Source organism: Oncorhynchus mykiss, chromosome 25, assembly GCF_057628025.1.
Source record: "Oncorhynchus mykiss isolate SJ-2025 chromosome 25, ASM5762802v1, whole genome shotgun sequence".
Lineage (NCBI taxonomy): Eukaryota > Metazoa > Chordata > Actinopteri > Salmoniformes > Salmonidae > Oncorhynchus > Oncorhynchus mykiss.
The window spans coordinates 51,728,626-51,800,714 of NC_143046.1; the positions used below are offsets into that span (position 1 = coordinate 51,728,626).

The 72,089-nt window shown below is 42.0% G+C and overlaps 1 protein-coding gene across 1 annotated transcript; it reads right to left on the minus strand.

Annotated features, from left to right (window-relative positions):
• Window positions 1-1,156: 1,156 nt before the first annotated feature.
• On the minus strand, window positions 1,157-51,562 carry LOC110505264 (calcipressin-2). Its single transcript, XM_021584390.3, has 4 exons — window positions 51,218-51,562; window positions 14,468-14,641; window positions 7,682-7,853; window positions 1,157-4,419 (listed from the first exon to the last, which is right to left on the minus strand). The coding sequence occupies exons 1-4, from the start codon at window positions 51,302-51,304 to the stop codon at window positions 4,253-4,255; spliced, it is 600 nt and encodes a 199-aa protein (XP_021440065.1). The 5' UTR covers window positions 51,305-51,562; the 3' UTR covers window positions 1,157-4,252.
• Between the last annotated feature and the right edge of the window lie 20,527 nt (window positions 51,563-72,089).

The window sequence follows — 72,089 nt, forward strand, 5'->3', positions numbered from 1 at the left end:
ATACATATTTCTTCCTGTGAATTGAGCATCTGTGAAAAATCCTTCTGTGAAAAATGTGTTGGGAAATGTATCTGAATATGAATTGAATCTAAAAAAAGTTATTGTTTCATTCATGACAGTGTTGATACAACAAGGTTTAAAAAGACTGAGTCATCCGGATAGTTCTACCAGACACTGCACTGCAGTGCTAAAGACTTTTTGATGTTCAGCTTTAGAGTAATCAATCCATTGTGAATTCAGTCACTTTAGAAAAGACATTCGGGTAACGGGCTAACTAACTGTTAAGTATGAAAGCGATTGAAAAGGTTAACCATGACAATATTGACCTTCAAACAAGAGAACAGTTGGCACTGTTGACTGTCTGTGCAGCAGCTACTGGTTCAAAACATGAAATGTGATCCATCTTTCACGTTATACTTGTAGCAGTATATTTGCAGTAGTACTAGAGTTTAGTAGTATACTGTACAGCGGTGTAAAGTACTTAAGTAAAAATACTTTAAAGTACTACTTAACTTAAATCGTTTCCTGGGGTATCTGTACTTTACTATTTATATTTTTGACAACTTTTACTTCACTACAGTCCTAATGTACTTTTAACTCCATACATTTTCCCTGACACCCTAAAATAATTGTTACACTTTGAATGCTTAGTAGGACAGGAAAATGGTCCAATTCAGTTATCAAGAGAACATCCCTGGTAATCTCTACTGCCTCTGATCTGACGGACTCACTAAACACAAATGCTTTGTTTGTAAATGATGTTGGAGTGGCTATCAGTAAATAAAAAGAAAAAAAAGAAAATGATGCTGTCTGGTTTGCTTAATATAAGGAATTTGGAATGATTTATGCTTTTACTTTTGATACTTAAGTATATTCTAGCAATTACATTTACTTTTAAAACTTAAGTATATTTAAAAACAAATACTTTTTTACTTTTTCTGAACTAGCATTTTACTGGGTGACTTTCATTTTTACTTGAATCATTTTATTTTAAGGTATCTTTACTTTTACTCAAGTATGATAATTGGGTACTTTTCCCACCACTGGTAGTATATAGTACAAGTACTATACTATATGTCAAATATTTGAAGGTACATTCAGAGCAAGAGGAAAAAATACATCATACCGGAACTTAAAAAACACACAAACTCCAGACTTCTTTAAGAATAGTTCTTTATATATTTCTCTATGTGAAACAAATGACAATCATACTACACAAATAAGCAAGTACTGTTGTAACAGTCAGAGAAAACCACTCTGGAAATTAGTACATAACATGAAATACAGATACCAGTATATAACTGTAAATTATTGCTTGATTGCTACTTTGTTTTTTGGATAACTACAGTACAATACACAATATTCAGATTTCAACAGAACAGTATACAACAATAACGGACGGTATTGACCTTGTTGTATTGTAGACTTTCCAAAAAAACATTCAAACAGAGTCAATTTTCAACACGACGCAATGAGAATTGATTTGATCGAGCATTTCAGGACTTCGTTTTTTAAAATCTTTACATCAACATAAAAGTAGAAGCCACAATTTTTTGTGATGCACGCTGGAACTGGTCTCGGCAACAAAAACACTTGGCATATATACATAAATATACTTTTTCTCTTTTCAACAGTGACCAAAAATGCACCCAGTTTCAAAGACTGTAAAAAACATCAGATAAGCATCATCAACATAATCATCGTCATTGTCATCAATCATCAATATTTTCACCAGTCAGCACAACTAAAAACTGCTTATGCCATTATGGTGCGTTTCAACACTTGCTGCCGGCTTCGTTTTTAGAAGTCACCTCTGAAAGGACAACGCTTTGCACATGGAAGTATGTTCCAGAGACAAGCCCTGAAACAAAAAACACACATTCGTTCTGTGGTTGCAACCATCTATCCTGTCAAAAGACAAGTTTCCCTGTTCTTCCTTCCACACCTATTCAGTGGTACACTTATATCCAAAGGACTCCCGAGCCTTCAAAACCCCATTAGCGAGAGGTGGAATTCAGATAATTTGAGAGTCGGGACTCACACTGCTCTGTTGGTGAGAAGGCTTCCCAGGTGTTCATCTTGAAAAACAGAAGATAAAAAAATAACAGACAAAAAGAATGTCGATGAGGAGCGTTCTCTCATCTTACAAGGATAAAAAAGAAAATGCAGAAAAAGTGCTCGCATGCAGAGACCATAATGCATTTTTAATGCTATCTAACACGGAGAAGGTTTACGTTCACCACTGAGGCCAAATGTACTGTATTGAACACTTGAACACTCCACCTCAATGGTTGGGCTTTAATTTAGAAGAAAAAAACCCTGACTAGATTCAAAACACCTTTTCATGATGGGAATAAAATCAAGGACTCAACATGGAATAGTCTGTATTCGACAGTCTCACTACATGGAATATGTTTCTGTGACAAAACAAAAACATAAGGACTTTTTATGGCATGAAATCATTGTAATGACAGACACTTGGCATCACATATTCTTTTATTCAAGGTGCATAGTGGGGAGAAAAATCAAACATTCTGGAAATAGTTACTCCTAAAATGATTGGCTAAATGGCTAAAAGCACACTTTATTTATTTAGGAGTTGGTAATAGCTTTTTTTTGGAGGAGGAAAGTAACAACTGTGAATGCAGCAGTATTCCAAATTGGAGTGAATCAAATCAATGCTTTCTCTTAAGTTTCTTGAGTTTCCAATGATTCGTGTTGTGACTGCAAGGTGAGACGAAGGCGTTGGTTGATATCTCCAGAGGCAAGGAGGCCAATTAACAATTTTCACTTTCTCAGCAACGCTTAATGTCAATCATTAAAACCTAATGGACTATTTCAACCTACTGACTATTCAGCTATTTACAGCGAGAACGAAGAAGCGGCCTTAAACTCTCAAGAGCTGACAGAGGAAATTCAGGACATTCCTTCAGTGTAGCTCCAGAGATCTCGAGATTTTCAGTGCAAAACGAGCAATATAGGTCTCAGAAGAAGAAAAACATATATATATATATATATATATATATAAACTGGGTTGATATCATAACAAGAACCAAAAACCATTACCGGAAAGATGGGAATCATAAAAATGCCCCCTGAAAAAACATCAACACTCTTGAAGATTAACGCTAGCTTTTACTCCTATCCTAAAAGCCCAACTATTAGGCTTTAAGAGAGAGACCTACTCTTAGGCCTTTACTCACACTGTAAAGGTTTCGTTTCACTCTCAGTCTTATATCTTGCTCAGCCAGCCTCTCCCCTCTCACTTGACACTATAAAATTATAGATATGCGTGTCGTCAAAAGCGTCATTCCATTTCCCTGTCGTCTGGACCAGTATAAAACGCCTCAGCTGCCGACTATAGTAAGTAAGCATGCAAAAAAAACGATTGTTTGTGGTATCAAATACATGTTAAGAGGAAGAACACACATCTAGTTCAGCAAAAACCAACATACACATCTCTGATTTAAAAAAAAAAGGACAGAAGCAGAACCAAAAAAAGAAAGTGCAAACACCACCGCAACTTTGTTGTTACCACATGGCGACCTTTTGTTATGTCGTGTGTGACCTCGATAGGTTCCTTTGCTTCGTACAGTAGTTTAGTGTTTGAGTCTCTGTAGTAAGTATTTTTCTCATAAGAACTCATATATACATGCAGACGAGAGGAATACCAGGCAATCACTCCTGATTCCTGTGATAGCAGAAACAACCAATCGGCTGATATGATAAAAGAGCAGAAGAAGAACCGATGTAAACAACCAAAATCTCTCTTCGGAGGTATTGCATGTCCCCGAAGTCCATTGCACACAACTAACCGATGACGGAAATGAAGGAATGAAGAAGGAGAGGTCAGACTAGCGGAACTACTACAGTACTAGCACATATGAGAGCTGAGTGTATGATTCTATGACAGTGTGCCTGCTTTAGGGGGGACACGGTGTTACATTACCACCCCTGGCTGAGTAAGGGTCAAGGGTTCCGTTATCCCTCCCTCTCTTTCCTTTTGAGTGTGATGAGTGTGCGTGTGAATCTCATCCATCCTCCATCATCCATACAGGCCAGGCCGCCTCATTCCATCCAATAGCCACGCTCCGTCCACAAACACCACCAAATGTTTGTCGTTTGTTTGTTTTTGGTTGAATTGAAATGAGGGGCGTTGTCTCGTTGTGTCTCTGCGAGTGCAGAGACAGAGAAGACAGGTCTAGGTGTGTGTTTTGGGGGGTCGTAGGAGTGGGGTCCGAAGTGGAGGGTCCTAGTTGAGGACTTGCGGTGGTCCGTCGGGGCGCCGGGTTTGGACAATCTGCTGTTTCTGCTTGGGGCGCGCTTCGGCGTTGTTGTCGTCTTCGGCGTCACTGTCGCACACCTGCACGACCACACTGGGGGTCGACTCCGTGCCCGCGTGCAGCTCATAATTCTCCCCTAGAGAGGGAGTGGGGAGGGAAGGATGGAGGGGGGGAGGAGAGAGACAGGGAGGGAGAGAAAGAGAGTGAGGGAGAGAGAAAAAAAGAGAGACTAATATACCAGACTTTATTTGCCTTTACAGTGCTACACATGCATCAACAGGCCTACATCAGCATTCCAGTTTAAATATTTTGATTAGATAAGCCCCTGAATGTCGGATCTCCCACTGAAGCAGATTGAAGCGAGTCAACCCACTCCAGGAACAGATGCAAAAGCCAGGAAAAAAATGGTTCTCTCTAGAACCTAAAACGGTTCTTCAGCTGTCCCCATAAGATAACTCTTTGAAGAACCCCTTTTGGTTCCAGGTAGAACTCTTCAGGGGTCCATGTAAGACCCTTCCTGACAGACGGAACTCCCCTGCAATGACCGGTGGTTCCCAATGGCCAATGCTATCAGTTGTTGCAACACTGGCTGGCTGCAGCCTAATGAAATGTACTGCAAGATAGGATAGGATCAAACTGTCTGTTGCTATCATGTGCCAAACAACTAGAGAATTGGCTACTAGAGAATATATAACACGTTATAAATGTTATATGGCATGGAACAAATGTTACTAACGTTATATGATTCTTAAAATATACAGCCAGTATAATATATCAAATAGAGGTGGAATAATACAGATATCAAGATTTTATATACTTCGGTATTCGTGTCATAAGAAGGAATTCTCCTCAACCACGCCCACAAATTTGGAAAAACAGACATTCTTTCCCATTGACCCCCATTGTAAAAGAGCCAACTTCCGTCGTCGATCTTTTGCTATACAGAATTGACAAAACTTCCAGAAAAGCTGCTGGGTTGTTCAATGTGAGTGTAAACAGGTAAAAAAATCCTGACCATTGGTTCGCAATGCGTCCACGTAAGGAAATAGAGCCTACGAGAATAGCCTTCTGGCTTCAAGCTATTCGGTGTGGAAGAGTGCGTGTATTATACATAGCTATGTGTGTGGAAAACATTTAATCATAGCTTGTTTAGTATAGTCTGTTTGTAACTCCACTTACTACTTGTAGCTTTATAGTCTTTATGTTTGTGTTGTTGGTCTTGGCTAGATTAGAATATATTCGTTTTTAGATGAGTTTATTACTCACATGCACATGGTTGCAGATGTAATTGTAGGGTACTTTCACACCCTGATCTGTCTCACCTGTCTTTGTGCTTGTCTCCACCCCCCTCCAGGTGTTGCCCATCTTCCTCATTATCTCCAGTGCATTTATACCTGTGTTCTCTGTTTGTCTGTTGCCAGTTCGTCGGTTCTGACCTTTCTGCCTGTCCTGACCCTGCCTGCTGTTCTGTACCTTATTGACACTGACCTGGAAAGGGGCATGAAGGAAGCCCTCACGTGGCTTAATGTTAGCACCGTCATGAAAAGGGGCATGAAGGAAGCCCTCACGTGGCTTAATGTTAGCACCATCATGAAAAGGGGCATGAAGGAAGCCCTCACGTGGCTTAATGTTAGCACCATCATGAAAAGGGGCATGAAGGAAGCCCTCACGTGGCTTAATGTTAGCACCGTCATGAAAAGGGGCATGAAGAAAGCCCTACAATATTAAATATTTCTAAGTAGTGAAAATGCTTGGGAGCAGGCAATGTTGAAAAGTAATCTAGACATGTTGTACATTTCTTAAATGTAGTTTTGTTATTGACTAAAACAAGCATAAAACAAGAGAATTGTGTCTGAAAAAGATTGTTTGTTTTTGCTGTGAGCCAATTGGGTAACCAAGGTAACCACATGTTGTTTTCCCATAGGTGGGCAGTGCCTCAATGTTCTATTTAATACCGACTAGGCAACACCAATGCTCACATCACAACTGCCCTCAAATACGCATGCAGATTGTATCACGGTTGCCATGAAGACCAGACAGGGCAGAGGGAAACGTGATAAGAGGTTTCCCACACCACTGTCTGACAGGAAAAACAAGGCCCTATTTTGTCCCGGGAAGGTCACTACCATAGGCGGCCAGCAGAGAGTGCTAGGGTGCCACACTGCAGCAAAGCACTAATCTGAATCCGAGGCAGGCTAAAGAAGCCCAAACAAGCGTCAGCTCTATTTCCTGATGCCTCCTCCTGTTACCATAGTAACAGTGAGTGCAGCGGTGGTCTGGGCTTCAACATGGTAAATCATGTAATGTAGGAATCATGATTGTTCTTGTAATGCATTAGAGGGGGTTGTGTTGGTGCATTTGAAATTAAGCCATGTCAGAGGCTAAATGGCATAGGCTATATCTCGTTTAACAGCCCTTAATGTTCCCTGGTAGACTATAAGAGAAGCACTCAAAATGGTACTGCATGTCCTGATGTCTGGATGAAAAGACACTTCACACACAAACTTATTGACACACATGTAGAGTGAAGAACACACACCTATAATATAACTAGGCACCAGACCTTTTCCTGACAACAGGCCAGGAGTTTTTCTTGGATCAGGTCACGTGGGCCTATTAAAAACATATTATGGTGTAACTGACGACCATATCTTAGAAGGGTCTCCTTTTTACAGATGACAACGGTCTTTAGCATCATTAACAATGAATATGTCCTTCCTCCTGAAGTGTGCAAATTGTTGGTTCCCTTCCCTTCATTAACATTTGTGGGGAGTTGTGTATGAGCGCAAACATCAGGAGAAAGGACATGTTACTGGGACGCACACAGTGAAGAATCCTGGGAGCTTGGTGACCTAGTAAACCATGTGACCCTCCTGACCCCAGTATGAAAGAACACGGGTGTCATTACTCCAACACAGGTGTCATTACGCCAAACACAGGTGTCATTACTCCCTGTTTGATATGGCTGGCATCTCTCAAAGGTCACCGCCTGCCTGCAAACGCTAGCCCTTTACTCAGCCAGAGAGACAGAGAAGTGTGGATGCCATAACAGAGAGGCATGAGGGAACATAATGTAATATATAGTCTGAGGATGAATCTCTTTTTCTGATGGACATTCATACTTAGTCAACCACCCAGCATGCCGCACAAAGCAATTGTATGCTTGAATGCTAATTGGTGCCCTTCTTGTGACCTTACTGTTGTCCTATGATTCTCACGATACCACAGCAGATAAAGCTGGTGAACTCAGTTCAGTTAACAATTTGAGTAAATGTTTATAAAAGGGTAGAGTGTGGTGTGTGTGCATTTGTGTATGTGTCTATATATGTATTTATATGTCTGTGTCCGTGTGTGTGTGTGTGCACAAGAGTGTGTGTAAAGTGTGTGTGTGTACTGACCTGGGCCTAGCTTGGCCACAGCACACAGCAGGTCGTAGTTGATGACGGGCGTTGCGTCTTCGCTCTGGCTCCAGCCCACGGCCGGCGAGGCGGGGGGCGAGATGAGGAACTGTTTGACGGGCGCGGGAGGGGCCAGGTACGACTTGTCTATGTCCTCCCCAGAGTTCTGAACCTATAGAGGGGGAGAGAGGAGGAGAGGAGACAGGGGGGCATGTCAGAACGGATCATGTTCATTTGGACACACCATGGAAAATTTTTAAAACATTTCAATGCTGGAAACATTAAAGTAGAAAACATTAAAGATACGTTGTGCATTAATGAATACACCCCGGCTGCTGTTGTATAGGAAGCACACTGTGTTCTCTTCCTGTTGGCTCTTCCTGTTGGAACACTATGTACTGGATCATATCTATATAATACACGCACTCGATGTAGGGATGGACAAGAGTAATAGAGTACTCGAACGAAAGTTTGATTTTTTTTAACCTGAGATCACATTTATTTTCAAATACTGTATAATTATTTGGTGGAATGTGCTTAGTGCCTGTCTGAAAAAAATGCATTTTGTCTTGAAGACGATGTTAATTTGCTTTGACTCTAGTGTTCCATTTGTACATGTGCATTTGCAGAGCACAAAAAAAAAAAGAAACCAAGCCAAGCATTAGACAGTTCTTCTCCCTACATTTCCTTTCCCCTTCCATGTCTCATTCACTCAATTGCGTTCCGACCGCTCCTTCTACACACGTGTGCTGAGTGCACACACAAGCTCCTGTTACGCATACAGAGATAAATGCATCTAACTGATGGGATACTACACAAGCTACACAACCTTGCCAAATAACGACAGTTTCATCACAAATTGAAAATGGACTGGTTGATTGAAGTAGGAAAATATGTGTTCCAACAATGAGCTGCAGTTTTGGAATAATTGCTTCCTGTCTATTTTCCTCTTAGGCTACTTTGCCAACTGCTAGTGCCATTTCCCGATTGGTTAGCCTCGGCTATAACTCAATAGACAGATTCCACACTGAAAATAAGCAAAAAATCTAGTTTGATAAAGACAGTGTATTTTTTTATCAGAATCATTAAGCATAGGCCTACATAGGTAATTCATAATCATGCAGTGTTCAATGTGTAATTGTTCATCCTTTTTGAACAGGCAGAATAAACTAAATCGAACTGTAGACACATTTTGGTTTGTAACCTTGAAAAAAAAATTGTCTTTCAACTCACCAAACTGAGCCCTGCTTCAAATGATCACCCCGTGAGAAAGAATGTTCCAGACGCGCGAGATGCATATCACATCGCACTGGCAACTTGTTTAATTTGGAGAAAAAAAAAAGTATGTTCTATTTTATTCTGTTATATTACATCATGTTTGTTTTTTTTAACGATAAAATAGGTTTGTCTTGACTGTGATAAGGCCTTGGAAAATAAGAGCTTCTTGTCTGCTCAATTAACAAAACACTACAACAAACAATTCCACACACAGACATGGCGGGAACAGAGGGTTATATACACGTCACGAAATGTGGGAAAACAAGACAAAACAAATGGAAAATGGAAGGTGGATCGGCGATGGCTAGAAAACCGGTGACGTCGACCGCCGAACGCCGCCCAAACAAGGAGAGGAACCGATTTCGGCGGAAGTTGTGACATGGTTAGTCCCCTTAGCGGCCCACCCACGTAGAAAACACACTCAGAACAAACACATGCTGAGCACAACCAAGGAGCATAGTCATTAGCAGAACCCACTCACTCATTCACACACACACACACACAATACACACAAGGACGCATGCCCGACTACACACTCTCACGCACAAACACAGAACACACTCACGCACACAATGCCTGTAGAGAGGCATACAAAGACACACACACTTGCAATGACACAAAAGGGAAAAAATGTGGAATTAATGACAACGCTTCAGAAAAACCTCAGACTGAGGGACCTGAACCCATTGTGAGTGGAGGACGAGGTCAGGTCTCGCTCAGAGGCCACTACATTCTCAATGGGGAGAGTACAGTATAGAAATAGAGAAAGAAAGGCTGCACACAAATATGCTGCTCCCGAGTGCTTTGATTCAACCTGCACCACAAGGCTATCTGTCTTGTATCTTGCATATGAAACATCTCTCTCGTGGAACCAGTGCAAATAAAGTACTTGGGAAAGTACTTAATGGGAGCAGCTGCCAATGGCATGTGCCGGCTCTATCTTCGTAGTACATTGCACTCCACATATAGTGATCACATTTGTTCTGGACGATTTGATCACTCTAAGCAGTTGATTACAACAATTACAGAAAGCGCATTCACAATAACAGAGTGTATGGTTTTTGTTGTCGGGCCATGGACGGTGTGAACATTTGGGATGAGCAAATCACTTCCTCACACAGCGTTGGAGAGTACAGTAAAGTAAGGTATGTACCTGAGGATACAGTGTACTGACGTGTGGCAGGTAGCCTAGCGGTTAAGAGCGTTGGGCCAGAAACCAAAAGGTCGCTAGTAAGAATCCCAGAGCCGACTAGGTGAAAAATCTCAACCCTATAAGTCTTCTGGATGAGAGAGTCTGCTTGATTACTAAAGTGTAAAATGTAAGTGCAGGCCCCCGGTGTCCGGTCTGGAGTGTGAAGTCACAAAATACTCCTCAGTTTTATCAGCTGTCCTGGTGGTTGGTCTCAGACTATCCCGCAGGTGAATAAGCCAGATGTGGAGGTGGGCTGGCGTGGTTACACGTGGTCTGCGGTTGTGAGGCCAGTTGGATGTACTGCCAAATTCTCTAAAACTACATTTGAGGCGGCTTATGGTAGAGAAATGAACATTGAATTCTCTGGCAACAGCTATGGTGGACATTCTTGCAGTCAGCATGCCAATTGCATGCTCCCTCAAATCTTGAGACATCTGTGGCATAGTGTTGTGTGACAAAACTGCACATTTTAGAGTGGTCTTTTATTGTCACCAGCACAAGGAGCACCTGTATAATGATCATGCCGTTTAATCAGCTTCTTGATATGCCACCTGGTGGATGGATTATCTTGGCAAAGGAAAAATGCTCACTAACAGGAATGTAAACAAATGTGTCCCCAAAATATGAGAGAAATAAGCTTTGTGTGCGTATGGAAACATTTCTGGGATCTTTTATTTCAGCTCATGAAACATGGGACCAACACTTTACATTTTGCGTTTATATTTTTGTTCAGTATAATTAGTATAATACATAAATCCCCATAAAAAAATCTGTCAGTTTAAGCTAGAGATATCTATTTCTATGCATTGGATGAGTCACACTTCCGCATCTGCGGTGAAATCTGACAGAGCTAGAGCGGTGTTTGTCAGACCATGAGTTATCCAGAATATAGGTCTTATCACAAAATCATTTTTTGCATCCGGAACTGTTTGGCCTACAAACAATTATGACTACTCTATCGAAAGGGAAGACTCTCACGAACATGAAGTTTACATTAAGTTACCAACGAACAGTTCTTGTGCTTTGCTTCCAGAATCACTGAGCTCTTCAGTGAGGCCATTCTGCTGATAATGGTTGTCTATGGAGATTGCTCAATTTTATACTGGCTGAAATAGCCAAATCCACTAATTTGAAGGGGAGTCCACATACTTTTGTATATATATTGTACGTCTGACACTGCAGGATTTGAGTCCCTGGCGGCGTAGTGTGTTACTGACGATAGGCTTTGTTACTTTGGTCCCAGCTCTCTGCAGGTCATTCACTAGGTCCCCCCGTGTGGTTCTGGGATTTTTGCTCACCGTTCTTGTGATCATTTTGACCCCACGGGGTGAGATCTTGCGAGGAGCCCCAGATCGAGGGAGATTATCAGTGGTCTTGTATGTCTTCCATTTCCTAATAATTGCTCCCACAGTTGATTTCTTCAAACCAAGCTGCTTACCTATTGCAGATTCAGTCTTCCCAGCCTGGTGCAGGTCTACAATTTTGTTTCTGGTGTCCTTTGACAGCTCTTTGGTCTTGGCCATAGTGTAGTTTGGAGTGTGACTGTTTGAGGTTGTGGACAGGTGTCTTTTATACTGATAACAAGTTCAAACAGGTGCCATTAATACAGGTAACGAGTGGAGGACAGAGGAGCTTCTTAAAGAAGAAGTTACAGGTTTGTGAGAACCAGAAATCTTGCTTGTTTTTAGGTGACCAAATACTTATTTTCCACAATAATTTGCAAATAAACTCATTAAAAAACCTACAATGTGATTTTCAGGATTTTTTTTTCTCATTTTGCCAGTCATAGTTGAAGTGTACCTATGATGAAAATTACAGGCGTCTCTCATCTTTTTAAGTGGGAGAACTTGCACAATTGGTGGCTGACAAAATACTTTTTTGCCCCACTGTATGGAGACTGTTTAGTGCTAGAAATATGGGGATAAATACAGTTGAAGTCAGAAGTTTACATACACCTTAGCCAAATACATTTAAACTCTGTTTTTCACAATTCCTGACATTTAATCAGAGTAAAAAATCCCTGTCTTAGGTCAGTTAGGATCACCACTTTATTTTAAGAATATGAAATGTCAGAATAATGGTAGAGAGAATGATTTACTTCAGCTTTCATTTCTTTCATCACATTCCCAGTGGGTCAGAAGTTCACATTCACTCAATTAGTATTTGGTAGCATTGCCTTTAAATTGTTTAACTTGGGTCAAACGTTTCGGGTAGCCTTCCACAAGCTTCCCACAATAAGTTGGGTGAATTTTGGCCCGTTCCTCCTGACAGAGCACGCTTTTTCAGTTCTGCACACACATTTTCTATAGGATTTAGGTCAGGGCACTGTGATGGCCACTCCAATACCTTGACTTTGTTGTCCTTAAGCCATTTTGCCACAACTTTGGAAGTATGCTTAGAGTCATTGTCCATTTGGAAGACCCATTTGCAACCAAGCTTTAACTTCCTGACTGATGTTGCTTCAAGATATCCACATAATTTTCCTGCCTCATGATGCCACCTATTTTGTGAAGTGCACCAGTCCTCCTGCAGCAAAGCACCCTCACAACATGATGCTGCCACCCCCGTGCTTCACGGTTGGGATGGTCTTCTTCGGCATGCAAGCCTCCCAAAGTTTGTTCATCTCTAGGAATGCGTCTCCAGAACGCGTCTCCTTCCTGAGTGGTATGACGGCTGTTTAAATGCACAGTCAACTTAGTGTATGTAAACTTCTGACCCAATGGAATTGGGATACAGTGAATTATAAGTGAAATAATCTGTCTGTAAACAATTGTTGGAAAAATTACTTGTGTCATGCACAAAGTAGATGTCCTAACCGACTTGCCAAAACTATAGTTTGTTAACAATACATTTGTGGAGTGGTTGAAAAACGAGTTTTAATGACTCCAACCTAAGTGTATGTAAACTTCCGACTTCAACTGTACATGTAAAAAAAAAAAAAAAAAAAAAAAAAAAAAGGTTCCTGATCTTTCTTATATCTCTCAGATCGAGGACAAACACTTCACAACACATTTCCTTTAGATTCTGTTAGTCCATGTATTCAATGTGTTTGTATTGGCTAATAGCAGTCAGCCAATTATATAAAAAAGCATACTTTTTTTATACTTAAAGGAATTTTAAAATTCAAAATCAAAGCAAAATTATCCTTGGTATGACCTTCTTAAAACAATTCCTTATAGCATAGTAGAACCCCCTAAGGGCGTTACCTGTATTAATGGCACCTGTTTGAACTTGTTATCAGTATAAAAGACACCTGTCCACAACCTCAAACAGTCACACTCCAAACTCCACTATGGCCAAGACTAAGTACACCTGCAGCGATCGGTTAGCTGCTCAGATAGCTGATGTTTAAAGTTAGTGAGGGAAATGTAAGTCTCCAGCTTCCGCGATTTTTGCAATTCGTTCCAGTTACTGGCAGCAGAGAACTGGAAGGAAAGACGGCCAATGGAGGTGTTGGCTTTGGGGATGACCAGTGAGATATACCTGCTGGAGCGTGTGCTACGGGTGGGTGTTGTTACCATGACCAGTGAGCTGAGATAAGGCGGAGCTTTACCTAGCATAGACTTATAGATGACATGGAGCCAGTGGGTCTGGCGACGAATATGTAGCGAGGGCCAGCCGACTAGAGCATACAGGTCGCAGTGGTGGGTGGTATAAGGCGCTTTGGTAACAAAACGGATGGCACTGTGATAGACTACATCCAATTTGCGAAGTCGAGGATCGGTAGGATAGTCCGTACTACTAGGGTAAGTTTGGCGGTGTGAGTGAAGGAGGCTTTGTTGCTTAATAGTGTCTGGATTGTGACCAGATTTCCCTGGTCCCTCCCTGTATGCAAATTATTTTACAGCTATTATTTCAAAAATAATATTTATTTATTTATTTTAAGATACATATTGATGCATAAGTCAATGGTGCCACCTGTCAATGATTTTATAAGGTGGGATAATGATGACTTAAATGGTTTTACTGTCCTGATCCATCTACACATGTAAGATATCCAGACACAATGCGTGCCTGACTACCTCCGGAAGTGGTCAGGAAGATCTGATCACAAACAGTTCACAATGCGTCTTTTAATCGTCTACACCTGTCTGAAAATGTGGGCACAATCAGAATGTGGAAAAAATCAGGACAAAGGATGCATGTTAGAACTATGTATAAACGGGGCTTCTGTAACACCTGGGGTCGTGTTTACTAGGTACCAAATTGAAAAAGAAACACTGAAAAATGGAGGGACTATCCAATCTAGACTTTAAAAACATTCATTTTAGTTTTCCATTGCAAAACAAACCTTAAACCAGGAAGAGTTCACTCACCTGGGCAAAGTAAAGCTCGAGCTGCTTCCCGTTGAACTCGGTCTCGTGGAGCTCGACACGAGCGCGGGCGGCTGCCTCCGGAGTGCTGAAGCTGATGCGGACTCGCCTGAAGCTCTTGAACATCTGGAAGGACGTCTGCTCGTCATAGATCCTGAATAAGGCCTCAAACCGCTCCTGGGAGAGAAAGAAAGAACAATTGGCCATTTTAGACTGGAGTTGATCCTGCACCTGTCCTGAAATGTCACCATTAAGCATTTCAGGCATTTTTTGTAAGGTAGCATATCCCTACACTGCAGCATAGCTCCAGAGGTATGTCCCCCCCCCCCCCCCTTACAAGGATTTGAGCATCTGGAAAGGTGTTATATAAATGCAATCAATTAATGTAATTATTATAAACCTACATATATAAATCTATATCCATAGATGCTGCTCCATGGCTGACCCTGTGCCTTGTGTGTGTGTGATACACGTGGATGTGTGCATTTTGGGGAGGGTTAAGATTAGGCTGAAATCAAAAAAGGGACAAAAGGGACAATATAGTATATATTCTATTAATTAATGAAAGGGAGCAGACAAACAGTGGGAGAGAGGGGAGTAGTGAAAAGGGTGGGTGAATCAATCATTCAGCCATTTGAAACAGAATATGATCTTGTCATTTGAGCAATAGGGGACATAGGGGTGTCCTGTGTCATAGTTCCTCTCTTGTGGCCCATTCTCTGTTGTGGTAGCACTCTAGCGGCATCTGCTACGCGTATTGGATTTTCTGGACTGGCGGACATGTTGGATTGTGAAATTTGAGGTTTTCAACTTTCCAGGTCACCCTCCCCTGTTGTTCACTAAGCAGACTGGAAAAGGCAGACTTTTTGAAAGAATAATAGTGTATATCAGATATATTATAGTGCATTTGGAAAGTATTCAGACCCCTTGATTTTTTGAAAAAATAATAGTGTATATCAGATATATTATACAGTGCATTTGGAAAGTATTCAGACCCCTTGACTTTTTCCACATTTTGTTACGTTAGTCTTATTCTAAAATGAATTCAATTGTTGTTTCTTTCTCATCAACCTACACACAATACCTCATAATGACAAAGCAAAAACAGGATGGTTTTTTGTGTGCAAATGTATTAAAAATATTCAGACCCTTTCCTTAGTACTTTGTTGAAGCACCTTTGGCAGCAATTACAGTATCGAGTCTTCTTGGGTATGATGCTACAAGCTTGGCACACCTGTATTTGGGGAGTTTCTCCCATTCTTCTCTGCAGATCCTCTCAAGCTCTGTCAGGTTGGATGGGGAGCAGTGCTGCACAGCTATTTTCAGGTCTCTCCAGAGATGTTCGATCGGGTTCAAGTCCGGGCTCTGGCTGGACCACTCAAGGACATTCAGAGACTTGTCCCGAAGCCAATCCTGTGTTGTCTTGGCTGTGCACTTAGGGTCGTTGGTGAACCTTCGCCACAGTCTGAGGTCCTGAGGTTTTCATCAAGGATCTCTCTCTCCCAGTCCCTGCCACTGAAAAACATCCCCAGAGCATGATGCTGCCACCACCATGCTTCACCTTAGGGAAGGTGAAGCATGGCAAACTCCAAGCAGGCTGTCAAGTGCCTTTTACTGAGAAGTGACTTCCGTCTGGCCACTCTACCATAAAGGTCTGATTGGTGGAGTGCTGCAGAGATGGATGTCCTTCTGGAAGGTTCTCCCATCTCCACAGAGGAACTCTGGAGCTCTGTCATAGTGACCATCGGGTTCACCTCCTTGACCAAGGACCTTCTTCCCCGATTTCTCAGTTTGGTTGGGCAGCCAGCTCTAGGAAGAGTCTTAGTGGTTCCAAACTTCTTCCATTTAAGAATGAAGGAAGCCACTGTATTCTTGCTGACCTTCAATGTTGCAGATCTGTGCCTCGACACAATCCTGTCTCGGAGCTCTATGGGGCAATTCCTTTGACCTCAAGGCTTGGTTTTTGCTCTGACATGCATTGTCAACTGTGAGACCTTAAATAGACAGGTGTGTGCCTTTCCAAATCATGTCCAATCATTTGAATTTACCACATGCGGACTCCAATCAAGTTGTAGAAACATCTCAAGGATAATCAATGGAAACAGGATTCACCTGAGCTCAATTTCGAGTCTCATAGCAAAGGGTCTGAATACTTACGTAAATAAGGGATTTCTGAATTTTATTTTTAATACATTTGCAAAAAAGTCAAAAACATATTTTCGCTTCGTCACTATGGGGTATTGTGTGTAGATTGATGAGGGAAAAAGATATTTCATCCATTTTATTATAAGGCTGTAACGTAACAAAATTTGGAAGAAGTCAAGGGGTCTGAATACTTTCTGAATGCACTGTAGTTTCGAAATCGTGACATTATGAACTTTTTAAGAGAATAAGCTGTTTCTTGACTCTATATACATGAATATACAGTGCCAGTCAAAAGATTGCACACACCTACCTACTCATTCAAGTATTTTTCTTTATTTTTTACTATTTTCTACATTGTAGAATAATAGTGAAGACATCAAAACTATTAAATTACACATATGGAATCATGTAGTAACCAAAAAAGTGTTAAACAAATCAAACTATTTGTTTTGTTGCCTTGATGATAGCTTTGCACACTCTTGGCATTCTCTCAACCAGCTTCACCTGGAATGCTTTTCCAACGGTCTTGATGGAGTTCCCACATATGCTTAGCACTTGTTGGCTGCTTTTCTTTTACTCAATTTGGTTGAGGTCGGGGGATTGTGGAGTGAGCTTGTGGCCACAAAATGGGACCACGAGTGTTAAAGTGCATAAAAATAATCTGTCCTTGGTTGCAGCACTCACTAAGGAGTACCAAACGGCCTCTGGAAGCTATGTCAGCACAAGAAGTGTTCGTCAGGAGATCTGTGAAATGGGTTTTCATGGCTGAGCAGCCGCACACAAGCCTAAGATCACCATGCGCAATGGCAAGTGTCAGCTGGAGGGGTGAAACGTTCACCGCCATTGGACTCTGTAGCAGAGGAAACGTGTTCTCTGGAGTGATGAATCACGCTTCACCATCTGGTAGTCCGACGGACGAATCTGGGTTTGGTAGTCGTCAGGAGAACGATACCTGCCCGAATGCATAGTGCCAACTGTAACGTTTGGTGGAGGAGGAATAATGGTCTGGGGCTGTTGTTCATGGTTCGGGCTAGTTCCAGTGATGGGAAATCTTAATACCACAGCATACAATGACATTCTAGATGATTCTGTGCTTCCAACTTTGTGGCAACAGTTTGGGGAAGGTCCTTTCCTGTTTCAGCATGACAATGCCCCCATGCACAAAGGGATGTCCATTGAGAAATGGTTTGTCGAGATCGGTGTGGAAGAACTTGACTGGCCTGCACAGAGCCCATACCTCAACCCCAAATGAACACCCTTGGTATGAATTGGAACACCGACTGCTAGCCAGGCATAATCGCCCAACATCAATGCCTGACCTCACTAATGCTCTCGTAGCTGAATGGAAGCAAGTCCCCGCAGGATTGTTCCAAAATCTAGTGGAAAGCCTTCCCAGAAGGGTGGAGACTGTTATAGAAGCAAAGGGGGGACCAACTCCATATTAATGCCCATGATTTTGAAATTAGATGATAGATGAGCAGGTGTCCACATACTTTTGGTCATGTAATGTGTATATATGCCCAAAAGTATGTGGACACCTGCTCGGCTGAAATAACCGAATCCACTAATTTGAAGGGGTGTCCACATACTTTTGTATTTATAGTGTAGAAAACATTAAAAACACCTGCTCTTTCCATGACATAGACTGACCAGGTGAGCTATGATCCCTTATTGATGTCACCTGTTATGTCACCTGTTAAATCCACTTCCATCAGTGTAGATGAAGGGGAGGAGACAGGTTAAAGAAGGATTTTTAAGCCTTGAGAATTGAGACATTGATTGTGTATCTGTGCCATTCAGTGAGTGAATGGGCAAGACAAAAGATTTGAAGTGCCTTTGAACAGGTAATGGTAGTAGGTGCCATGTGCACCAGTTTGAGCGTGTCAAGAACTGCAACACTGATGGTTTTTCACACTCAACAGTTTCCTGTATGTATCAAGAATGGTCCACCACCCAAAGGACATCCAGTCAACTTGACACAACTGTGAGAAGCATTGGAGTCAATACGGGCCAGCATCCTTGTGGAACGCTTTTGACACCTTGTAGTTCATGCACAAACTAATTGAGGCTGTTCTGAGGGAAAAAGGGGGTGCAACTTAATATTAGGAAGGTGTTCCTAATATTTTGTAAACTCAGTGTATTTAAGGTATACACAGTGTTGGTGAGTAACGGATTACATGTCGTCCGTGTACATGTAATCCGTTACATGTAAAGGATTACAAAAAACAGTATCTGTAATCCATTTTGTTACCAGCTAAAATAGTGTAATCAGATTATAGATATTTTGAAAAATTTGATGATTACCTCGAAGATTACTTTGAAATTCAGAAAGGATGCTTGCGGGAAAAAATCTTTAACACTTCTCTGTTTTCTCAATGACATTCAAATCAGCATTGAAAAAAGTTTGTTTGTTTGTTCCTCCTGAGCGAGTCTGACCACAAGTCAGAGACCACTATGATGGCACATCAAACACATTTGGTGTATCGCGGGAAAAGAGCAGGAATAGACTTTTGTAGGCTACAGTCCAGGCTATGTCTTCCAATGGTGCAACTGCTGTCGGCATTTGGGTAATCTGAGTTTGCGTAATCCAAAAGTTACGTTACTGATGACAATTTTGGACAGGTAACTAGTAACTGTAACGGATTACATTTAGAAAGTAACCTACCCAAGGCTGTGTTTACAGTATTATGATCAGAGCCATACAATACATATGGCCCTTGGTCAGATGTGTGTCTGTCATATTTAGCAAAACAAAATCTTGTTGAGGGAGTTCCACTTTCATTCAGTGTCAACATTCAGAATGGTGGTATTAGTTTATGCCTAATATATATATATATATATATATATATATATATATATATATATATATATATATATTTATTTATACACTGCTCAAAAAAATTAAGGGAACACTAAAATAACACATCCTAGATCTGAATGAATGAAATATTCTTATTAAATACTTTTTTCTTTACATAGTTGAATGTGCTGACAACAAAATCACACAAAAATGATCAATGGAAATCAAATTTATCAACCCATGGAGGTCTGGATTTGGAGTCACACTCAAAATTAAAGTGGAAAACCACACTACAGGCTGATCCAACTTTGATATAATGTCCTTAAAACAAGTCAAAATTAGGCTCAGTAGGGTGTGTGGCCTCCACGTGCCTGTATGACCTCCCTACAACGCCTGGGCATGCTCCTGATGAGGTGGCGGATGGTCTCCTGAGGGATCTCCTCCCAGACCTGGACTAAAGCATCCGCCAACTCCTGGACAGTCTGTGGTGGAGCGAGACATGATGTCCCAGATGTGCTCAATTGGATTCAGGTCTGGGGAACGGGCGGGCCAGTCCATAGCATCAATGCCTTCCTCTTGCAGGAACTGCTGACACACTCCAGCCACATGAGGTCTAGCATTGTCTTGCATTAGGAGGAACCCAGGGCCAACCGCACCAGCATATAATCTCACAAGGGGTCTGAGGATCTCATCTCGGTACCTAATGACAGTCAGGCTACCTCTGGCGAGCACATGGAGGGCACCATGACTGACCACCCGCCAAACCGGTCATGATGGAAGATGTTGAAGGCAGCAGAACGTTCTCCACACCGTCTCCAGACTCTGTCACGTCTGTCACGTGCTCAGTGTGAACCTGCTTTCATCTGTGAAGAGCACAGGGCGCCAGTGGCGAATTTGCCAATCTTGGTGTTCTCTGGCAAATGCCAAACGTCCTGCACGGTGTTGGGCTGTAAGCACAACCCCCACCTGTGGACGTCGGGCCCTCATACCACCCTCATGGAGTCTGTTTCTGACCGTTTGAGCAGACACATGCACATTTGTGGCCTGCTGGAGGTCATTTTGCAGGGCTCTGTCAGTGCTCCTCCTGCTCCTCCTTGCACAAAGGCGGAGGTAGCGGTCCTGCTGCTGGGTTGTTGCCCTTCTACGGCCTCCTCCACGTCTCCTGATGTACTGGCCTGTCTCCTGGTAGCGCCTCCATGCTCTGGACACTACGCTGACAGACACAGCAAACCTTCTTGCCACAGCTCGCATTGATGTGCCATCCTGGATGAGCTGCACTACCTGAGCCACTTGTGTGGGTTGTAGACTCCGTCTCATGCTAACACTAGAGTGAAAGCACCGCCAGCATTCAAAAGTGACCAAAACATCAGCCAGGAAGCATAGGAACTGAGAAGTGGTCTGTGGTCACCACCTGCCGACCACTCCTTTATTTGGGGTGTCTTGCTAATTGCCTATAATTTCCACCTGGTGTCTATTCCATTTGCACAACAGCATGTGAAATTTATTGTCAATCAGTGTTGCTTCCTAAGTGGACAGTTTGATTTCACAGAAGTGTGATTGACTTGGAGTTACATTGTGTGTATATATATATATATATATATATATATATATATATATATATATATATATATATATATATATATATATATATATATATCAGGGGTAACCATGGTGTTCCTCTGCCCATCCACTGCTGTGTTTGGTAAGGAAATTAGATTTCCCATCTGAATCCTTCTGGCCCTCCAGATGCTATCGTCTCTCTCCTCTCCCTTTCTCCCAACCTCTCTCTTTTCTATCTCCGACACCCTCTTTTTCTCAATGTTCTCCCTCTCTCTCCATCCCTCTCTCTCTCTCTCTCCCTCTCCCCCTGTCGCTCTGTCTCTCTCTCTCTCTCTCTCACTGCTTGGACAGAGTGACATTTTAGCTGTGAATTCAATCGATGGACTCTGTCGGGAGCCAGTAACTGGGAAGAGACCAGGGAAGGTGGAGGCTGGCTAGTTGATACAGGGGGCTTGTCACAGCACGCTCCACAGACAGAGCATTCAAGGAGACTATTCTTTCTCTCTCATCAAACCTGTTTTTGAGAGAGGGAAGAAAGGTAGCCATGAAACTATAGGCATAATTTAAAAGGAATTGGTGACGACTTCCTTTTGGTCGGCTCGGCGATGCCATTTTGGGTTAGAGCAACTGTAGTTGAATTCAGCTAAACAGAAAGGCTCTCAATCACATACATATCATAGTTTTCCTGAAAGGACACAATTGATTGAAGGAAGCATTTACTATCACACTAAATAATAATTACTCCTTCAAATGGAAATGCTAAAATAACAATAATATTGGTACTGGTACGCGTATGTGTCAGACTTTACTATTGGTACAAGAGCATAAGACGTAATTCACCTCTTGTTCCAAAGGTATCGTCAAACACATACACGTTTGTACCGCATTGCTATGGGGATACGGAAGTGTCAAGGTATGAGACACTGACAGTAACAGGTTGATAAAGAGCGTAAACTGTGGAAAAGTGAATAAGCTGCTTGTAAAAGATGAGCACTCCTCAACCCCCATCTGAATTTCCTTATCTGCTTTCCAGCCAGAGCTAGATTCACTATCGGCGGCACATCTGATTGGTGTTTAACTCACCATACAAGAGCCTTTCCATTCATTGGCCAAGAAAATTGTTCAATTTTTGTTTCTGTGTCTTGACTCCGCCCTTCAGTCTGTAGCCGTGCCAACCCCCTGACATAGGGACTACTTTTCCACTCAGAGCCTCTGTACTGAACGAGTAGTGATGAACCCCCTGCAGTTAATTCTAGACTACCATCATCAACACCCATGACTAACATGTGGAAAACACACACACACACAAAAACATCATGGATATACCAAAGTCCTCCTGATGTTGAGCTGCCAGGAAGTGGGTTGCATATCAAACCCTATTACAGTAGGCTACATTCATCCACTACTTGAGTTATGGCTGTTTTGTGACCCCTGTCAGTTTCAGCTCTGTCACCAATCACATGTTATGCTGTGGTTCGCCTCGTCGCGAACCAGGATTCCCTAAAACGGGAAAACAGGATTCCCTAAAAAAGTACTCATTACATGTTTAATACTTAGCAGGACAGGAAAAAGGTCTAATTCACGCACTTATCAAGAGAACATCCCTGGTCATCCCTACTGCCTCTGATCTGGCAGACTCACTAAACACCAATGCTTCATTTGTAAATTATGTCTCAGTTGTTGGAGTGTGCCCATGGCTATCCGTAAATTTAAAAAACAAGAAATCAGTCTGGTTTGCTTAATATAAGACATTTTTTTAATGATTTATACTTCTACTTTTGATACTTAAGTACATTTAAAACCAAATACTTTTAGACTTTTACTCATGTAGTATTTTACTGGGTGACTTTCACTTTAACTCGAGTCATTTTCCTTTAAGGTATCTTTACTTTTACTCAAGTATGAAAATTGGGTACTTTTTCCACCACTGCGCCTCACAATATGTCAAAAAAAATCAAATGCCTTGCTTGGGCGGAGCTCCAAAGGTGCTCACCAGAAGAGTGCCGTAGGAGCACCAGTGTGTGAGGACAGAAAATGTCAACATAACAAGCCCTGGTGACAAACCATTTTAGAATGTTTGCAGCACACTAGTTTTCACAATATTTCTCTGTCATTTCGAGATTAGCTAAAGCTCAAGGAAAAGGGGATAAATGCTCTTCAATGCTGGCCATATCAATATTTTTTTACATTTTGACGTTTCTGAAGTGATATTTGCCTGTAAAGGCTAGCATGAGGGACAAGAAGTAGCTAGCCACAACGAGGTTCGTTTTGAGAAGTCAGCTAACCTTGTAAGCTACCTAGGTATAACTAGCTAGCCACTAGCTACACTACAAGACCAAAAGTATGTGGATACCTGCTCGTCAAACATCTCATTCCAAAATCATGGGTATTAATATGGAGTTGGTCTCCCCTTTGCTGCTATAACAGCCTTCAATCTTCTGGGAAGGCTTTCCACTAAATGTTGGAACATTGCTGTGGAGACTTGCTTCCACACAGCCACAAGCGCATTCGTGAGGTCGGGCACTGATGTTGGGCGATTAGGCCTGGCTCACATTCGGCGTTCCAATTCATCCTAAAGGTGTTCAATGGGGTTGAGGTCAGGGCTCTGGGCAGGTCACTCGCACACAGACACCAAGCCCCTCCCCCTGCCACTCACAACGACGAAAGATAACTTTAAACAAGCAGTTTAAACTCGCTATTTGCATTTGCGATTTGGTCCAACAGACGAGAACCTAACCTTTCTAACGACACCCTTTTTATGTCTCAACTCCCATGTAGAATAGAGCAGACACTACTAGAACGAGAGTATCAATGAACATGATTGTGGAAAATGGATGCTCAGTTTGTCTCGTACCACGTACCGCTAGCAGCGTTTTAGCCACAGACTGTCATGTTCTGTCTGTGTTTTATACATGTGCAATGAGCATACCAATCTTTAATTTACATCAGGAATAGGCAACTTGTTCTCATTCTAAGAAACAGGTGTCTTCCTAAGCAGGTAAGCCACTTGATTTCAAAATCTTAAAGTGAATAGGCTATGCTGTTCAAACAGCTGGAGATGGGTGTATTCATAACATTTAACTCATCTACCTTGTTAGCAAGCAAATAGTTCCAAGTTGGCTAGACTTTAAATATAAAGATTAGCTGGCTACTCACTAGCACGTGGGCTTGTGCTCGAGATTGTTTTTTGAGACCAGTGCTCATTTTCTATAATTGTCACGCCTGCTCCCACTTCCCCTCTCTGGCGCTCGAGGGCACAAGGCTACCCTTCATTACGCACACCTGTCACCAACATTATGCGCATCTGCGCTCATTGGACTCACCTGGACTCCTTCACGTTTTGATTGTCGTTTTTGTTTTCCCCTGTCCAGACGCTGTCCCTATTCTGTTCCAGTCCGTGTTTCATTAAATGTTCGCTTCCTGTACTTGTTTCACATCTCCAGCGTCTGTCCTCACAGAATGCTGACACCAATATTTGAAGCATCAGAGAGGTTTTAGTTTTTTGTTTTGTTGGTGATGTCAGGTCCGGGTGGTACTGTCACGCCTGCTCCCGCTTCCCCTCTCTGGTACTCGAGGGAGCCAGGCTGCCCTTTATTACGCACACCTGTCACCATCATTACGCGCATCTGCGCTCATTGGTCTCTCCTGGACTCGTTCACGTTTTCATTGCCTTCACTATATCTGTCCGTTTCCTCTGTTTCATCCCCGGCATTATTGTCATTTTTGTTTCCCCCTGTCCAGACGCTGTCCCTATTCTGTTCCTGTCCGTGTTTCATTAAATGCATGGTTCTGGTTAAATTTGTAACAAAAATGGCATTTTCATTGACAGACTTACAGACAGATCATTATTAGTGGGTCTTATGGGTGTGGAAGGCTTACATTTAACCTAGGTATAATTTTGTATGCAGTGTATTGACCTTTAATTGTGCGATAAAGCTTATTTAGAGAACTTTAAAATACAATATAGAAGATATATATCGTGAATCGCCCATAAGTTAGAAGAAATGTAGATATGATTTTTAGCCCATATTGCCCAGCCTCACCTAAAAGGTTAACTGTGTTAGCCCAGTCACTAGCTTATCCAGGGTCAATGGTACATAGAGCAACCATGTACAGTCTATGGGAACAACTGCAATAATCTCGCAAGCAACATTTCTAAAATGAATGAAATGAAGGAAAAAGGACACTGCTCTTGGTAGTATCACTGATATTTAATAAGCTTATGTATCGGCCTCACGGACTTCGTCAGAGCTTTTGTGAATCTTTTTAAATTAGCACCCTTATGTAGACCTAGCCCCACCCACATCAGTTCATCTTGTTCAATTGTTGCCATGCACCTGCAAAGAGATTGCTCAGATGTGCGAGTGCCTTTTGAATTTAAAATGAATTAAATAAAATGAACCTAATTACAAGGGTTGGATTTGCACTAAACAATTTATATGTCAGCACTTAAAAGGCATGCACAAAATCTGGTATATGGTTTGTCTACTGGTACTATTTTAAATTGCAAACATATAGTGGTGAGTTTAGCTATTCTCTGCTTCAGATGACAGATTCCCATAAGACCAGTAACGCCATCATACTGTAGGCCTATGGCTGCATTGGCAATGCATGCTATATGTTAAAACTTCTTAAGGCTAGGGGAAACTATTTTCACGTCCGGATGAATAGTGTGCCCAAAGTAAACTGCCTGCTACTCAGGCCCAGAAGCTAGGATATGCATAATTGGTAGATATGGATAGAAAACACTCTAAAGTTTCTAAAACTGTTAAAATCTGTCTGTGAGTTTAACAGAACTTATTTGGCAGGCGAAACCCCGAGGACAAACAATCCAGGATTTTTTTTTTTAGGTCACTCTCTTTTAAATGGGTTTTCTATGGGGATCTAGATTTCTAAGGCACTTGCTTGCAGTTCCTATCGCTTCCACTGGATGTCAACAGTCTTTAGAAATTGGTTGATGTTTTTCCTTTGAGAAATGAAGAAGTAGGGCTGTTCAGAACGAGGGTTGAGTGTAGTGTACTGTTGTGGTTGGGGCGCGCGACCTGAAAGCTCGCTCCACTTTGTTTTTATCCGCTATTGAACACAGTTTATTCCGTCTTAAATTGTATCGATTATTTACGTTTAAAAATACCGAAAGTTGGATTAGGAAAGTTGTTTAAAATGTCTGGATCAAGTTTACAGGTTATTTATTAGATACTTTCTAGTCATGTTGTGCGAGTTGGAACCGGTGTATTTGCAGAATCAAACGCTAAATAAATGGACATTTTGGGGATATAACGACAGAATTAATTGAACAAAAGGACCATTTGTGATGTTTAATGGACATATTGGAGTGCCAACAGAAGAAGATCTTCAAAGGTAAGGCATGAATTATATGTTATTTATGACTTTTGTGTCGCGCCTGGTGGGTTGAATTATGATTTTCATGTGTGTTTGTTTGATGGGGTGCTGTCCTCAGATAATAGCATGGTTTGCTTAACAAGAAGTTAATCTTTAAACCGGTGTATAACACTTGTATGATTTATGAATTATTATTATGAGTATTTCTGTTTTTGAATTTGGCGCGCTGCTATTTCACTGGGTGTTGTTAAATCAATCCCGTTAACGGGATTGGCGCGCGAAGGGATCGCTAAGAAGTTAAGCTGCAAAATGGATCCACATAGCGGATATACAAGAGTGCCAATCAAATAAAATAGATTGGAGATCTTACAACTAGATAAAAAGGACATGTTCATTTGAGAATACAACACAGAAACACAGACACATTAGGAGAAAGAACCCCTTCCCCTCTTTATTAAAGGATTGAGATATGTGATTCATCAACATTGACATTAGTTCATTTTGAATAATAGTTCAACAATTAAAACAAATTTAAACACTTAACTTGAAAGAATCAACACGTCATCACTTCAAAGTGTACAAATAAGCTAACTCGTATGTAAAGATTAGACATCTTAGTCTAAACAACAATATATATAATTGAGTAGTAACAAGTAGGCTTTTATTACTAAAGCAATCATTTCTGGTTAACAAAAAAAACTCAACCTTGCTCCACTGATCCCTGATCTACTGGGTGAGAACACTTCTATTCCAGCCCAGCAATAGCACACTTGATAATCAACTCATTAGATTTGATAAGTTGAATCAGGTATGTTATAGCTGGGCTGATGCAGAACATGGCACATCCAGCAGACCTCCAGCATGGTTGGCTTGCTCCAATTGTAATAGGTTCATACATGGTTTGTGATGTATTTAACTGTATTTCTGTATGCAACGTTTGCTAAAATGGGTAGGCCTACACGTATAACCCATGGCATATAGGACATACCCTTAGTATCTTGGACAATTCATTGGAACCTCTTTTTTTCATCTGCAAACAGGTTTTCGCAGCTTAACATATCTTGAGGACTGAAAACATCACAAAGAAACATACTTCATTATACTCAAATTAAACAGCACTGAATATTATGTTGCTCTGTCCTCAAAGTTTTCCCCTCTAGCGACCGGAACTGGAGAATCTTTTCATAATGTCCTCCCACAAAATGACCTGCACTATCCAGTAGCCTACACTCTCGCTTTACTGACAGCTGGAGCTGCAATTTCAGCCTCTTCCATGGCTGTTATCTACAAATGCATTTGAAGATGGTGTTTTTAATTTACAATGATTACATCAAGACAGCTAGATAGCTAGCTGATGATATTTAATTAATTTAGCTGAACAGTGTGTTTTAAGTTAGCAGCTCAGTTGAGTCAGTCTACAAAGTGGCCTACTGTAGCCTGCTAGCTAGCTAATAATAAAGGGTTTGTTTTTACATAGAACAAATGTATTTACTTACTTGAATAGGTTCCCCTACTACCTCTGTTTTTGGGGTCCTAATTGGCAATCTTCACAATATTTCTGGTGATAGCAAAGCCAGCAGCCATGTGGACGAATGGCGACAAAGAAAAACGTTTCTGTCGCCCGAGTGGTTTAGAAAGTGTTGTGATGTTTGACTTTACCAGCTTAATCCACTTTCAATTTCAATAAATATAAATCGCAGACTGTCAGCCACACCTGATAACTAGCACTTGAAACTAGCATAGGCAACCACTACCCTGACGGAAAACAGTGACACACATCACCCCATCTACGACCCAACAACGGTGTTCAACTCCTCAGTTCACAGTTACATCTTACCTCACTGTAAGACTGGTGATCACATAATATTGTTATGGCTGTGCCTGTGAGTCAATCTCTCCCAGTGGTAGTCAAATATAAATAGATGAAACTCAAGCTAAATATTGCATAATGCAGTGCCACTCAAAAGCTGTTATGGTAGAGTGGGCCAGGAATTGCGTGTTTATGTGGGCAGCACTTTGACAGACAACCTCTCCCAGCCAATGACAACGCTAATTTCAATTCCAATTCCTGGACCACACAAATGTTATACATCCTTCCAGCCAATGACAACACTCATTTCAATTCTACATCCTGGACCACACAGACTTTGATACATCCTTCCAGTACAAGTCCTAGCCCTCAGCAGCCACGCACAGTAGTTCCATAGCAACAAAACATATCTCCTACAAAATATATGTGATGTTGGCAAGAGGATAGTCACTTGGCAGGCGACTCGACAAAACTGCCACTCAATGTGGGACTTGAATCCACTAAACCTGATTCCTTGGCACTGTTTGAGACGAAACTCAAAGTTACCCCGGTTCTCTGAGAATATGATTGAGATGTCTCACTATGGTATCGCTGGATAGGCGGATCACTACGGAAGAACCAATCACACAACTTCTGTCGGAGACGGACAGGTTGAGTGTCGAATGAGGTGAGCCCCTCCCTCTTTATAAGGCGCCACTCAATACACCCTCTGGTCATTCTCAAGCATGTCTCTCTTTTCCTTGTGCTCTTGCGAGCATCTCACTCATATTCTCAGAGAATTGGGGTTACACAAGTCACCTTGGGTTCTCTTTCAAATACTCGTTCCCATGTCTCACTGTGGGATTTGGCCCTTCGAAGCCAGGGTCCAACATCATCACGCCTCAGAGGCTCTGATACTGAGGACAACATGCCACATCACAAATCTCCTGTACAGAGATGCCTTTGAACAGTGCCCAAGAGGTAGCCATACCTCTAGTGAAATGAGCCCTCAGGCCATCCAGTGGCCTTGCTATTATCAGCCAGTATAATAGCCTCCACTATCCAACGGGATAGCCGTTGACGAGAGAGAGTGCCCAGGATACAGAGTTGATCGCTCTTTCGCAATGTACTCGTTCTATCCAAGTAAATGCGCAAAGTGCATACTGGACACAAACGGTGGAGACACTATTCCTCCAGTAGAAGAGAGGGGAGGCGCATGGAAGGCCAAAAGCTCTAAGGTGAGGAAATAATAAGTATTGCTGGCAGTAGGCAAACAGGCTGGGTTGGGTAACAAAGTCACCTTGGAAAAACTAGGGCAAACTGTCGGCACGAATGGTGGACTGACAGTGCATGCAGCTCACTCACTCGCTTTGCAGATGTAAGGGCAATCAGTAAAGCGCTTTTGAAGGAGAGATTTTTCATCTCCATACTTTTCATTGGCTCGAAAGGCTGCTGTGAAATGGCCTCAAGCTCAATAGATACAGTGGCTTGTGAAAGTTTTCACCCCCGTGGCATTTTTCCTATTTTGTTGCCTTACAGCCTGCAATTAAAATGGATTTTTGGGGGGTTTGTATCATTTGCTTTACACAACATGCCTACCACTTTGAAAATGCTAAATATTTTTTCTTGTGAAACAAACAGGAAATAAGACAAAAAAAAACGTAAACTTGAGCGTGCATAACTATTCACCCCCCCCCCCCAAGTCAAAACTTTGTAGAGCCACCTTTTGCAGCAATTACAGCTGCAAGTGTAACAAACTTCTTCTTCGTCTCATGAGGAGTAGGAAGGATCAGACCAAAATGCAGCGTTGTAAGTGTCCATGATAATTAATTATATCAGAACACGAAAAATACAAAATAACAAAGTGAAGGAAAGAAATGAAAATCGAAACAGTTCTTTCTGTATGGTGAAAACACAGACACAGAAAACAACTAGCCACAACCCATAGTGGGAAAACAGGCTGCCTAAGTATGGTTCTCAATCAGAGACAACGATTGACAGCTGCCTCTGATTGGGAACCATACCAGGCCAAACACGTAGAAATATAGCAGACAGAACAAAACATAGAATGCCCACTCCAACTCACGCCCAGACCAAACTAAAATAGAGACATAAAAAGGAACTAAGGTCAGGACTTGACAGCAAGTCTCTTGGGGTATGTTTCTATAAGCTTGGCACATCTAGCCACTGGGATTTATGTCCATTCATCAGGGCAAAACTGCTCCAGCTCATTCAAGTTGGATGGGTTCCGCTGGTGTACTGCAATCTTTAAGTCATACCATAGATTCTCAATTGGATTGAGGTCTGGGCTTTGACTTGGCCATTCCAAGACAATTAAATGTTTCCACCTAAAACCACTCGAGTGTTGCTTTAGCAGTATGCTTAGGGTCATTGTCCCGCTGGAAGGTGAACCTCCGTCCCAGTCTCAAATCTCTGGATGACCAAATACAGGTTTCCCTCAAGAATTTCCTTGTATCTAGTGCCATCTATCATTCCTTCAATTCTGACCAGTTTCTCAGTCCCTGCCGATGAAAAACATCCCTACAGCATGATGCTGCCACCCCCATGCTTCACCGTGGGGATGGTGTTCTCGGGGTGATTAGAGGTGTTGGGTTTGCGCCAGACATAGCGTTTTCCTTGATGGCCAAAAAGCTACATTTTAGTCTCATCTGACCAGAGTACCTTCTTCCATATGTTTGGGGAGTCTCCCACATGCCTTTAGGCAAACACCAAACGTGTTTGCTTATTTTTTTCTTTAAGCAATGGCTTTTTTCTGGCCACTCTTCCGTAAAGCCCAGCTCTTTGTAGTGTACAGCTTAAAGTGGTCCTATGGACAGATACTCCAATCTCTGCTGTGGAGCTTTGCAGCTCCTTCAGGGTTATCTTTGGTCTCTTTGTTGCATCTCTGATTAATGCCCTCCTTGCCTGGTCCATGAGTTTTGGTGGATGGCCCACTCTTGGTAGGTTTGTTGTGATGCCATATTCTTTCATTTTTTTAATAACGGATTTAATGGTGCTCCGTGGGATGTTCAAAGATATTTTTTTATAACCCAACCATGATCTGTACTTCTCCACAACTTTGTCGCTGACCTGTTTGGAGAGCTCCTTGATCATCATGGTGCCGCTTGCTTGGTGGTGCCCCTTGCTTTGTGGTGCCCCTTGCTTAGTGGTGTTGCAGACTCTGGGGCCTTTCAGAACAGGTGTATATATACTGAGATCATGTGACAGATCATGTGACACTTAGATTGTACACAGATGGACTTTAACTAATTATGTGACTTCTGAAGGTAATTGGTTGCACCAGATCTTTTTTAGGGGCTTCATAACAAAGGGAGTGAATACATAAGCACACACCACTTTTTCGTTTACATTTTTTTATAATTATTGAAACAAGTATTTTTTTTAAATTTTGCTTCACCAATTTGTACAATTTTGTGTATAACCATTACGTGAAATCCAAATAAAAATCCATTTAAATTACAGGTTGTATTGCAACAAAATAGGAAAAATGCCAAGGGGGGACCACTTTTGTAAGGCACTGTAGGTCCCAAGATGGGGCTAAAGGCTTGGAGGCTAATTCATAAAGCAAGACAACAGGGGGATGCCTCCCTACTGTGTTGTTATTGAAGCCTATATGAAAGGCAGAGATAGCGGCTAAATAGACCTTTACAGCGGAAACGCACCACTTGTTATCATACAGTGAGCGTATAGAAGGGGCTCTGGCACTCTGGATCCAGAAAGGGCACTCAGAATGGGGCGCTGCAGTTCGCTCTGAAGCCACCCATTTTCTAGATTCAGTAGCAAGTGGAAACTCAGCTCGCATACTAGAGCAGGAAATCTTCCGAGACCACGGGTCCGGCCATGGAGGTAAAACGCAGTGCCCGGACTGGACCTCGGCGCCGAAGAAGGCTCCGGCCATGGAGATGAGTTGGCCGCCGTGCCTGGACTGGGCACCGGCGCAGAGGAAGGCTCCAGCCTTGGAGCGGGACTGGACACCATGCCTGGACTGGACATCGGCGCAGAGGAAGGCTCCGGCCTTGGAGCGGGACTGGACACCATGCCTGGACTGGACATCGGCGCAGAGGAAGGCTCCGGCCTTGGAGTGGGACCGTTGACCCTCGCTGGAGGTTACGGAACATTGACCGTCGCAGGAGGTTCCGGACCGTGGACCGTCGCAGGAGGTTCCGGACCGTGGACCGTCGCAGGAGGTTCCGGACCGTGGACCGTCGCAGGAGGTTCCGGACCGTCGCAGGAGGTTCCGGACCGTGGACCGTCGCAGGAGGTTCCGGACCGTGGACCGTCGCAGGAGGTCCCGGACCGTGGACCGTCGCAGGAGGTTCCGGACCGTGGACCGTCGCAGGAGGTTCCGGACCGTGGACCGTCGTCGGAATCTCCGGACTGTGGACCGTCGTCGGAATCTCCGGAATGTGAAACGTTGCCGGAAGCTCTGGACTGGGGACCGGTTTCGTACCGTTGACCGTCGTAGGAGGTTCCGGACTGTGGACCGTAGCAGGAGGTCCCGGACTGTGGACCGTCGCAGGAGGTCCCGGACTGTGGACCGTCGTAGGAGGTCCCGGACTGTGGACCGTCGTAGGAGGTCCCGGACTGTGGACCGTCGTAGGAGGTCCCGGACTGTGGACCGTCGTAGGAGGTCCCGGACTGTGGACCGTCGTAGGAGGTCCCGGACTGTGGACCGTCGTAGGAGTTTCCGGACTGTGGCCCGTCGCAGGAAGCTCCGGACTGGGGACCGTCGCCGGAAGCTCCGGACTGGGGACCGTCGCCGGAAGCCTGGTGCTTGGAGCCGGCATAGGTGGCACCGGACTGGTGACACGCACTTCGGGGCGAGGAGCAGGCACAGGATGTACCGGACTGGGAACACGCACTTCAGGAAGAGTGTGAGGAGGAGACACAGGACGTACCGGGCTGGGAAAGTGCACTGGAGGCCTGGTGCGTGGAGCCGGCACAGGTGGTACCGGACAGGTGACACACACTTCAGGGCAAGTGCGAGGAGCTGACACAGGATGTACTGGGCTGTGTAGGCGTACTGGAGACCTAGTGGGTAGAGCCGGCACAAATTGTACCGGAACGATGACACACTTCGCATGGCGAGTGCGGGGAGCTGGCACAGGACGTACTGGGCTGTGAAGGCGTACTGGAGACCTGGTGCATGGAGCCGGCATAGTTTTTACCAGACTGCTAGCACGCTCCTCAGGACGAGTATGGAGAGCTGACTCAGGTGGCATCAAACTGATGACATGCTCTTTAGGGCGAATGCCGTGCATCATTTCTCTCTCCTCCAATTTCTCCATCAACTCACTGACGGTCTCTGACTCTCTCCGTTCACTCTCCTCCAATTTCTCCATCTTCTCCCAGATTGGCTCTGGTTCACTCCTCGGCTCACTTGCTACTGAATCCAGAATTCTGTTGTAAATGGGTGGATTCATAGCAAACTGCAGTCTAAACCCCATTGCAACTGTGGACGAGACCCAGGGCTGGACTGTGCATGTGCACTGTAATAGTACTACGAGCCATCTATTCGCCAATGTCACAGGGTTCATCAAGCTTAATATCTTAGTGATGTATTACAACACACTTATGGAATCAATGGCTGTGTGTTAAGACTGGTACTCAAACATACATTTTACATTTGCGTCTTAGTCATTTAGCAGACACTCTTCTTCAGAGCGCCTTATTACAGTCAAAGGCAATCTTATCCAGAGCAACTTAAAATATAATAATATATGCCATTTAGCAGACTTACAGTCATGTGAGCATCCATTTTACATAAGTGTGGTGACGGGAATTGAACCCACTATCCTTGCGTTACGAAGGGCAATATGCCATATAGCAGACACTTTTATCAAAAGCGACTTACCGTTTTGCAAGCATACATTTTACGTATGGGTGGTCGCGGGAATTGAACCGAAGGGCCATGCTCTACCAACTGAGCTAAAGAGGACTTGCATATTAGACCAGGCTCATGTTGTGATTATTTGACAAGTGTCATTTTGACGCTCCAGAGCAGCGGTGGTGCCTGTCCTGATAACTTCGTTTCTCATCTGGGCTCTGATGTAACCTGAGGATTTGTTCTCTCGTAAATAAGGGGTCATGTCCGCATGTGGGCACGGGCAAAATAATAATGTGACAGGTAATGCACCTCAAACCCAATTGGAGCTGACGGACGACCGTGGGGCCTGTAAAGGAAGACTGACCCGGGCTTTTTTAATCCAAGGTGTAAAACACACACACGCTAACACATAAGGACACACAAAACCACTCACTCACTCGCTCGAGCATGCAGGCACGCGCACACATCGCACTGAACCTGCTATCCACAGTAAGAGAGAAGCATGAAGACATGGTGGACAAAGGATGAGTATGAGGTAAACAGAACAAGCTGTTCTTGTTTTTGACTCTCTCAAAGGTGACTTTTTATCAGAGATGGCCGCTGTGGGCCCTGTTCCTCTAACTTCATGGAGGTAAAGTTTGTGCAGGAAATTGGGGTACATTTTTTGTCACTAGATGAAGTAACGGGGCAAAACAGGTAAGGCTGAATGACTGTTCAGATCATATGTCTGTACTGTACACAAGTGAGTAAGTAGTCCTGCACAAGGCTTGGCTTAAGCGAGCCGAAACAGCTTTTAGGAGTAGGAGCCTGTTTCTGTAGGGCAGGGGTGTCAAACCCGTTCCATGGAGGGCCTAGTGTCTGCTGATTTCTGACCGCAGGTGAGCCGAGTTCCTTACTAATCAGTGACCTTATTTCGTCAATCAATAACAAGGGATGAGCGAAAACCCTCAGACACTCCACCCTCCGTCGAATGAGTTCGACACGTGCTGTAGAGTGCGGCCAGCTTGATGTACAAGTACAGGACGCTAGTCTATCGCAGGGCCTTTACCCCCAATCTAGCTCTTTACTGCTGAGTGCCAAGCAGAAACTCACCAGGTCCCCATTTTTACAAGTCATTGGTATGACTCGGATGAGGATAAAACTCCCAACCTTCCAGTCTCAGCGTGGACACTCAGACCACAAGGTCAATGAGTAATGAGTTGGGTCTCCTACTCTATAACGGAGGGGGAATAGCCCCAGAAAAAGCCAAGTCAGAGACAGACAAAAGACTCTGTTACAATAGCCAATAGCCACACTAGATTATAACACTTAATATGAAGCAATCCATTTGGCATCCATTCTAAGTAGTAGCCTATGGTAGTATGGACATTGAAACGTGGCCAAAGTCTAGCTCCTCAAGAGCTCCAAGAGAAAATATGGCCATTACCGCATTACCCGCGCCCCTCCACTACCTCCCCATGTCACCTTTATGAAACACTCCAGGTTACTTCGGCTGGCCAATGAGCTGGCCCAAATTAGCCAAGAGAGAGAGCGAGAGACAGACAGAGGCGAGTGACACAATCCCATCTTTTAGCAGATTGCCCTGTGGGTAATGAGACGGTCGTTTTCCTGATGGTAATGGGAAAAGCTGTCACGGCTGTAACAACGGGACACTGCCTTGACTCACATTCATCAGCACCAAGATGACACAGATAGGAAGACAGGAAATTAGTTAGAAATGGAACTTAAATTAGCAGTCTCTACGGTGTTAAGTGTGGATGAGAGAGGAACACACATACACTCACTATGTGGCTGTATGCTGTGTTATGTAAAAGTATGAGTGAGTTTGTTTAGATTAGCATATGGCTCAGTGACGATTAGCCGGGCCCATACTGCTTTGCTAGCCGAGTAAACACACACACACGTTTGTTTTACTATCCTTGTGTGGACCAAACAATTGATTCCCATTCAAAATCCTATTTCCTCTAACCCTAACCCTAACCTTAACCCCTAACTCTTAACTCTAACCCTAACCATATTTGTAACCCTAAGCCCTAAACCTAAAATAGCCTTTTTTTCTTGTGGGGACTGGCGAAATGTTCCCACTTGTCTGAATTTTATTTGTTTTAATATCCTTGTGAGGACTTCTGGTCCCCACAAGGATAGTAAAAAAAAAAAACCACACACACACACACACACACACACACACACACACACACACACACACACACACACACACACACACACACACACACACACACACACACACACACACACACACACACACACACACACACACACACACACACACACACACACACACACACACACACACACACACACACACACACACAGCAGCCAAACCAGGATAATACAGAAACTGCAGGGCTGCACTGGATTCTGTAAACATAGAAGTATATAGCAAAGTTCAAGCAGTAATTATCCCTACTGCTTGAATATATATAAAAATATATAAAATATAATCTGTAATAAAGCCTCAGACATTTAATATTTGCAAGGTCAACATAATGTTGACAAAATGTTTTCTGATGACATAAGCCTTGAACATGCTTTATCGGTGGAAATAAACGGATGGTTGTCATCTCACCATAACATTGCCTTGATCTTCCATGTCTGATAAATGCATGAGCGACACTCATCCAAAGAAAAGCCCTCTCGACTAATGGGCCTACTGTCATTTTATAGATCACACAATGTGAGACATCGTAAAACCCTTCACACTCCATCGGCTGACACGTTACATAATGGAGTTAAATCAGCAGGCAGGGGAGCGTTCAATAGCAAAGAGAGTGGAGAGAGCAGTCGCTGGCTGTAGACTACCAGTTTGGAACTTGTTTATAGCCCGGGTTGTTTTCATTAAGCACCAAATGGAAGAAAGCGGACTGAAATAAAGAGGGCCTACCTGAACATGTCCAATAAGAAACACTGGTTTTTAGTTTTCAGTTGCAAAACATTTTGCTACAGTGTGCCCCAATATGACCCCGGATGGCTAGTCAAAAACCGATATCCGCCAAGTCAGCTGGTAATCAGAGCGTTCCCTTGAGGCAGGGCTTTATTTAAGGACAAACTGAAGAGACTCTCATCCACTGCAGGAGATTTGGGTGAAAACCAACAATCTAGGCCATGCCGCCCGGAGGGATTCAGGAAGGACTTTAAACTAAAGATAGAGTGTGCTGAAATAATTAAGGAAATCTATCTCTTAAGTGTGCCAACAATCTTTTTTAATTACAGTCCCCCTGTCGGCTGAGCTGGAGCCAAACAAAGCAGGTCAGGGGATGATGGGAGCAGTTGAGTGATCCACCTGTTATCTCTGGGTGTGCGGACACACACACACACACACACACACACACACACACACACACACACACACACACACACACACACACACACACTCTCATGCACGCATACAAACTACACTTCCTCAAGTCAGAGGAGACATCTCTAATCTCACCTACCAGACAATAAGGTGGCAGTTGGTAGGAAAGTGTAGCTTTGAAAGAGTCTAGATTAGAATTTCACAGTTGGAAAATAAATGCATGTCATAATGAATGATGCGAGTGTTTGTTTGGTGTTAGCACAATGTTATCCCCTGGTACTGGCTTGTAGAGCAGGGAGGAGGGTGTTAGTGCCCAGACTAATGCTTGTTTACTGTCTGAGTCTTCCAGTGGGAAGATTGACACACTGGGTGAGGCCTGAGGTTGGCGCCTCTGGGAACCACTAACCACAGACTAGTCTGGATAACTCCAACAGACACTATAATGAGCATTTACCTCAGAGTGGATAGCTTTTCCCTCATATGCTAATGCTACAGACTATAACAAACCAAAAACACACCTTCGCCTAGCAGCACTTAAGCCTTACCCAGTGAGCAAAATTAAGTATTTTCCAAACGTTAAAATCACATTTATTTTTTGGTTCTGATTGAAAGTTGAAAATACATCTCTTCCCGACTTTTAAAGAACGGACGTTGAAAATACAGTACGTATTTTTTGGGTCATTGTTTCTTGGCCAAATTTCAACAGTACATACAATCATTTATTTCTACATGTCAATGCAGAAAACATTATATTCCTCTCACCAATGTTCCCTGTAATGTTTTGGGGCACCGAGCAAATGTTTGGTCTTGGGAGCGGAAACTTGAACGTTGTGAGATTTTTTTTCAACTTCCGGCGCGTGTTTACAGTTAACACTGAGGCTTTACCCTTACAGTTTTAGACAGTAGCCAATAGGCTATTGTGGCTATTTGAGCATAATAGGCCTACCAACTAAACCAATGGGGAAAATCCCATAACATTTTCACATGGAAACAGCTTTGAATAATTTTGCACGCCCAATTTTTCAGTTTTTGATTTGTTAAAAAAGTTTGAAATATCCAATAAATGTTGTTCCACTTCATGATTGTGTCCCACTTGTTGTTGATTCTTCACAAAAAAATACAGTTTTATATCTTTATGTTTGAAGCCTGAAATGTGGCAAAAGGTCGCAAAGTTCAAGGGGGCCGAATACTTTCGCAAGGCACTGTATGTAGTGCAAGCTAATGGGGTGAACTCAGTAAAGTTTGAACTCTTGCGTCTCTGCGCAACATGGCATTTATTCTGTGCAGCAGTCCAGGAGGAGGTGGGCGCACCCGCGCAGCTTAAAGGAAAAGTTGCCTCCCATCTGTCACATGCACTTATGTAACTTTTTTTAAAGCTTTAAAACTAGCAATGTTCATTTTCAAAGTTTTCAGACCAAAAAAAAATGTATAAAAAAGAACACACAACTACAGTAACATTCTCAGTAAGTTACAGAAAGGCTTTTGTTGCTCTGACTGTGGTATGTGGTTGTTTATCCACTGACTAAGTCACTCTGAAAAATAACATCTGCTAAAAGCACAAAATGTAAAATGAAATGTAGAAAAATACATCACTTGCAAAGCAAGCTGGGTATTAATGAATGAGCTCCGCCCCCAAACAAGACCAAATTTGGTCAGTCCAGACCGGAAGTATTTGTTTCACAAGTTTGGGCAACACATTACAGTACAGCACAGTAGAGTTTAGTTCAGTAGAGTACATTAGAGAACAGTACAGTAAAGTAGGGTACAGTACAGTACAATATATGCTGTACTTTACTCTAATGTACTGAACTATACTTTACTGTACTCTACATGACTATAATGTATTGAACTGTACTGCACTCTGCAGTGCTCTAATGTGCTGTCCAAACCTGTGATACATAGACATCTATGATTGGTTCAGATTTGGTCTGGACTGTTGCAAAATACATGTGCACATACATGTTATTCCATAATTTCACCCACACACGTGAAATAGCGTCTGTGTGGCTAAGCGCTAAAATAGAACACGGATCAGGAAGATACAAACCCACGTGGATGCTTGAAAGATTAATGAATAACTAAAAACGAACTCGATTTTCTTTTTTTATATGTGTGTATTAATCGTCGGCATAGAGAACCCCACAATTTTGTATGACTCCAAGTCAAAATTCTACAAAGAACCAGCTAAAAAGAGGACCATATGCATGTCAGGTAAAAATAACAAACCAATATTAATCTCCTTGGCCAAACTAGCTAGCAACAGATAGCTAGCTACTTAAATGTCCATGAATGTTTCATGTGTTTTTTCGACCTGCCGCTAAAATTAATATAGTTGGTTCAGTTGTTTTTTCTATTTTAACCCGAGTGTCATGATCGCATCTGGTGCGTGTGGCCAGTGTAGTCAGCATGTTAGTCTAGTCTTCAGCGCTACAAAACAACAATGCAGCAAAACAACTCATGACAAATGACAGTAAGGCTACCTAGAGCCTCATATGCTAATTCTTCAGACCTAGCTGCACTATGCTCTTAGCCTAGCCTTCAGCGCTGCAAAGCGGGCAACTAAAAAGCAGCCAAAACCGGCCATGTAATTGCTATGGGATCAATACGGGAGTGGGAACAGTATCCAGTATTGCCAACCATTTTTTTTTCAGTGAGATCCGCTATTGGCCTCTTGATTTTAGTCGCTAGAAATTGCTAGATTACGTTTAGCTGTTGCCGCGACAACGTCACTGCACCAATTTGACTTGCTGCTGCAGTCCGTTTTCGCCCCCCTCTCCCGCCGCACACCCCCTCCCCTTGTGCTTCTCTGCCTGTGTGTGCCGTTGCTGTGACTGTTGCACAAACAGCTTCTCCCACTCTGGTTTGAGGCAGAATTTAGTGGGAAAATTCACTAAATGCTATCAAAACCATAGAAACCCTCTGTCAAAACTCCCCAAAGGCAGCCTGAAAAGTAGCTACATTTTGTCGATAGAATCCTTTACCAATAACAGTAATTGGAGGGGTATAAAAACTCCCTAAATATAGAAACAAAGTTCTTAAATTGGAAACGCTGATGGTATTGACGGGTGAGACGTAATGGCCTCTGAGAACTCGCTCTGTACTGGAAAAGAATCCTTTTACCAATCTGTCATTTAGGTATTTCACTGTGGAAGACAATTTCTTTCATAATCTTCATCATCAATATCCTTCCCAAACTTCCAATGGTTGACATAACCCTGACAACATCCTCCAGAAGATGCTGTGATGGTGGGTCACTCTCACCTTACGCCTCAGCAGCAAATGTAATGAAGCTCTCTCCCTCGCGTGTCACTTTGTGTCACCTTGGTTGTGAGCTAGGTCTAGGTCTTTTTAACGCGGTAATTCAGGACTACGGAGCGCTGTAGAGGTCATTTAGCTGACAGACTGACAGATTGACAGACGACTATATCCAGTATCCATATCCTCGGCCACATCATTAACGCCTACTGTAAGCCATCGTTCACTTGATATTATTTATTAAGTATTGCACCAATCATGATCGTAGGACTCCAACTACACAAATTGAATGACTCCGTTGAGCTTACAATGGCCCTTGCTAGCGGAGAGACTCAAAATATGAACATTTTCATAAATATAAATAGAATTTGCTCCTTGAATTAAATCTAAAAAATGGGGCTGGTTCTATTGGCAATCTGTGTGATGTAAAGGCACTGATGCCTTATCCAAATGAAAGCTCTGAAACGTTCATTTCAGATAATGCTTTTACATGGCAACAAAGTGGTAGCCATGAATAAAACATCAAGTGACTAGACTTCATGTCATCCTGCCATTGATCCCAAAAAATCTCCACTTCAATGGATAAAAAGCCTTTTCCTTTAGCCTTCACCTTAACATCTCACAACCCTGTTGTCTTGGCTCTTGTATCCCGGCGCAACGCCAACGATAGAAGTCGGAGTTGGAGACAAGACTTTTATTCTTTGTGTTTTTTTTCTTCTATGTCACTCCAGCGGACATCGTCCTAACCTTTTACGTGACACCTGAGACCCAGAGTCTCTCTAAGGTTTCGGGGGAATGTGAGACGACCGTGGCCCAGATCGACATATCCACAGACTGAGAGCGGTGAACACCTGAGCCCCCTACTCTGGACTAGGCTATCAGAGTTATACACAGGTGGACCATGGGCCTAGGCCTTGTCCACCTGCCAGGGCCAGATCTGGTTTCCCACCTGGACAGAACATAATATGGCCATCCGCTTCATCCTCCACTCTTTCCCCTTCTGCTATACCTGTTTGACTGACACACGCCGTTTGTTATGTCTCTACTGTAGCAATGCAAACCTCTACAGAGCTGTTTCAGAATAGTTATATCATCTAGCAAGTGCCTGCGTTTGTGAGGGCTTGCTGAGTGCAACCTTGCTGATAGGTTGCTGATTGTTTGAAATATGGATAGATTTTTTTTTTTTATCAATGCAGGTTTTTGAAGATGATATGATGACCGTACTAAAGCAAGCCAAACAGCAATCCAAATGTTCCATGTTTTCAATCAATTATAATTTCATACGTGACGTTTTGACACATCCACATTGAATATACCATTGGTACGTGCTTGATAAATAGGCAAGAGACCAAAACAGGCATCAAAAAAAGATGTGGCTCCTCAAAGCTCTCCCCTGAGTTTCCAGGGCGGTAAGCAGAGGTACAAGTGACACAGACGGCTGCCATTGTTATGATGATAGGCTTGGGAACAGACAGGCAGACCACAAATGCTGATGGAGAGAAAGTAGGGTTCTACAAGGCCTGGGATTTAGTCTGGAAGGATGGAGGTTTGCTGACAGAGGGAATCTACAACAATTACCTTTTTCTATCCTGTCACCACTGTGAAAGAGAGAGAGCATGTGCACGTGATCCTATATAATGTATGTGGAGTGTGTTTGAAGGTCACAATGTGTTGTTTCTTTTTTCACTTGTTTTACATTTTAGTCATTTAGCAGACACTCTTGTCCAGAGCAATCTACAGTAGTGAGTTCATACATTTTTTATAGTGGTCCCTCGTGGGAATCAAACCCACAACCCTGGAGTTGCAAGCACCATGTTCTACCAACTGAGCCACACTATAAGGGGAAGTTATCTGTGACCCTCTGCCTGGATTCAGTCCTATGTAGCAACATTTTTAATGATATTTATTTTACATTGGATAAAAGTAAAGACTAGAAAATAGTATATCATGCACTGCAGTTGAGGAACAATGGGAAAAAATTCTGCTTTGAAAGTTGATAAACTATAACCCCACTTTTGAGAAAATGGCCCTTGAATGGTCCGGTACACCTACTGCAGAGCTCTTCATTGTCTCCACCCATTCAGCATCGTTCACACCCTCTTAAATCTTATCCTCCCCCATCTCTTTAAGGATTCACATGTGAGGCCATATGCTAAACAGAGTAAGTAGTGTAGTTAACAAGACTAAAAGTAGTAGCCTACAAATAAGGTAAAACTCCAGGTAAAAATACACTTTATCTAGTCCTTAGCATATATCCTAATCTGACTTTGGTGCAGGCCATGTTCTTCTTCACATTACCGTTTCTGGTAAACACACATAATATCAAATTCACATTCACAGGATACAGAAGGTGTAAACAGTACATTGAAATGGTTACTTTTGAAGTATCAATATCAAAAACAGAAAATGTCCAGAAAAAAATATTTGATAAACATTTTATCATTATTAGATGATGCTTACCCAGACATACTTATCTAAATTGATGGGTCATGTGAAAGAAATGCTATAACCATCCCCCAGCGACAGCTAGCTAAATGGATGGGTCATTATTGTCTAGACATGTACACATGTTCATGAAATACAATAGATTGCCATAATCACTCCCAGACACACCTGGCTAACTTGATGGTCATGTAATAATCTGGTAAAGTTGAGTCTTTTGTTTAGACATGTAGCTAGCTAGCTAGCTAGCTAAACAACGAACCGGAATAATCTCAACTCATACTACTACCAATACAAACATTGTCATAGCTGTAGTATGAATTGGCAGGTAGATCAAGCTAACCAACTAGGTTCAATGTTAGCTAACTAACATTAGGCTATAACTATCAATGCAAACTGTTTCTGATTCGAATAATATTACTACACAGATCATACATGTAATGTTAGCTAGCCAGCCAGCAAGCTAACGTTTGCTAGCTAACAGTACGCTTTAACTTGAAATGAAAACGACTTCCTGCCAGAATTTGAAACTTATAATATCGGAAAATGTAGCTAGACTCTTACCCATGTAAATGGCTTCACGGCCATTGATCTCTGTTTTGTTTCAAGCTACATCTTGTTTGGCCAGCGTTGTGTCAAGTCACTCCGGGTCACACTGACCGTGGCGTGTGCAGAAAGTAGCCCATCACTACTTTTTCCAACTGATCTGTCGATAGCGCCGGCTAATCAATGTTGTTGAGAAAGTAGTAAAACTTTTGTAGTTCTCGATGGCTAACGTTATATCTTTCAAAAACGCTGCGGTAGAAAGGACTATCAACACATACTGAGCAGCTCAGGTTATAGACAGAAGCATGCTACATGGCAGACTAATCCACACTCATCTCCTGGCATGTCCAGCCCATCCATTATGTCAGTAAATCATGACTAGCGGAAAGGTTCCTGTCTTTTTCCGTGGCTAAACCAACTAGACTCGTAATGTCACAATTTTATTTGTATTTACAGATGGAATACCCATTAGCTGCTGCCATATACAACATGTATAATACCACCATACAACAATATTACAATGTACGCGTGTGTCTGTACATTTGTGTGCGTCTCTTCACAGTCCCCGCTGTTCCACAAGGTATATTTTTACCTGTTTAAAAAAAATCTGATTCTACTGCTTGCATCAGATACCTGATGTGGAAAAGAGTTCCATATAGAGTTCCATGCAGTAATGGCTCTATGTAGTACTGTGCGCCTCCCATAGTCTGTTCTGGACTTGCGGACTGTGAAGAGACCTCTAGTGGCATGTCTTGTGGGGTATGCATATGGGTTTCCGAGATGTGTGCTAGTAGTTTAAACAGACAGCTTGGTACATTCAGTTTGTCAACACTTCTTACAAAAACAAATAGTGATGACATCAATCTCTCTTCCATTTTAGCCATGAGAGATTGATAAGCATATCATTAGTGTTAGATCCCCGTGTACTTTTAAAGGCCAGCCGTGCTGCCCTGTTCTGAGCCAACTGCAATTTTCCTAAGTCCCTCTTTGTGGCACCTGACCACACTACTGAACAGTAGTACAGGGGCGACAAAACTAGGGCCTGTAGGACCTGCCCTGTTGACAGTGCTGTCAAGAAGTTAGAGCAACACCTCATCGACATACAACAGTATCAATGGGGAGAAGTATCAATATGTTTTGACCATGACAGTTTACAATCCAGGGTTACTCCAAACAGTTTAGTCACCTCAACTTGCTCAATTACCACATTATTTATTACGAGAGGTAGTTGAGGTTTAGGGTTTAGTGAATGATTTGTCCCAAATACAATGCTTTTAGTTTTGGAAATATTTAGGACTAACTTATACCTTGCCACCCATTCGGAAACTAACTGCAACTCTTTGTTAAGTGTTGCAGTCATTTCAGTTGCTGTAGTAACTGACGTGTATCGTGTTGAGTCATCCACACTGGCATACACACTGGCTTCACTCAAAGTCGTTAGTAAGGGGCCTAAACAGTAAGGACCCTAAACAGCTACACTGGGGAATTCCTGATTCTATCTGGATTATGTTGTAGAGGCTTCCAATTAAAGAACACCCTCTGTGTTCTGTTAGACAAGTAAATCTTCATCCACAATATAGCAGGGGGTGTAAAGCCATAACACAAGTTTTTCCAGCAGCAGACTATGATCGATAATGTCAAAAGCTGCACTGAAGTCTAACAAAGCATTTGTTTAAGTGCTTGTTGAATGTCCTTCTCAATGAGAGTGCTGTTGTAATTTTGTTTACTATAAAATAGCATTGTATCTGGTAAAACCCAATTTTTTCCAGAAGTTTACTAAGGGTTGGTAACAGGCTGATTGGTCAGCTATTTGAGCCAGTAAAAGGGGGCTTTACTATTATTGGGTAGCAGAATGACTTTTGCTTCCATCCAGGCCTGAGGGCACACACTTTCTAATAGACTTAAATTGAAAAAAAATAGCAAATAAGAGTGGCAATATTGTCCGCTATTATCCTCAGTAATTTTCCACCCAGATTGTCATACCCCGGTGGCTTGTCATTGTTGATAGACAATCATTTTTTCATTAACAATGTCTTCACTGTATTTCTGATAAATCTTATGTTATTTTAATGGACAAAAAAATCAGCTTTTCTTTCAAAAACAAGGACATTTCTAAGTGACCCCAAACGTTTGAATGGTAGTGTACATTTATATTTAGTTCATTTAGCAGACCCTTTTATCACACCATAGTGTCATCAGACCTTTGATACCATGAAAGTGAGCCACAAAATGTGAACTGCTATAAAAAAGAAAATGGTATAGAAATTACAGCTCTCGAAGGTATCTTTGTTACAAAATACCGTGGAGTGTATTTCAGCCCAATGTAATTCAAGTTACAAAATACTCAGAAGTCATTTAAATACATTGTAACAGAATTACTGCCCATCTGCATGTGTCTGTGTGTTTGTACTTTCTATGTTCATTTGTGTGCGCGCGTGTGTGCATGTTTGTATGTGCATATGCTGTCTAACATGTGAGAGAGCCTGTTCATGTAGCTCATTCCTGTGATCTTCACATTTAATCTGCTGATGCTGCTCTATATTCTCCAGGTAACAGTGTTACAAACCACCACACAGACTAATCCATCAGCTATCGCAAGTCCTATAGCAACTGCTAAGGCCAGCCATATACTTAAACTAACCCTGTAAGCACCCGTTAGCGTCACTCGCATAAAAACACTGGGCACAGCACTAAATTAACTAGCGTGGTCCCAGATCTGTTTGCGATGGCATGACAATAACCATAGGAGTTGGCAATACAGCACAAACAGATCAGGGACCAGGCTATCAATTGGCATTACTAACCTAAAGCCACAGGTTCAGCCTATACTATTGAGAAAAGACCCAACCGGTCCTTCTGACTGACTAATCCTAGACCAGTGGCAATCGGAAAAACATAGTATAATCATCTCGAAACAGACTGCAAGCTAAAAGCTAGCTATGGTCCAGGGGCATTATTGAATATTCCTCTACAAACACTGTTAGTAAAGGAATGTACATTAACGCCTGCCTGGACCAGAGCTAGATATACTCTTAGTAGGATATTGTAGGTAGCAATTCCTTAATATTTCATAGTCTGCATGGTAGAATCAGAATAGTCTCAGTTCTAGGTTGGCTATGAACCACACTTCCAGATGGACAGCATAGTATCAAACACAACCAGACACTGTATCAGTATTAACCAGCAACAATATCATCACACACTGTCCCTCAATTCCTACACGGGCTCCTTGGCTCAAGGCAAGACACCTCAACAAGATGGCCTACCCGGCTAACACATTTTCGTTTCCAGAACGTAACGGGAAAGTTGTTTTTCGAATAACCAAAGGAGAACCTTTAGGAAACGTTACAGGAAGGGTTTATGCTAGCTGTCTCAACCTAAACTTTGATCTGAAGCCATTCTTCTGATGATTGTGATTTTGCTATTGTAAATGTTTGTAGGCTCATGTAGCCAAATTGTATCTATGATCGTACTCTATTCATTTATATTTTTTGTATGCTATTTTAATATGAGAATTAACCAACGATATCAGGCCACACCCAGCCATGATTACAGACACCTGTGTGTGTCTTTTGACACTATATAAATGAGTCATTCCGCAGTGTTTGTCATTATACCCTGATGAAGACAGCTTGTCTGTTGAAATGTTGGACATAAATCATTTTGCATCTGAGCTCCTAGAGTGTGCAGCTCTCCTTTATTTTTTTTAAGTGTTCCACTCCGCTAGCCAGCACCTCGCCTAAATAGGTGTGCGTTTCTTTCGCCTCTAGATTGTGCTAGCTGGGTAACATTTATATCTCAGCTATAGCTTCAAAGTCCATGCTATAATATTTATGTTACTTTAGATCAGTGGTCGCCAACCGAGTAAGTAAAGTGTTCCCATGAGACAAACTCCGCCTACCCGGCGGAACAGCAAATCTGTGACTAAATCGAGTGCACCTACTGCGCTGCCCAATCGGATAGCTCAAATCACCGTGGCTACAGAGCTTCCATGACCCTGGCCACAGCCAAGTTTAGGCTACTAGTCTACGTAATTCTATAACTTTTAAAACTATGACCACAGAGAGACTCAACGAATACAGCAAAGAGCTGTTTAAGTTTATATTCAGCACTTTCACTGTTTTATTCAACACTATTACAAAACGCGCTTCTCCGTACTTCCGCTCGGGCTGAAGCTGCAATGAAAGAGTAGCCAAGTATCGACAGCCCTGCGTTGTATTGTTATTATTTGCAGCTCGTCATGACGATTTTAATATTAAGGAATATTTAACTTTCTCTGGTCATAGGAACAACATGATTTCGTGCATGAGGCAGATGCGGTGTGACTCGAGCTTCGCCATCAGGTGGAAGACGGTGTCCCCCCTCTCTGATCAGTCTCACCGGAGGAAAGGAATGAGAGAGCAGGGACCGTGAGAGGCGGTTGGGAAAAATAGTTTTGAACGGTCATCCAACTCGGAATTCCAAGTCGGAAACTCTGGCATCTTTCTAGAGCTCCGATTTTTCGACCTGAAGATCACCCATGTCGTGATTTGACCTTGTTGACATTCAGATGCAGGTACAGTGCCTTGCAAAGTTTTCATCCCCCTTGGCGTTTTTACTATTTTGTTGCATTACAACCTGTCATTTAAATGTATTTTTATTTGGATTTCATGTAATGGACATACACAAAATAGTCCAAATTGGTGAAGTGATTTTTTTTTTTATTACTTGTTTTAAAAAAAAATACAAAAATGTAAAAACGGAAAAGTGGTGCGTGCATATGTATTCACCCCCTTTGCTATGAAATCCCTAAATAAGATCTGGTGCGACCAATTACCTTCAGAAGTCACACAATTAGTTAAATAAAGTCAACCTGTGTGCAATCTAAGTGTCACATGATCTGTCACATGATCTCAGTATATATATACACCTGTTCTGAAAGGCCCCAGAGTCTGCAACACCACTAAGCAAGGGAAACACCATACAAGCAGCACCACGAAGACCAAGGAGCTCTCCAAACAGGTCAGGGACACAGTTGTGGAGAAGTACAGATCAGGGTTGGGTTATAAAAAAAATATCTGAAACTTTGAACATCCCACGGAGCACCATTAAATCCATTGTAAAAAAATAAAGAATATGGCACCATAACAAACCTGCCAAGAGAGGGCCGCACACCAAAACTCACGGACCAGGCAAGGAGGGCATTATTCAGAGAGGCAACAAAGAGACCAAAGATAACCCTGAAGGAGCTGCAAAGCTCCACAGCGGAGATTGGAGTATCTGTCCATAGGACCACTTTAAGCGTTACTCTCCATAAAGCTGAGCTTTATGGAAGAGTGGCCAGAAAAAAGCCATTGCTTAACGAAAAAAATAAGCAAACGCATTTGTTTTCCAAAAGGCCTGTGGAAGACTCCACATACATATGGAAGAAGGTACTCTAGGCAAATGTAGCTTTTTGGCCATCAACGCTATATCTGGCGCAAACCCAACACCTCTCATCACCCCGAGAACACCATCCCCACAGTGAAGAATGGTGGTGGCAGCGTCATGCTGTAGGGACTGGGAAACTGGTCAGAATTGAAGGAATGATGGATGGTGCTAAATACAGGGAAATTCTTGAGGGAAACCTGTATTTGGTCTTCCAGAGATTTGACACTGGGACGGAGGTTCACCTTCCAGCAGGACAATGACCCTAAGAATACTGCTAAAGCAACACTCGAGTGGTTTAAGGGGAAACATTTAAATGTCTTGGAATGGCCTAGTCAAAGCCCAGACCTCAATGCAATTGAGAATCTGTGGTATGATTTAAAGATTGCTGTACACCAGCGGAACCCATCCAACTTGAAGGAGCTGGAGCTGGAGAAGTTTGCCTTGAAGAATGGGCAAAAATCCCAGTGGCTAGATGTGCCAGGTTTATAGAGACATACTCCAAGAGACTTGCAGCTGTAATTTCTGCAAAAGGTGGCTTTACAAAGTATTGACTTTGGGGGGGGGGGGTGAATAGTTATTTCACGCTCAAGTTTGTTTTTTTTGTCTTATTTCTTGTTTGTTTCACAATAAAGAAATATTTTGCGTCTTCAAAGTGGTAGGCATGTTGTGTAAATCAAATGATACAAACCCCCCAAAAATCAATTTTAATTCCAGGCAACAAAATAGGAAAAATGCCAAAGGGGATGAAAACTTTCGCAAGCCATTTCAATTCATGCTCCACAGTGACTCACTGTGATCTATTTTGTTATCAAAGCTCGAGTTTTGAAATATAATATGGTCTGATTAACAATATTGGCAGGCCAATCATATAGCCAATATGCTGTGATAATGTGCTAGGCCTACTGCCCAAACCTAATTTCTACAAAACTGTTTGTGTGAGGTTAATGTAAAAAGTACAAATCTGAGCAGTAGATCTCAGCTTGCTTTTTGACTGCGAAAATGATCTTGACTCAGAAAAGGTTGTTAACCACTGCTTTGGATGAATAAAGGTAGAGAGAAAGAACACACAGACAACAGATGAGGCCTCCTTGAATGATATTTGAAAACAATGAACCAAACCGCAAGCTGCCTGGGAGAGATGATCTCAATCAGTGTTCCCCAACCACGTGCATGCCCCGCTAATCTTTCCCCCCAAACCCCTGTCCTCTCGTGCCCAGACTGCCAGAAACACGGATTAGTCCTGTTCTTTGTGCCATCCTATTCCAACATGAGCCTGCGCGCGCTTCCCTGCATTGCATGATTTCACGAGCATCCCCAGGCAAAAGGTGGTAGTAGGGTTTTGGGAGTCAGTGAGGTGAAGAGTTAGGATATGTAGAGCTTAGGTTTGAATGTCAAAAAAATAAAAGGTGCTTTGTTTTTGGAGTCGGTGATGTGTGTGTGTGTGAGTGTGTGCACGAGCACACATGCATAATGTCTGTGTTTATTGAGGCCATGGCAGAGCTACTGTTTACTTTTTCATAGCATAAGACCTCTGTTCAGACTACATAACTGTATTTAGGAAAGACTTAGTCTCCTAATACCTTGTTGTTCTTGCACGGCACGCGCTGTCCTCTGCAATGGACAATACAATTGCCAGCCTTGATCCACAATGAACCATTTGAACAACATATGTGCGGCATTTCAATGAATTATTAGCACTTTCTTATTCCAAGGCTACAACGTGTGGGCATATAAGTACCGACATCGTCTGCCCCGTGACGGTTGGATTCGATCGATGCGCTCCCTAAAGTAGCAGTCTAGCTATCTGGCGCCCCTGCAATGCTGAAAAAGGGAGGGTTGAGGGGGGTCCGACTCCGACACTGCGTCTAAAAGAAATCTGAATTTCGTTCAGCGCTCCTCCTCAAGTTCAATTCGATAACCCCCCCTCCCCCCCTTCGCATTTAACCATGTAACTTGCGTACCAAAACTGACCTGTGGTGAGATGTAGTCTGAAGCGCATACAGTGAAAAAAGTATAGGCTACTGCATGAGGCTTTTTTGTCCGCCCTCCCGTCCCCACTTCTGCAACCCCACAAACGTCAATCAATTATGACATCGAGGACAACTATGCGCATTCAAGACGTGCATCTTGACGAACTGCGGTTTCATTGATAAATATCCATGGTGAAAAGGTTACTCCATAAAACGTCATCAAGACAGGCACTTTGGGCCATGCAGAAAATCCGGTCATGCGTAATTCGGAGCACAAAACGAAAAATATAATCAAAATATTGAACGTACGGTTTTATGAAACTGTTGGCCTACCTGCATTTTGTCGGACGTAAACACTTCGGTATCTACCTCGCAGGCGATAATGGTCACCATCTCCAGTTTCATATTTATAGATGGCATTCCCTTTCGTAGCTAATAAATAAATAAATAAAATATTTCGTTGGGTTCTTGTCTGCTTCAGAGAAAGTGCAGTCACAGCCTCGCAGGTGATTGTACACTCCAATGGGTTTGCTTCGGATGAAGTGGTGTCCTCGCAGTTTGGGTGCGCTATAGGAAGTGATGCTGCAGCTGTAAACTCTCACTCTCCTACACCGCTTCAATACAGAACGACCGTCAGAAGCGCTCGCGAGCGCACCAACCAGCGCGCGCTCAGGCACAACATTGACGTCATGCCTCATTTGTTCGTTTAGCGATGCTGTAGGGAGGAGGCACTGCAGCTTGTAGCCCACGGAGCGTTTCTAACTGCCTCCCTTTATTTCTTTCTCCTTCTCGTTTAGCCAATGAACATAACTGCGAAAATAACTCTGAAATGATGTATCCTAGGCCTACTTCTCCCAACAATAATAATCAGGACTGCCTATAAGCACAGTCCACAAAAAATTGCCTGGAATTGAATTTGATAATGTCTTGGTTCCATAGAATAGGCCTAGGCTACTTTCTCTCTGACATGGGACGCACCATGCTCAATCAAATGAAATGTCAGTTTGTGTTTACTCAAGTTCAAAGTGATATGCATGCTCATGTTATATACCCATCCTTTCCCACAACATGTGTAGTGACCCTATTGAATATGTATTTATGGGGTAGGCTGTCTGAATGCTTCAGTAGTCTTTTGTCATTATAATGTTCCCAATGCATTTGACCGTAAAGTGCCTGGTGCAAATACAGAACAATCCAGACAAATCCAGTATACTCTGCTAATATGTTGTGGACCTTGCAGAGGCAGCCTGTAGTACAATAACTTCCCACAATTGTCATATCTCCCTTACTCATTATGATGATGCCATGTGACATGTGCATTCTCACTCTCAACTTCATCTGATTGGCCCAAACTTCTGACAGACTTCAGTATTGCATTACCTCACACTCCTCAACTACAGCACCAGCTCTCAGTTTCATCATTCACTAGCTAAGAAAATAAAAGTTGTCATAAGCCATGATGAGTAGGCAATAGGCTGGAGGGAGTGGGCTGTCTGTCTGTGTGTCATGTAATCTACCACAGGGCACATTGTCCAGAGACAGACAACCATGCAAACCAGATATTATCCACTGTTAACTGGGGTGGCTTAATCTGGTTCTGACCGGCCTGAGGCTATGGCCCCGCTGTTAGTGTGAATTGACTAAGAAGCACTATGTTGCTAGAGTAGAATGGAATAGAATATAATCGAATGGGATGGTGTTTCACTTTTTGAACCATTATCATTGTACTACTTTCTATTAGTAATATCATGCAATTCTTATAAAATATGAGTAGATTGAGGATGTGCTCCCCTTTTAGAGTTTTCTTACTAATTTCAAATGATCTCAGTCAGCATTTTCTAAACTCATCTTAAAATCTATTTGGAATAAAACCATCATCTACCCTCATTAATCCAGTGTTGTCAGAGGGGTTTATCCTCCTTGCAAATATATCTGTGAAATTAATATTTTTACTCTATGAATTGCAATTATATATATTTTGAGAGTGTCCTGGATATTCAACCGTCATTCCCCTCACCAGATCCTTGATTAATAGGGGACCTAAAATTGTCACACTGTCACGCCCTGGCCTTAGTGATCTTTGTTTTCTTTATTATTTTGATTAGGTCAGGGTGTGACATAGGGGATTTATGTGTTTTGTCTGGTCTAGGGGTTTTGTATGTTTATGGGGTGTTTTCTAGTCTAGGTGTTTATGGAAGTCTATGGTTGCCTAGATTGGTTCTCAATTAGAGGCAGGTGTTTATCGTTGTCTCTGATTGGGAACCATATTTAGGCAGCCATGTTCTTTGGGTATTTTGTGGGTGATTGTCTTCTGTCTTTGTGTCATTGCACCAGATAGGACTGTTTCGTTTTTTTTTTTTACATTTGTTGTTTTGTATTTTGTAGTGTTCTCGTATGGTCTATATTAAACATGTTGAACTAACCACGCTGCATTTTGGTCCTCCTCTCCTTCAGCGGAAGAAAGCCGTTACACACACTAATAGATGATCCACTCATAAAAGGTTACTTCAGACCACAGAAGTACACAAAGAACTGTCCCTAAAGTTGACTGTACCAGGGTTATCATCCTTGCCCGTCCAAAAAAAATATTGAAATATTGATTATGTATTTGGCTGACATGCTAACCACACCGCTCGCGTCGCATTTGCGAGCGTTGCAAAATAAATGTACAGATACATGTTATTCAATCATTGCACCTACACTGCTCGCGAGCGCCACTGAGCGTCTGCGTTGCCATGCACTAAAATAGAAGTTAGTTCTATTTGTGACACTGAACGCAGTGCAAGTCCTGCCTCTCCCATCCCCTCATTGGTTTATAGAAGCAGATACCTACGGGCCATCTCCTCATTGGTGATACCCACGTGGGTGATTGAAAGATGAATTGAGGTTGATCAGTTCATGAACTGAGGTTGATCTAGATACTTTTTGTAACCTCTTTGGATTACAACCAAATTATGATACTTTTTGTAACCTCTTTGGATTACAACCAAATTATGATACGTGTACTATATTATGTATTGGATCACAAAAAAATACAACTTTGACATTACTGTGTAGTTTACCAACAAAATGGTCTGGTGGTGATGTGGACATTCTCAGTTTTCATATCCCGTAGGAAAGAAATTCTCTCTGCAATACATTTAATTAGAAATTGAGCAAGAATTGATAACCACTTGCTACCACCGAAAGGAAAATACCTGTCTGTGTAAAAATCACCCTGATTAACTCTTTAGTCATAACCCAGTTTACCTACTGTGCATTTGGAAAGTATTCAGACCCCTTGACTTTTTCCACATTTTTGTTACTTTAAAGCCTTATTCTAAAATGTATTAAATAATATTGTTCCTCATCAAGAAGATGACCAAGAACCCGATAGTCACTCTGACAGAACTCCAGAGTTCCCCTGTGGAGATGGTTGTCCTTCTGGAAGGTTCTCCCATCTCTACAGCACTCCACAAATTAGGCCTTTATGGTAGAGTGGCCAGACAGAAGCCACTCCTCAGTAAAAGGCTCATGACAGCCCACTTGGAGTTTGCCAAAAGCCACCTAAAGGACTCAGACCATGAGAAACAAGATTCTCTGGTCTGATGAAACCGAGATTGAACTCTTTGGCCTGAATGCAAAGCGTCACGTCTGAAGGAAACCTGGCACCATCCCTACAGGATGTCCTTGAGTGGCCCAGCCAGAGCCATCAAGCTTGACAGAGCTTGAGAGGCTCTGCAGAGAAGAATGGGAGAAACTCTAAGTACAGGTGTGCCAAACTTTTAGCGTCATACCCAAGAAGACTCAAGGCTGTAATCGCTGCCAAAAGTGCTTTAACAAAGTAAAGGGTCATGAATACTTATGTAAATGTATTTTCAGTTTTTTTTATATACATTTGCAAAAATCTAAAAAAAAAAATGTTTTTGCTCTGTCATTATGGGGTATTGTGTGTAGATGAGGGGAAAAACAATTTAAACCATTTTAGAATAAGGCTGTAACGGAACAAAAAGTCAAGGGGTCTAAATACTTTGAATAATACAACAAATTATGGTTAAACTCAAATAAAGTAATTTAATATATATTCATATATTTTTTTTTCATGGGAATTACATTTTTTAGGACGGTATAATCTTTGTAAATTATATCCTAAATAGGACTGGTGGAGTTATGCCACACATGCAGCTAACAAAACTATATGGAAATGTCTGCTCTAATCAAAAGTACAACCAACTAATTAGCAACATTACCAAAAATGGAAGATGCTAGGGGGAAATAGTAAGGAGCTTCTGTCGGCCCTGCGTTATAGACCAACATTGGTTGAAGAAAATTGTGATAAATAAAAAAGTATACCAGTTTAATTTAAGGACCAAAACATTTACAGCTGTGCCATATGGATTGCAAAATAGTTGGGAATAGATTTTTGATTTGCCGATTCCATGGCACTTGGAATATGAACTGATTCGCAAAACGACGACGGATTCAAAACTTAAGAGTTTTTCAATATAAATGATTATACAAAATTCTTGCGATCAATAGAATTGTAACGGTCGTCTGCTGAAGAAGGATCGGACCAAAGTGCAGCGTGGTAAGTGTTCATGATTTATTAACACTGAACACTAGAACAAAATAACAAAGTGAGAAACCGAAACAGTCCTGTCATGTGCAGAACACTAAACAGAAAACAACTACCCACAAAACACAGGTGGGAAAAGGCTACCTTAAGTATGGTTCCAATCAGAGACAACGATAGACAGCTGTCCCTGATTGAGAATCATACCCGGCCAAAACAAAGAAATACAAAACAGACAAATGAACATAGAAAGCCCACCCAAATCACACCCTGACCAAAGCAAAATAGAGACATAAAAAGCTCTCTAAGGTCAGGGCGTGACAAGAATGCTATATATATATATATATATATATATATATATATATATATATATATATATATATATATATATATATATATTGAAAAATATATGGCAAATTTAATATAAAAATGGATGATGTTAAGACATAGATGAGAGGGTTGAGTGGAGCTGAAGGGTTGGACTAAAAACAACAAGAAAACTAATGTAAAATACAGTTGAAGTCGGAAGTTTACATACACTTAGGTTGGAGTCATTAAAACTTGTTTTTCAACCACTCCACAAATTTCTTGTTAACAAACTATAGTTTTGGCAAGTCGGGTAGGACATCTACTTTGTGCATGACACAAGTAATTTGTCCAACAATTGTTTACAGACCGATTATTTCACTTATAATTCACTGTATCACAATTCCAGTGGGTCAGAAGTTTACATACATTAAATTGAATGTGCTTTTAAACAACTTGTAAAATTCCAGAAAATGTCATGGATTTAGAAGCTTCTGATAGGCTAATTGACATAATTTGAGTCAATTGGAGGTGTACCTGTGGATGTATTTCAAGGCCTACCTTCAAAAACTCAGTGCCTCTTTGCTTGACATAATGGGAAAATCAAAAAGAATCAGCAAGACCTTAGAAAAAAAAATTGTAGACCTCCACAAGTCTGGTTCATCCTTGGGAGCAATTTCCAAACGCCTGACGGTACCACGTTCATCTGTACAAACAATAGTACACAAGTATAAACACCATGGGACTACGCAGCCGTCATATCGCTCAGGAAGGAGATGTGTTGTGTCTCCTAGAGATGAACGTACTTTGGTGCGAAAAGTGCAAATCAATCCCAAAACAACAGCAAAGGACCTTGTGAAGATGCTGGAGGAAACAAGTACAAAAGTATCTATATCCACAGTAAAACGAGTACTATATTGACAACCTGAAAGGCCGCTCAGCAAGAAAGAAGCCACTGCTCCATAACTGCCATAAAAAAGCCAGACTACGGTTTGCAACTGCACATGGGGATAAAGATCATAAAATGTCCTCTGGTCTGATGAAACAAAAATATAACTGTTTGGCCATAATGACCATCGTTATGTTTGGAGGGAAAAGGTGGAAGCTTGCAAGCCGAAGAACACCATCCCAACCGTGAAGCATGGGGGTGGCAGCATCATGTTGTGGGGGGCTTTGCTATAAGAGGGACTGGTGCACTTCACAAAATAGATGGCGTCGTGAGGTAGGAAAATGATGTAGATATATTGAAGCAATCTCAAGACATCAGTCAGGAAGTTAAAGCTTGGTTGCACATGGGTCTTCCAAATGGGCAATGACCTCAAGCATACTTCCAAAGTTGTGGCAAAATGGCTTAAGGACAACAAAGTCAAGGTATTGGAGTGGCCATCACAAAGCCCTGACCTCAATCCCATAGAAAATTTGTGGGCAGAACTGAAAAAGCGTGTGCGAGCAAGGAGGCCTATACAATCCTGACTCAGTTACACCAGCTCTGTCAGGAGGAATGGGCCATAATTCACCCAACTTATTGTGGGAAGCCTGTGGAAGGCTACCCAAAATGTTTGACCCAAGTTAAACAATTTAATGACAATGCTACCAAATACTAATTGAGTGTATGTAAACTTCTGACCCACTGGGAATGTGATGAAATAAATAAATAAATAAATATTTCTACTATTATTCTGACATTTCACATTCTTAAAATAAAGTGGTGATCCTAACTGACCTAAGACAGGGAAGTTTTACTGGTATTAAATGTCAGGAATTGTGAAAAATTGAGTTTAAATGCATTTGGCTAAGGTGTATGTAATCTCCCGACTTCAACTGTATACTGTGTCCGTAAAATGTATATAGGTTCCGAACTTTTGTGAAACAGCTAAGTTAAAAAATATATGGCGTCTACATTGTAGACGACATCAAAACTATGAAATAACAAATATGGAATAATTTAGTAACCTAAGAAGTGTTATACAAATCAAAATATATTTAATATTCTTCAAAGTAGCCACCCTTTGCCTTGATGACAGCTTTGCAAACTCTTGGCATGATCTCAACCAGCTCCATGTAGTCACCTAGAATGCATTTCAATTAATAGATGTGTTTTGTTAAAAGTTAATTTGTGGAATTTCTTTCCTTCTTAATGCGTTTGAGCCAATCAGTTGTGTTGTGACAAGGTAGGGGTGGTATACAGAAGATAGCTCTATTTGGTCAAAGACCAAGTCCATATTATGGCAAGAACAGCTGAATAAGCAAAGAGAAATGACAGTCCATCATTACTTTAAGACATTACAATTTTAAGAACTCCCTCAAAAAACAATTTTTCAAAAACCAAACATAGCTACTAGAACTAACTTGTCAGTAAACCCGCTACAATCATGCAATACAGTGTACGGTCAGCAGCAAGTAGTTTAGCAGTTACACCGGCGTACCACGGTGGCAATAAGTGAATAAAACCAAAATTGTTCCTTGACTTGGAAGACTTCTAGTGTTGGATAGCCATAGCCAGCTAGCTAACATTGCATCCCTCTCTGTTTGAGCTGGGTGTTTGTGTAGGATAAACTAGCTAGTTGCATTCGCTAGTTAAGTAGTCCAAGTCAAAGTGAACAAAATATCTCTCATTTTTGAATACATTTGTTAAACTGTTCCAAGTATTGTCTTTCTCTTTGAGTCAACTACTGACCATAGTTTATGCACTGCAGTGCTAGCTAGCTGTAGCCTATGCTTTCAGTACTATATTCATTCTCTGATTCTTTGATTGGATGGACAACATGTCAGTTCATGCTGCAAGAGCTCTGATAGGTTGGAGGACGTCCTCTGGAAGACATTTACAATGTCTACACTGAATCCAACCCACAAATGCTGATGCTCCAGATACTCAACTAGGCCAGTTTTATTGCTTATTTATTCATAACAACATTTTCAGCTGTGCTAACGTAATTGCAAAAGGGTTTTCTAATGCCTACATTGTATTTCTGATCAATTTTAAGTTATTTTAATGGACAAAATTTTTTGCTTTTCTTTCAAAAACAAGGACATTTCTAACTGACCCCAAACTTTTGAACGGTAGTGTAGATTCTTATTATTTTCTATTGGTATCATGATGAAGATAAGCCTACTCTCAACGTAAGACCCTATGCCTGCTCCTTAACAAAACAGAGTGAGGGTAGGAAAGAGATGAAACATGGATCAAAAAAGCTTGGGCTCTGTTTCAAAATATCACCTTTTCTTTATTACTGTATGACTGTGGTTCCGTGGAAAAAAACATTATTTATTTTATTCTGTTATTTTCCATTATATTCTTGTCTGTTTAATAAACGGAATAGTTTAACTATTGATTTCATATGCATGGTGCAGACATTTAGCATATAGGCTGCACAGACCAGAAACATCATTCAACTCAAAATATGCCATTCTATTCTTTTGAAAATATATTTGATTAGTCTTATAATATTTCCTATGACCTGCCTACAACAAATTAATAATGGATTTCTTTGTTATGGTGTATATTCAATGGATTTTTTCAAATAGATGTCCACCCACAACGGCCCATATCTACTCCCACTCCTAAACTTGCAGGCATGTGCACTGGAGATATAATAGGCTTATCCTGGCAATAACGTGGTAAATGTATGAACTGGGCTCTTAAAAACATTGCCAGATTATTTATTTTTTACCGGCAAAGTATCGTAAAGTCTGTCTGTACAGGGTCACACACACACACGACCCCCAGAGGTGTTTCTTTGGTCTTGCAATTCTACACATTTGGCCATGTGATGGCGAGACAATTTCACAGTTTCAAAGCAAATTTCCTGCATTTCTACACATTTCGCCATAGGATGGAGAAAAATATTGGCAGTTTTAAAGCTAATTTCCTGCAATTCTACACATTTTGTCATGTTCATATGATATCTGAGTGAGAGTGACTTGGGGGCCCCCTGGAGGTCAGGAACACGGTCAGTAATTTGGCCATGATTACTACAATGTTTAGATAGCTGGTTAGGATAGCTTACCTAGCAATCTATAGATTGTCTGCGGACATGGGCTAATTGAATGACAGTCAGAGACTGACATAACAAGAGGAAAACTGCTGATGTGCTACCAAATGTAAAAATTGAACGTTGTTTATTCTACTGTCCTAACTAACAGTAAGTTGAGACCCCGACTGACTTCCTTTTTTGGTTGGGGGCTCCCGTATGTCGCTAATGCCTAAAAACAGCAATGTACCCCCCCCACAAACACACATATACACACACCATCACTGTGCCCTCGCAGCGATGGAGGCTGCCAGTACCACACTTCCTCACTCGGCCCTGCTCAGCCACCCCCTGGCGCCACTGCAGCTGCCATAATTTAGGCCGAGCTAATAATAAAACAAAGCAGCCAAGTACAGGCATAGGGAGCCAGGGGGAGACAGCGAGAGAGAAAGGGAGCATGCGGAGAGAGAGGGTAAGGGAATAAGAAAGAAAGAGTGAATGGAGAGAGCAGAGAGAGAAAGAACAGAGCGTTAAAGAGAGGAGAGTGAATAAGAGAGAGAAAGGGAGAGAAACAGAGAAAGGAGGGGGGAGAGAGAGAGAGAGAGTCATGGGGAACAGGGAAAAAGCAAGAACGAGAAAGAGATAGCGAGAAGCAAGGTGCAGAGGACAAACCTGGATGAGAGCACAGCCGAGGAAGACCAGTACTGAACAAATGATAGGAAGAGTATTCCTTAAATGCATTATAACGCGTGATGTACACTATTAGAAAGAAAGGTGCTATCTAGAACCTTAAAGTGCTATTCGGCTGTCCCCATAGGAGAACCCTTTTAAGTACCCTTTTTGGTTGCAGGTAAAAACCTGTTTGGGTTCCATGTAGAACCCTTTCACATTTTGTTATGTTACAGCCTTATTCTACAATAGATCAATTCCCCCCCCCCCCAATCTACACAGAATACCCCATAATGACAAAGCAAAACAGGTTTTTAGATTTTTTTGCAAATCTATATAAGAAAAAAAATCTAAATTTACATAAGTATTCAAAACCCTTTACTCAGTGCTTTGTTGAAGCACCTTTGGCAGCGATTACAGCCTCGAGTCTTCTTGGGTATGACGCTACAAAGCTTGGCACAACTGTACTTGGAGTTTCTCCCATTCTTCTCTGCAGATCCTCTCAAGCTCTGTCAGGTTGGATGGGGAGCGTCGATGCACAGCTATTTCAGGTCTCTCCAGAGATGTTCGATCGGGTTCAAGTCCGGGCTCTGGCTGTGCCTCTAAAGGACATCCTGTAGGGATGGTGCCAGGTTTCCTGCAGATGTGACGCTTTGGATTCAGGCCAAAGAGTTCAATCTCGGTTTCATCAGACCAGAGAATCTTGTGTGCCTTTTGGCAAACTCCAAGCGGGCTGTCAAGTGCCTTTTACTGAGGAGTGGCTTCTGTCTGGCTGCTCTATCATAAAGGCCTGATTGGTGAAGTGCTGTAGAGATGGTTGTCCTTCTGGAAGGTTCTCCCATCTCCACAGGGGAACTCTGGAGTTCTGTCAGAGTGACTATCGGGTTCTTGGTCATCTTCTCCCCTGATTGCTCAGTTTGGCCGGGCGGCCAGCTCTAGGAAGAGCCTTGGTTTTTCCAAACTTCTTCCATTTAAGAATGATGGAGGCCACTGTGTACTTGGGGACCTTCAATGCTGCAGAAATTCTTGGTACCCTTCCCCAGATTTGTGCCTCGACACAATCCTGTCTCGGAGCTCTACGGACAATTCCTTCGACCTCATACTGTAGCTTGGTTTTTGCTCTGACATGCACTGTCAACTGTGTGACCTTATATAGACAGGTGTGTGCCTTTCCAAATCATGTTCAATCAATTGAATGTACCACAGGTGGACTCCAGACAAGTTGTAGAAACATCTCAAGGATGATTATTGAAAACGGGATGCACCCGAGCTCAATTTCGAGTCTCATAGCAAAGGGTCTGAATAGTTACGTAAATAAGGTATTTCTGTTTATTTGACTAAATCTGCAGAAATGTCTAAAAATCTGTTTTTACTTAGTCATTATGGGGTATTGTGTGTAGATTGATAAATGTTTTTTATTTATTTAATCCATTTTAGATTAAGGCTGTAACCTCTGTAAGGGGTCTGTATACATTCCAAATGCGCTGTATGTCAGCCTGAATAGCCAGCAGCTGGAAAGACAAGAGGATAAACAAACGTTGAAGACAGCACAGTGCTCCAAGACTTAAGTGTGTCATTTCCACGAGGCAAGCAGACAGAGAGAAGTAGCATTGCTATTTACGAAACCCACAGGCTCATAAATGCAAGGGATGGAACTTTGCTTAAGGATAGAATGTGTTCCCATTCCTTTTTAGTCTCTCTCCTGTTTTTACAATGCCGTTACGAGATCTACAGTTGAAGTCGGAAGTTTACATATACCTTAGCCAAATACTTTTAATCTCAGTTTTTCACAAATCCTGACATTTAATCCGAGTAAAGAAATACATGTTTTAGGTCAGTTAGGATCACCACTTTATTTTAAGAATGTGAAATGTCAGAATAATAGTAGAGAATCATTTATTTCAGCTTTAATTTCTTCCATCACATTCCCAGTGGGTCAGAAGTTTACATGCTACCAAATATCAATTGTAAATTGTTAAACTTGGGTCAAACATTTTAGGTAGCCTTCCACAAGCTTCCCACAGTAAGTTGTGTGAATTTTGTCCCATTCCTCTTGACAGAGCTGGTGTAACTGAATCAGGTCCGTAGGCCTCCTTGCTCGCACACGCTTTTTCAGTTCTGCCCACAAATTTTCTATGGGATTGAAGTCAGGGCTTTGTGATGGTCACTCCAATACCTTGACTTTGTTGTCCTTAAGCCATTTTGCCACAACTTTGGAAGTATGCTTAGGGTCATTGTCCTTTTGGAAGACCCATTTGCGACCAAGCTTTAACTTCCTGACTGATGTCTTGAGATTGCTTCAATATATCCACATAATTTCCTGCCTCATGATGCCATCTTTTCTGTGAAGTGCACCAGTCCCTCCTATAGCAAAGCACCCCCACGCTTTATGGTTGGTATGGTGTTCTTTGGCTTGCAAGCCTCCACATTTTTCCTCCAAACATAACAATGGTCATTATGAGGAAACAGTTCTAGTTTTGTTTCATCAGACCAGAGGACATTTCTCCATAAAGCAGGATCTTTGTCCCCATATGCAGTTGCAAACCGTAGTCTGGCTTTTTTTATGGCGGTGTTGGAGCAGTGGCTTCTTCCTTGCTGAGCGGCCTTTCAGGTTATGTCGATATAGGACTCATTTTACTGTGGATATAGAAACTTTTTTACCTGTTTCCTCCAGCATCTTCATATGGTCCTTTGCTATTGTTCTGGGATTGATTTGCACAAGTGCGTTCATGTCTAGGAGACAGAACGCGTCTCCTTCCTGAGAGGTATGAAGGCTGCCCAGTCCCATGGTGTTTACACTTGCGTTCTATTGTTTGTACAGATGAACGTGGTACCTTCAGGTGTTTGGAAATTGGTCTTAAGGATGAACCAGACTTGTGGAGGTCTACCATTTTCTTCTGAGGTCTTTTCTTGATTTTTGGGGATTTTCCCATGATGTCAAGGTCGGCCTTGACATACAGTGGGGTAAAAAAGTATTTAGTCAGCCACCAATTGTGCAAGTTCTCCCACTTAAAAAGATTATGGGTTCATTCATTTATTTCAAATGACTGATTTCCTTATATGAACTGTAACTCAGTAAAATCTTTGAAATTGTTGCATGTTGCATTTATATTTTCGTTCAGGAGTAACATCATCCCCCTGATGGCATTGTATTGTCATTGTGCACTGTGCCATGTAACCCTCAACTCCGAATTTACAATTAGTCAGAGTGGTTAGGGTCAATTCGAATTGAAAACAGTCAATTCAGGGAGTAAACTGAAATTCCAATTTAATAATTGAAAACATTGCTTCACAACAGACCGAAGAGGATAAACAATTACAAAAGTTCATACATTATTTTTATTTAATCAATTCCCGATTTGATTGAAACCCTGCAATTCGTGCTATAGTACACTATGGTGAAAGCACAGCATTGACTGTTTGTACAGTTGGGGAGCAGCAGAGTAGAGGTTAGTGTTGTGGCCTGTGTATGTTTGTTTGTATCTAGAACCGAGAGATTAAAGCCAGTCTGAAGGAAAAATATCATATTGGATGGAGCTGCTGTGCTGCGTGTGTTATGTTGTCCGTCTATTTTGGGGTCTCTGTCCCGTAGGGGGAACGTGCGGGAGGGCGCACAGAGAGCTGAAGGTCACCCATGATGCACTGTTGCAGAGTGTGTCCATCGTCCATTCCTCTGGAAGACTTCTGGAAGTCTTTGGTGAGGTAAGCCTTACTCATAGTCAAGTTCATGGTCTTGTAGTGGCTGATCTCAGCATCCACAAGGAAATCTTGAGCACGTCTGTCACAAGACATAATGACTGCCCTTACAAAAAAAAAACTTGCAGTTTAGAATAACGTTTTCACCTCAATTGTAAATTGCAGTTTCACATGGGAAATTTCAATAAATGCTACCTTGTTGAAGTTCGATAACCAAAGTTTTATGCAGGTTGTTGTTTTTGAAGGAGGGATGACATTTAAAGTATACTGTTATTGTGTCCTTTGGAAAGGACATCGTCTTGTTCTTTGCTTATGCATTTTGCCACTGCAATTTGCCTGGCAGGGAGGCTTGCTGGAGGATGAAAAATCTATGTATTACACTCTCTGTTCCTCTCTTTTTCTATCTCCCCCAATGTCTCTTTCGCTCCACTTATCCCTGTCTTTATCCACCTCTCTTGCCCTTAATTACTCTCCATCTCTCTTTTATCCCTTCTCTCTCAAGCTCTATTTATTCCTCTCCTGTCATTTATATCTCTCTGCATCTCTCTCTAAAGGTACAGTCTATTTTTATTTCCCTGGCATGTTAGCTACATTTGAAGTCGGAAGTTTACATAAACTAAGGTTGGAGTCATTAAAACTAGTCCACAAATTTCTTGTTAACAAAACTATAGTTTTGGCAAGACGGTTAGAACATCTACTTTGTGCAGGACACAAGTAATGTTTTCAACAATTGTTTACAGACAGATTATTTCACTTATGATTTGCTGTATCACAATTCCACTAAATTGACTGTGCCTTTAAACAGCCTGGAAAATTCCAGAACATGATGTCATTGCTTTAGAAGCTTCTGATAGGCTAATTGACATAATTTGAGTCAATTGGAGGTGTATCTGTGGATGTACAGTGTAGCGAAAAAGTATTTAGTCAGCCACCAATTGTGCAAGTTCTCCCACTTAAAAAGATGAGAGAGGCCTGTAATTTTCATCATAGGTACACTTCAACTATGACAGACAAAATGAGAAAAAAAATCCAGAAAATCACATTATAGGATTTTTAATGAATTAATTTGCAAATTATGGTGGAAAATAAGTATTTGTCAAACTTTTGTTATCTCAATACTTTGTTATATACCCTTTGTTGGCAATGACAGAGGTCAAACGTTTTCTGTAAGTCTTCACAAGGTTTTCACACACACTTGCTGGTATTTTGGCCAGTTCCTCCATGCAGATCTCCCCTAGAGCAGTGATGTTTTGGGGCTGTTGCTGGGCAACATAGACTTTCAACTCCCTCCAAAGAGTTTCTATGGGGTTGAGATCTGGAGACTGGCTAGGCCACTCCAGGACCTTGAAATGCTTCTTACGAAGCCACTCCTTCATTGCCCGGGCGGTGTGTTTGGGATCATTGTCATGCTGAAAGACCCAGCCATGTTTCATCTTCAATGCCCTTGCTGATGGAAGGAGGTTTTCACTCAAAATCTCACAATATATGGCCCCATTCATTCTTTCCTTTACACGGATCAGTCGTCCTGGTCCCTTTGCAGAAAAACAGCCCCAAAGCATGATGTTTCCACCCCCATGCTTCACAGTAGATATGGTGTTCTTTGAATGCAACTCAGCATTCTTTGTCCTCCAAACACGACGAGTTGAGTTTTTACCAAAAAGTCATATTTTGGTTTTCATCTGACCATATGACATTCTCCCAATCTTATTCTGGATCATCCAAATGCTCTCTAGCAAACTTCAGACGGGCCTGGACATGTACTGGCTTAAGCAGCTTCTTGATATGCCACACCTGTCAGGTGGATGGATTATCTTGACAAAGAGGAAATGCTCATTAACAGGGATGTTAACAAATTTGTGGACAAAATTTGAGAGAAATAAGCTTTTTGTGCAGATGGAAAATGTATTCAGTATAGTTAAGCTTAATATAACCACAATGTATTGGATTTTCCTGGTGTTCAAAGCACTAGATTGTATGGAGATACTAATAAATAACTTTTTTTTGCACTACCAATGCTCCGCTACTGTTTCATTGCAGTATGTCTGTACCACAAAGAGCATTGTCTTATGGTTTTGGGATGGGGGGTTCTACTTTAATCATGATTAATGATTAAATGATTGATTAAATCACTGAATGATTGACATTGACCTCATCCCGACAGTAGAGGATGCCTGGTTATTCTTTAAAAGAGCCTTCCTCACCATCTTAAATAGGCATGCCCCATTCAAAAAAATGTAGAACCAGGAATAGATATAGTCCTTGGTTCACTCCAGACCTGTCTGCCCTTGACCAGCACAAAAACATCCTGTGGCGTTCTGCATTAGCAGAATATGCAACTTTTCAGGGAAGTTAGGAACCAATATACACAGGCAGTTAGGAAAGCTAAGGCTAGCTTTTTTAAACAGAAATTTGCATCCTGTAGTACAAACTCAAAAAAGTTCTGGGACACTGTAAAGTCCATGGAGAATAAGAGCACCTCATCCCAGCTACCCACTGCTCTGAGGCTAGGACCAACCAACAAATCCACTATAATTGAGAATCTCAATAAACATTTCTCTACGGCTGGCCATACTTTCCACCTGGCTACCCCTACCCCGGTCAACTGCCCGGCACCCTTCACAGCAACCCGCCCAAGCCCCCACCATTTCTCCTTGACCCATTTCCAGATAGCAGATGTCCTGAAAGAGCTGCAAAATCTGGACCCCTACTAATCAGCCGGGCTAGACAATCTGGACCCTCTCCTTCTTAAATTATCTGCCGAAATTGTTGCAACCCCTATTACTAGCCTGTTCCTCTCTTTCGTATCGTCTGAGATTCCCAAAGATTGGAAAGCTGCCGCGGTCATCCCCCTCTTCAAAGGGGGAGACACTCTAGACCCAAACAGACCTATATACAGTGCCTTGCGAAAGTATTCGGCCCCCTTGAACTTTGCGACATTGCCACATTTCAGGCTTCAAACATAAAGATATAAAACTGTATTTTTTTGTGAAGAATCAACAACAAGTGGGACACAATCATGAAGTGGAACGACATTAATTGGATATTTCAAACTTTTTTAACAAATCAAAAACTGAAAAATTGGGCGTGCAAAATTATTCAGCCCGTTTACTTTCAGTGCAGCAAACTCTCCAGAAGTTCAGTGAGGATCTCTGAATGATCCAATGTTGACCTAAATGACTAATGATGATAAATACAATCCACCTGTGTGTAATCAAGTCTCCGTATAAATGCACCTGCACTGTGATAGTCTCAGAGGTCCGTTAAAAGCGCAGAGAGCATCATGAAGAACAAGGAACACACCAGGCAGGTCCGAGATACTGTTGTGAAGAAGTTTAAAGCCGGATTTGGATACAAAAAGATTTCCCAAGCTTTAAACATCCCAAGGAGCACTGTGCAAGCGATAATATTGAAATGGAAGGAGTATCAGACCACTGCAAATCTACCAAGACCTGGCCGTCCCTCTAAACTTTCAGCTCATACAAGGAGAAGACTGATCAGAGATGCAGCCAAGAGGCCCATGATCACTCTGGATGAACTGCAGAGATCTACAGCTGAGGTGGGAGACTCTGTCCATAGGACAACAATCAGTCGTATATTGCACAAATCTGGCCTTTATGGAAGAGTGGCAAGAAGAAAGCCATTTCTTAAAGATATCCATAAAAAGTGTTGTTTAAAGTTTGCCACAAGCCACCTGGGAGACACACCAAACATGTGGAAGAAGGTGCTCTGGTCAGATGAAACCAAAATTGAACTTTTTGGCAACAATGCAAAACGTTATGTTTGGCGTAAAAGCAACACAGCTCATCACTCTGAACACACCATCCCCACTGTCAAAGATGGTGGTGGCAGCATCATGGTTTGGGCCTGCTTTTCTTCAGCAGGGACAGGGAAGATGGTTAAAATTGATGGGAAGAAGGATGGAGCCAAATACAGGACCATTCTGGAAGAAAACCTGATGGAGTCTGCAAAAGACCTGAGACTGGGACGGAGATTTGTCTTCCAACAAGACAATGATCCAAAACATAAAGCAAAATCTACAATGGAATGGTTCAAAAATAAACATATCCAGGTGTTAGAATGGCCAAGTCAAAGTCCAGACCTGAATCCAATCGAGAATCTGTGGAAAGAACTGAAAACTGCTGTTCACAAATGCTCTCCATCCAACCTCACTGAGTTCGAGCTGTTTTGCAAGGAGGAATGAGAAAAAATGTCTCTCGATGTGCAAAACTGATAGAGACATACCCCAAGCGACTTACAGCTGTAATCGCAGCAAAAGGTTGCGCTACAAAGTATTAACTTAAGGGGGCTGAATAATTTTGCACGCCCAATTTTTCAGTTTTTGATTTGTTAAAAAAGTTTGAAATATCCAATAAATGTCGTTCCACTTCATGATTGTGTCCCAATTGTTGTTGATTCTTCACAAAAAAATACAGTTTTATATCTTTATGTTTGAAGCCTGAAATGTGGCAAAAGGTCGCAAAGTTCAAGGGGGCCGAATACTTTCGCAAGGCACTGTATATCCTACCCTGCATCTCTAAGGTCTACGAAAGCCAAGTTAACAAAACATTTTGAATCACATCGTACCTTCTCCGCTATGCAATCTGGTTTCCGAGCTGGTCATGGGTGCACCTCAGCCACGCTCAAGGTCCTTAACGATATCATAACCGGCATCGATAAGAGACATTACTGTGCAGCTGTATTCATCGACCTGGCCAAGGCTTTCGACTCTGTCAATCACCACATTCTTATTGGCAGACTCAACAGCCTTGGTTTCTCAAATGATTGCCTCGCCTGGTTCAACAACTACTTCTCTGATAGAGCTCAATGTGTCAAATCGGAGGGCCTGTTGTCCGGACCTCTGGCAGTCTCTATGGGGGTGCCACAGGGTTCAATTCTCGGGCCGACTCTCTTATCTGTATACATCAATGATGTCACTCTTGCTGCTGGTGATTCTCTAATCCACCTCTACGCAGACGACACCATTCTGTATACTTCTGGCCCTTCTTTAGACACTGTGTTAACTAACCTCCAGACAAGCTTCAATGCCATACAATTCTCCTTCCGTGGCCTCCAACTGCTCTTAAACGCAAATAAAACCAAATGCATGCTATTCAACCGCACCTGCCCGCCCATCCAGCATCACTACTCTGGACGGCTCTGACTTAGAATACGTGGATAACTACAAATACCTAGGTGTTTGGCTAGACTGTAAACTCTCATTAAGCATCTCCAATCAAAAATTAAATCTAGAATCGGCTTCCTATTTCGCAACAAAGCTTCCTTCACTCATGCTGCCCTCGTAAAACTGACCATCCTACCGATCCTTGACTTCGGCGATGTCATCTATAAAATAGCCTCCAACACTCTACTCAGCAAACTGGATGTAGTCTATCACAGTGCCATCCGTTTTGTCACCAAAGCCCCACATACTACCCACCACTGCGACCTGTACGCTCTCGTTGGCTGGCCCTCGCTTCATCCTCGTCGCCAAACCCACTGGCTACAGGTTATCTACAAGTCTCTGCTAGGTAAAGCCCCGCCCTATCTCAGCTCGCTGGTCACCATAGCAGCACCCACTCGTAGCACACGCTCCAGCAGGTATATCTCACTGGTCACCCCCAAAGCCAATTCCTCTTTTGGTCGCCTTTCCTTACAGTTCTCTGCTGCCACTGACTGGAACGAACTGCAAAAATCACTGAAGCTGGAGATTCCCATCTCCCTCACTAGCTTTAAGAACCAGCTGTCAGAGCAGCTCACAGATCACTGCACCTGTTCATAGCCCATCTGTATACAGCCCATCTATCTACCTCATTCCCATACTGTATTCATTTATTTTGCTCCTTTTGCACCACAGTATCTCTACTTGCACATCTACCATTCAAGTGTTTAATTGCCATATTGTATTTACTTCGCCACCATGGCCTATTTATTGCCTTAACTCTCTTATTTGACCTTATTTGCACTCACTGTATATAGACTTTGTTTTATTTTTGTTCTACTGTATTATTGACTGTATGTTTTGTTCATTCCATGTGTAACTCTGTGTTGTTGTATGTGTCGAACTGCTATGCTTTATCTTGGCCAGGTCACAGTTGCAAATGAGAACTTGTTCTCAACTAGCTTACCTGGTTAAATAAAGGTGAAATGATTAGGTAGTGAAAGTAACCTACTAGTATCGTTCCTGTCTGCCGCACTGAGAGCATCTGAAAACCTTGCGGTAGGCTGATTAGGCTGCTGGCATGGACTGTATAAGTAATGAGAAGTCTTAATAGCCTCACTGACCTTAACCTCCTCCCCTCCACCACCACCCTTCCCATTCTTGTCTCTCATTACTAACCAAAAAAATCCCTCACACACCCCTCATCAGCATAGCCTCATCATGTGTGACCTTCCTTTGACATACATTTCTATCGGTGTAATAACAAGTGCAGCAAATCTAGGGCAATTAATATAAAATACAAACTAAATAAATGAGTTGGGTAGAGCTTTGTTTTACAGCCCACTGCTTACTTAATGTATTCTATTCTCTATTTTATTATTTTCTATTCTATGTACCATTTGGGACTGGTAGTTACCAATTGTGTTGAATTCTTTGAGGTAAGCACTAGACATTATTCCCACATAGTTTCTATGTAAATATCAGGTAAGTACCAGCTGAAATTGGGCTGTAAAATAAAGAATTACCATGAGGCTATCACTTCATAACGACGGGGAGGAAAGACTGGGCCGTCATAACTTCTAGGTAGAATTAGGAAGCGTTAAAAAAAATAATCTGTCCTTTCCATTTTTGCTGAGAGTAGGTCACGGAAATATAATTCAGATAAAGAAAGTGTGTCACTAGGTTTTTCCCTTTGCTAATGCAGCTGGGTTGGAAAAAGCTCTTTGCAGTCCCAGCAGTTCTTAAGAGCATTTGATAAAGCTATGGCACGTCTTGCTCCGACTACAGAGCCCTACAGTACCTGATTACAGTGGCAGACTAGCCCACACATGCCACGTGTGTGTGTGTGTGTGTGTGTGTGTGTGTGGAGAAGAAAGGGGTGTGTGTGACTGACTCTAGAATGTTGTCTCGCTGGTAAGTAGGAGAAATGCTGGGATTGGGATATGAGTTCTTACAGATGAGAAAGAATCAATGTACCAGAGATTTAAACAAAGAATGAAAGCAACAAAGATATTACAGTTGAAGTCGAATATATTACATTTAAATTACACTAAAATTACACCTTAGCCAAATACATTAAACTCAGTTTTTCACAATTCCTGCTATTTAATCCTAGTAAAAAATTCCTGTCTTAGGTCAGTTACGATCACCACTTCATTTTAAGAATGTGAAATGTCAGAATAACAGCTTTTATTTCTTTCATCACAGAAGTTTACATAGACTCAATTAGTATTTTGTAGCATTGCCTTTAAATTGTTTAACTTGGGTCAAATGTTTCGGGTAGCCTTCCGCAAGCTTCCCACAATAAGCTGTGTGAATTTTGGCCCATTCCTCCTGACAGAGCTGGTGTAACTGAGTCAGGTTTGTAGGCCTCCTTGCTCTCACACACTTTTTCAGTTCTGCCCACATATTTTCTATGGGATTGAGGTCAGGGCTTTGTGATGGCCACCCCAATACCTCGACTTTGTTTTCCTTAAGCCATTTTGCCACAACTTTGGAAGTATGCTTGGGGTCATTGTCCATTTGGAAGACCCATTTGCGACCAAGCTTTAACTGATGTCTTGAGATGTTGCTTCAATATATCCACATCATTTTCTTACCTCATGATGCCATCTATTTTGTGAAGTGCACCAGTCCCTCCTATAGCAAAGCACCCCCTCAACATCATGCTGCTACCCCCATGCTTTATGGTTGGGATGGTGTTCTTCGGCTTGCAAGCCTCCACCTTTTTCCTCCAAACATAACGATGGTGATTATGTCCAAGCAGTTCTATTTTATTTCATCAGACCAGAAGGCATTTCTCCAAAAAGTACGATCTTTGTCCCCATGTGCAGTTGCAAACCGTAGTCTGGC

Excerpts from the sequence above, each read along its gene's own strand:
- LOC110505264 (XM_021584390.3), bottom strand. The coding sequence starts at position 51,304 with ATGCCATCTATAAATATGAAACTGGAGATGGTGACCATTATCGCCTGC. Across the intron at positions 14,642-51,217 it reads TTACGTCCGACAAAATGCAG|GAGCGGTTTGAGGCCTTATT; the intron begins GTAGGCCAACAG and ends TTTCTCTCCCAG. Across the intron at positions 4,420-7,681 it reads TGTGGCCAAGCTAGGCCCAG|GGGAGAATTATGAGCTGCAC; the intron begins GTCAGTACACAC and ends CTCCCTCTCTAG.